The 72,089-nt window shown below is 38.7% G+C and overlaps 1 protein-coding gene across 1 annotated transcript; it reads right to left on the minus strand.

Annotated features, from left to right (window-relative positions):
- Positions 1–22,668: 22,668 nt before the first annotated feature.
- On the minus strand, positions 22,669–27,456 carry LOC107767541 (pectin acetylesterase 8). Its single transcript, XM_016586571.2, has 13 exons — positions 27,051–27,456; positions 26,580–26,701; positions 26,057–26,139; positions 25,453–25,582; positions 25,287–25,366; positions 25,080–25,166; positions 24,867–24,991; positions 24,701–24,761; positions 24,514–24,567; positions 24,357–24,434; positions 23,664–23,769; positions 23,184–23,329; positions 22,669–23,046 (listed from the first exon to the last, which is right to left on the minus strand). Exons 2-13 carry the CDS (start codon positions 26,698–26,700, stop codon positions 22,909–22,911), a joined length of 1,209 nt encoding a protein of 402 aa, XP_016442057.1. The 5' UTR covers position 26,701; positions 27,051–27,456; the 3' UTR covers positions 22,669–22,908.
- Positions 27,457–72,089: the final 44,633 nt, after the last annotated feature.

The raw sequence follows: 72,089 nt of genomic DNA on the forward strand, positions 1-72,089 counted from the left end.
CCCCGCTGAATTCTGATCTCTAAGATGGCTAAAATACAATATAATTTCATTTTTTCTTATGACAGGCCATCTGTCACGATCCGAAATTTTCACCTTCGGACTGTGATGGCGCCTAACATTTCACTTGCTAGGCAAGCCAACGTTAGAATAATATTAATTATTTTTAAAATAATTTTAAATTTATTAATAACAAGAAAACAAATGAGGAAGCAAAGTTTGAAATATAGTGAAATAATCCATCAAATAACGGTGTCTAAATACCATCCCAGAATTGGTATCACAAGTGCACGAGCTTCTAGAATAAATACAAATAAAGGTCTAAATAAATATTAGAAATAACAACAATAATAGAAATAAACCAAATAACTCATTTATAATAATTGAAGCCAATTCAGCAGTCATAACCAATTATCATTTCCATCAATTCAGTTGCAGCGCGCAACCCTCTCTCACAATATATTCACATTCAATTCTGTTGCAGCGTGCAACCCGCTCTCACAATATATTCATTTTTAATCAAGTTTGTTGCGACGTGCAACCCGATCCTCCAATATTGAATTTTAATAAGTCTGTTGCGGCGTGCAACCCGATCCTCCAATATTGACTTTTAATATGTTTGTTGCGGCGTGCAACCCGATCCTCCAATATAGACTTTTAATAAGTCTGTTGCGGCGTGCAACCCGATCCTCCAATATAGACTTTTAATAAGTCTGTTGCGGCGTGCAACCCGATCCTCCAATATAGACTTTTAATAAGTCTGTTGCGGCGTGCAACCCGATCCTCCAATATAGACTTTTAATAAGTCTGTTGCGGCGTGCAACCCGATCCTCCAATATATTCATTATAATCAATTCTGTTGCGGCGTGCAACCCGCTCCTCCAGTATATTCATTTACCAATTCTTATAGAAGGAATTTCCCCAATAAATGCAACAATTAATATGAAATTATAAGACAACAAGCATACAATAATTATGATTTATTCATGAAACAGACAATGTCAAATAGCAAATTATTATAAAAATCAGGGAGAAAATAGGCAATTTAATATTTAATTTACTAAATATCAAATAACAATTAAGACACATAATTCAAGTAGCATTTAACAATTAATACAGGAATTTAAAAATTAATATTTGGCAAAGAATATGAGAGAAATAATTATTATAATAATTAATTCATGATTTAAAACAATGTATGATTTTTCAAGTAATTATGCAAATAATTAATTTGACAACGTATAGACACTCGTCACCTCGCCTATACGCCGTTCACATGCATTTCACATCACAAATAATTTAAGGGTTCTATTCCCTCAAGTCAAGGTTAACCACGACACTTACCTCGCTTTGCAAATTTCAATCAATTACTCAACCACAGCTTTTCCTTTTAAATTTGCCTCCGAAAGCTTCAAATCTATTCACAAACAATTCAATATATTCAATACTAATTAGAGGAATTAATTCCATATGAATTTACACATTTTCTGGATAAAAATCTGAAATTCATTAAAATATTCGACAGTGGGACCCACATCTCAAATCCCGAAAAAACTCACAAAATTCGAACACCAGTTCCGATACAAGTTCAACCATACAAAATTTGTCCAATTCCGATATCAAATGGACCTTCAAATCTTAATTTTTCGTTTTTGGAAGATTTTATAAAAATCTGATTTTTCTTCTATAAATTCATGGATTCATGATATAAATGAGTATGAAATTATGAAATATAATCAATATAGGATAAGGAACACTTACCCCAATGTTTTCCCGTGAAAATCGCCCAAATATCGCCTTACCCGAGCTCAAAAATGGAAAAGGGTTGAAAATGGGACGAATCCCATTTTCGAGAACTTAAGTTCTGTTTCTAGAACTTTTACCCTTCGCGAACGCGGTCAGTGCCTCGCGTTCGCGAAGCACAAATTCCTGCTGGCCAATTTTACTCTTCGCGAACGCGAGGGCTACTTCGCGAACGCGAAGCTTGCCTGGCTTGGCCTTCGCGAACGCGAGATGCCCTTCGCGAACGCGAAGGCTAATTTTCCTGGCCAGCCTCTTTCCCTTCGCGAACGCGAAGCTTTGCACCTTGACCTTTCGCGAACACGTTCTCTTAGTCGCAAACGCGAAGCACAAAAAGTTCCAGTCCAAATTTCCTCTTCGCGAACGCGAGACTCCCCTCGCGAACGCGAAGAAGGAAACCGGAAGCAGATTTCTGCACTTTTTTTAAGTCCAACAATGATCCGTTAACCACCCGAAATCAACCCGAGCCCTCGGGGCTCCAAACCAAATATGCACCCCAAGTCCTAAAATATCATACGAACTTGTTCGAGCAATCAAATCGCCAAAATAACACCTAGAACTATGAATCGGACACCAAATCAAAGGACGTTTTCAAAAAAACTTTAAAACTTATATTTTTACAACCGGCCGTCCGAATCACGTCAAATCAACTCCGATTCCCACCAAATTCGGCAGACAAGTCATAAATATTATAGTGGACCTATACCGGGTTCCGTAACCAAAAATACGGACCCGAGGTCAATAAATCCAACATTAGTAATATCTTAGAAATTCTGAAGCTTTCAAGCTTTTAATTTTTCATCAAAATTCTATATCTCGGGTTAGGGACCTCGGAATTCGATTTCGGGCATACGCCCAAGTCCCAAATCATGATACGTACCTACCGAAATTGTCAAAATACTTATCTAGATTTGTTTGCTAAAAATGTTGACTAAAGTCAACTCAATTGAGTTTTAAAGCTCTATTTCACATTTTAATTTATTTTCACATGAAAACTTTCCGAAAAATTTTACAAACTGCGCACGCAAGTCGAGGAATAATAAATGGTACTTTTCGAGGTCTTAGAACACAGAATTACTTATTAAAGTTAAAGATGACACTTGGGGTCATCACATTCTCCACCTCTAAAATAACTGTTCGTCCTCGAACGGAGCTAGAAAAAAAAAAGTACCTCAGCTGGTGAATAAGTGTGGATATTTACTCCGCATGTCCGACTCGGACTCCCAGGTAAATGCCTCTACCGACTGACCTCTCCATTGCACCTGAACTGAAGGATAACTCTTAGACCTCAACTGTCGGACCTCCCGGGCTAGAATAGCCAACGGCTCTTCCTCGTAAGTCAAATCTTTGTCCAATTGGACTGAGCTAAAATCTAACACATGGGACGGATCACCATGATATTTCTGGATCATAGACACATGGAACACCGGATGAATCGCTGATAAACTAGGTGGTAATGCAAGCCTGTAGGCTACTTCACCCACCCTTTCAAGAATTTCAAAGGGTCCGATATACCTAGGGCTCAACTTGCCCTTCTTTCCGAACCTCATTACACCTTTCATATGTGAAACTCGAAGCAATATTCTTTCTCCAACCATGAATGCAATATCATGAACTTTACGGTCGGCATAACTCTTTTTCCTAGACTGAGCTGTGCGAAGTCGATCCTGAATAATCTTGACCTTATCCAAGCATCCTGTACTAAATCGGGACCCAACAACCGAGCCTCTCCCGGTTCAAACCAACCAACTGACGATCGGCATCGCCTTCTATATAATGCCTCATATGGAGCTATCTGAATGCTCGACTGGTAGCTATTATTATAAGCAAACTCCACAAGTGGCAAGAAATGATCCCAAGAACCTCCAAAGTCTATAACACAAGCGCGGAGCATATCTTCCAATATCTGAATAGTGCGCTCTGACTGTCTGTCTGTCTGTGGATGAAATGTTATACTCAACTCCACCCGCGTACCTAACTCACGCTGTACAGCCCTCCAAAAATGTGAGGTAAACTGCGTACCTCGATCTGAAATAATAGACACGGGCATACCGTGAAGGCGGGCAATCTCACGAATGTAAATTTCAGCTAACCTCTCTGAAGATTAGGTAACTGCCACTGAAATGAAATGTGCTGACTTAGTCAACCTGTCCACAATGACCCAAACTGCGTCAAGTTTTCTCTGAGTCCGTGGGAGCCTAACAACAAAATCCATAGTGATATGCTCCCACTTCCACTCAGGAATTGCTAACTTCTGAAGCAAACCATCAGGTCTCTGATGCTCGTACTTAACTTGCTGACAATTCAGACACCGAGCTACATATGTAACTATATCCTTTTTCATTCTCCTCCACTAATAATGTTGCCGCAAATCTTGATATATTTTAGCGGTACCTGGATGAATAGAATACCTAGAACAGTGTGCCTCTTCAAGAATTAATTCACGAAGCCCATCCATATTAGGCACACAAATACGGCCCTGCATTCGCAGAACTCCATCTTCCCCCACAGCAACCTGTTTGGCATCACCGTGTCGCACCGTGTCCTTAAGGACTAGTAAATGAGGATCACCACACTGCCTCTCTCTGATGCGCTACTGAGTGGTTGTGCAAGCTAGAACCCGACTGGGTTCTGAAACATCTAACCTCACGAACTAATTAGCCAAAGGCTGAACATCTGCAGCTAATGGCCTCTCACCAACCGGAATATATGCAAGACTGCCCATACTCACAGCCTTTCTACTCAAGGCATCGGCCACCACATTGGCCTTTCCGGGGTGATACAAAATGGTGATATCATAGTCTTTCAACAACTCTATCCATCTTCTTTGCCTCAAATTAAGATCCTTTTGTTTGAACAGATACTGGAGGCTACGATGATCAGTAAATACCTCACACGAGACACCATAGAGGTAATGCCTCCAAATCTTCAGCACATGAACAATAGCTGCCAATTCTAAGTCATGAATAAGATAATTCTTCTCGTGAACTTTCAACTATCACGACGCATATGCAATTACCTTACCATCTTGCATTAATACTGCACCAAGCCCAATGTGAGATGCGTTACAATATACCGTATATGATCCTGAACCTGTGGGTAATACCAACACTGGCGCCATAGTCAAAGCGGTCTTGAGCTTCTGAAAGCTCAACTCACATTCGTCTGACCATCTGAATGGGACACCCTTTCTGGGTCAATCTGGTCAATGGGCTTGCTATAGATGAAAACCCTTCCACGAACCAACGATAATAACCTGCCAAACCCAGGAAACTCCGGATCTCTATAACTGAAGTAGGTCTAGGCTAATTCTGAATAGCCTCAATCTTCTTAGGATCCACCTTTATGCCTTATGCCGATACAACATGCCCCAAAAAGGCAACTGAGTCTAACCAAAACTCGCATTTTGAAAATTTGGCGTATAACTGATTATTCTTCAAGGTGTGAAGCACACTTTGAAGATGCTGCTCATGCTCCTCTCGACTGCTGGAGTAAATCAAGATATCATCAATGAATACAACCACAAAAGAATCCAAATAAGGCTTGAACACCCGATTCATCAAATCCATAAATGTTGCTGGAGCATTTGTCAACCCAAATGACATCACTAGGAACTCGTAATGCCCATACCGAGTCCGAAAAGCTGTCTTAGGGACATCAGATGCCCTAATCTTCAACTGATGGTAACCATATCTCAAATCAATCTTCGAAAATACCTTGGCACCCTGAAGCTGATCAAATAAGTCATCAATTCTTGGCAGCGGATATTTGTTTTTGATAGTGGCCTTGTTCAACTGCCGATAGTCTATACACATCAGCATCGAGCCATCTTTCTTCTTTACAAATAATACTGGTGCACCCAGGGCGAGACACTGGGTCTAATGAATCCCTGATCAAGCAAGTCTTGTAACTGCTCTTTCAATTCTTTCAACTCTGGCGGGGCCATACGGTATGGTAGAATAGAAATAGGCTGAGTGCCCGGAGCCAAATCAATACAAAAGTCAATATCTCTGTCGGGTGGCATCCCCGGCAGATCTGCAGGAAATACTTCTGAAAATTCACGAACAACTGGTACTGAGTCCATAGAAGGAACATCCGCACTGGGATCACGAATATAAGCCAAATAGGCTAGACACCCTTTCTCTACCATACGTCGAGCTTTCATATAAGAAATAACCCTGCTGGCAGAATGGCCAGGAGTTCCTTTCCACTCTAACCGAGGTAACCCCGACATAGCTAGGGTCACTGTCTTGGCATGACAGTCTAATATAGCATGATAAGGAGACAGCTAATCCATACCCAAGATGACATCAAAATCTACCATATCAAGAAGTAGAAGATCCACACTAGTCTCAAGATTACCAATAGTAACCACACACGAATGATAGACATGATTTACTATAATAGAGTCTCCCACCGGTGTAGACACACACACAGAAGCACTCAGAGAATCACAAGGCACAACCAAATATGAAGCAAAATAGGAGGACACATAGGAATAAGTAGATCCTGGATCAAATAGAACGGAAGCATCTCTATGGCAAACTGAAATAATACCTGTGATCACAGTATCAGATGACTCGGCCTCAGGCCTAGCTGGAAAAGCATAAAATTGGGGCTGGGCCCCACCACTCTGAACTGCATCTCTGGGACGGCCTCTAACTGGCTAGCCTCCACCTCTAACGGTCTGACCTCCACCTCTAATGGCCTGACCTCCACCTCTAATGGCCTGACCTCCACCTCTAGCTGCCTGACATCTACCTCTAGCTGGCTGAGCAGGCGGTGAAGCAACCGGTGCCGGTATGATGGCACGAGAATCCTGCCGAGATCTGTTACTCGCCAATCTAGGGCAATACCTCCTCATGTGACCAATGTTCCCACACTCATAACACCCATCCTGATGCCGTGGCTGCTGAAGCTGAAGCTGACCCAAATGGGCCGGATAACCACTGTAGTAACTCTGAAGTGGTGGTGCATTGATAGGAGCTGAATGTGCACTGAATACTGGCTGCCCAGAGTAAGGCATAATAGGACCGTGACTCCCTGAAGCACCGGGAGATGCATGAAGTGCTTAATGAAACGGTCTGGGAGGACGACCCCTACCAAAATTATCCCTGCCTCCAGACGAGGCACCACTGAAACCACCGAACTGACGAGGCCTCTTATTAGACCTCTGTCCTCTTTCCTGTGCAAGAACCATCTCGATCCTCCTTGCGACATTAGCAGCCGCCTGAAAAGAAATCTCACTTCCGGTCTCCTTGGCCATCTGAAGTCTGATAGGGTGAGTGAGTCCCTCAATAAACCTCCTCACTCTTTCTCCCTCCGTAGGTAGTAAAAGGAGAGCATGACGGGCCAAATCCACAAAAATAGACTCATACTGAGTAACAGTCATACTGCCCTGCTGTAGACGCTCAAATTGCTTACGGAATTCCTCCCTCAGTGTGATAGGAAGGAACTTCTCCAGAAATAGCTGAGAGAACTGCTCCCAGGTAATTGCAGGCGATCCGACCAGTCGGGTCAATGTATAATCTCTCTACCACCTCTTGGCAGAACCCGTCATCTGAAATACAACAAAATCAACCTCATTGGTCTCAACTATACCCATGTTCCGCAACACCTCATGGCAGCGTTCAAGATAATCCTGTGGGTCCTCAGAAGGTGTACCACTGAAGTGAACTGGAAAGAGCTTAGTAAACTTATCCAGTCTCAATAAGGCCTCAAAAGACATGGCGGGCCTATCACCGGTCTGTGTCGCAACAACTGGATGAACTATCCCAACTGGCGGGGCTGCTAGAGTCTAATTCTGGGGAGTTATCTGCTCCGGAGCGGGAGTAGTGGGAGTTTGTGCTCCTCCCCCAGCCTGTAAGACGGTTGGTGCCACTAGAAATGTACCATTCTAGGCCACGCCCTCCATAAGACTTACCAAACGGACTAGAGCGTCCTGAAGTACTGGAGTGGCTATGAATCCTTCCGGGACTTGAACTGGTCCAACTGGTACATTCTGAACTAGAACTTCCTCCTGAAGATCCACCTGAAGTTCTATAACAGGTGCAGCCGCTCGAGCTCTGGACTGAGCTCTACCTCGGCCTCTGCCTCAGCCTCTAGCACGACCTCGACCTCGACCTCTACCCCTGGCCATAGTTGCCACCGGGGGTTCTGATCCCTGTCCATCGGTAGAGGTATTATGTATTCTCACCATCTACGAGATAATAAGATTAAAATGGTTCAACCATCGATGATAGACTAAAATCGCACGACAGAATAAGAAATAAGTGACATTGTTCCTAAATTTCATAGCCTCTGAGAGATAAGTACATACGTCTCTGTACCGATCCTTCAGACTCTACTAAGATTGCTCGTGACTCGTGAGACCTATGTAACCTAGTGTTCTAATACTAACTGTCACGACCCAAAATTTTCACCTTCAGACCGTGATGGCGCCTAACATAACACTTGCTAGGCAAGCCAACGTTAGAATAATATTAACCATTTATAAAATAATTTTATGATTTTTTAAGTAATTATGCAAACAATTAATTTGACGACGTATAGACACTCGTCACCTTGCCTATACGTCGTTCACATGCATTTCACATAACAAATAATTTAAGGATTTTATTCCCTTAAATCAAGGTTAACCACGACACTTACCTCGCTTTGCAAATTTCAATCAATTACTCAACCACAGCTTTTTCTTTTAAATTTGCCTCTGAAAGTTTCAAATCTATTCACAAACAATTCAATATATTCAATACTAATCATAGGAATTAATTTTATATGAATTTACACATTTTCCGGATAAAAATCCGAAATTCATTAAAATATTCGATAGTGGGGCCCACGTCTCAAATCCCGGAAAAACTTATGAAATCCGAACACCCGTTCCGATACGAGTTTAACCATATAAAATTTGTCCAATTCCGATATCAAATGGACCTTCAAATCTTAATTTTTCTTTTTTGGAAGATTTTATAAAAATCTAATTTTTCTTCCATAAATTTACGGATTCATGATATAAATGAGTATGAAATCATGAAATATAATCAATATAGGATAATAAACACTTAACCCCAATGTTTTTCCGTAAAAATCGCCCAAAAATCGCCTTACCCGAGCTCAAAAATGGAAAAGGGTTGAAAATGGGACGAATCTCATTTTCCAGAACTTAAGTTCTGTTTTTAGAACTTTTACCCTTCGTGAACGCGGTCAGTGCCTCGCGTTCGCGAAGCACAAATTCCTGCTGACCAATTTTACTCTTCGCGAATGCGAGGGCTACTTCGCGAACACGGAGCTTGCCTGGCTTGGCCTTCGCGAACGCGAGATGCCCTTCGCGAACGCGAAGGCTAATTTTCCTGGCCAGCCTCTTTCCCTTCGCGAACGAGAAGCTTTGCACCTCGATCCTTCGCGAACGCGAAGCACAAAAAGTGCCAGCCCAAATTTCCTCTTCGCGAACGTGAGAGTCCCCTCGTGAACGCGAAGAAGGAAACCAGAAGCAGATTTCTGCAGTTTTCTTAAGTCCAACAATAATCCGTTAACCACCCGAAATCAACCCGAGTCCTTGGGGCTCCAAACCAAATTTGCACCCAAGTCCTAAAATATCATACGAACTTGCTCGCGTGATCAAATCGCCAAAATAACACCTAGAACTACTAATCGGACACCAAATCAAAGAAAGTTTTCAAGAAAACTTAAAAACTTATATTTTTACAACCGGACGTCCGAATCACATCAAATCAACTCTGATTCCCACCAAATTCGGCAGACAAGTCATAAATATTATAGTGGACCTATACCGGGTTCCGAAACCAAAAATAAGGACTCGAGATCAATAAATCCAACATCAGTAATATCTTAGAAATTCTTAAGCTTTCAAGCTTTTAATTTTTCATCAAAATTCCATATCTCGGGCTAGGGAGCTCGAAATTCGATTCCGGGCATACGCCGAAGTCCCAAATTACGATACGGACCTATCGGAATTGTCAAAACACTGATCCAGGTCCGTTTGCTAAAAATGTTGAATAAAGTCAACTCAATTGAGTTTTAAAGTTCTATTTCACATTTTAATTCATTTTTCCCATGAAAACTTTTCGTAAAATTTTACGGACTGCGCACGCAAGTCCAGAAATGATAAATGGTGTTTTTCGAGGTTTTAGAACATAGAATTACTTATTAAATTTAAAGATAACATTTTGGGTCATCACACCATCCTCGGTGCGAGGATGGTACTTCAGCAGGAGGGTTGGGTGCAATCATACATTGTGATAAGTTCAGATTGTTTCTCCCATTAACTGCTATAGTGAAATGCATCTCTGATGCTGATTTCTTTGTTAATGTGTAAGTTTTGCTGACTGTATTCTAATTTCTAAGCGCTCTTAAAAAAATTGGAAAAAAAAAAGGATCAAAACAACTGCACTTTATCATCACTGCAGAACTAGTTTTCCAAATTCCTGTAGTTGTGGAATAATTTTCTATGCCAAAATTGAGTGTACTGTTTTTGCTAACTCTCGAATGAATTTACCCAGAGAAACTATATCCGCTGAACCACTTATTGAGGAGAAGTATAAGAGAGTCGTTGCCTTACACGTAAGAAACATCATTTAAATAGTTTCTCTTTTCTTATTGTTATTAAATATTTTATCTCAACTATAGTTCATTATTTTTATATTTTGTACCTATATAAACATTATTGACCCCTTTTTAGGTACTTTGGGTATCTGCCAAGAACCTACCACTCTCTTGCACATCCTTGAGCTTACAAATTTTGTTATAATTTGAAAATGTCTATGGGCTTACGTCTCACTACAAAAACGCGCCTCAATGCTCGGATGTATGCCTCAAATGTCCGGGCGTATGCCTCGAACGCCCGGGCATACGCCCCGAATTGTTGGGCGTACGCCTCTTGAGACTTTCGCCCCACACCATCGCCTCGGACATTTTTGGTGCGCCTCTCCCCCGGACTCACCCCGAAGACGCCTTTTAAAACATTGAATTTGTGCTCTCCTTCAGCATCAGTAAATAAGAGCATCAATAAGGAAGGAGAAAAATTGGGCTAACTAGGCTCTCCACCTACTAGATTAGTCTTTTTCGGTTTGGCTCTCCTGTTTGGTCTATACCATTGGTATCAAAGTCAGGTCAATTAAGGCTTGGGACCGCGACTTGGAACGGTGGCCTGGACCCAAGAGGGGTGCCAGATGTAACCAACTGGGCCTAATCGTGAGCAACGAGGTCATTGGTCCTATGTGTCAATTGTGTCTATTATCGATTAAAACGAGAAATGCAAAAGGGTTTATAGCTACAAGAACTCTCCCACCTACTTAGACTAGACTTTTGGGTTGAGTTTTTCTCTTTGGTCTATAACAGCAACCAACGCTTATCGGGTTTTAGCTATGACAGAAGTCCCAGAAATATTTGTGAATGTTTACAGCAGGATTTTTGGCTATGAAGAATTCCAGTAACAGCAACCTTTTAGGCCAAATTAGGGGAACAATTTAAGGGAATTGAGGGTGAGATTTGGCTTGAAATGCCATCAGGAGGACGATCAGTTTAAGGGGAATTTGGGCCTTAATTACGTCTCCTTTTTTTCCCCTTAGAGAAAAGGGAAGATAACAAAGATTTTTCACCAATACTTGCGATCCTTTACAGGAGATGAAATTTTGTAGGAATAGAAAAAGGGGCAGGTGCCCAGATAGTTATTTTCAGAGATGCTATTTAGAGATTAATCAATACTTATTTTGTCCTGAAATTTTAAACTAAAAATTTTAATTTCAGGATAACTCTAAACATTTTTGTCCTGAAAAATTGAATTGAAAACCTGAAATTCATGATACACTAGCTAATTCCTAAATAGCAATCTGTTAAAGTGGCTATCTGATGTCATTTCTACATAGGAAAGGGCAAAAGTATCTCCTGAGGCCGGATTTTTAAAAAAAATGGATTTGAATTAAAGTTTAAGCGATAATTGATTAAGTATAATTAATAATTTAGATCTTGTACATAACTACATATTAGTTTAATTTGAATTTATTTTTAATATCTCGGATACTCCCAAAAGAATGAGCATACTTTTTGTGATATATCATCATCCAAGGGTATTTTCTTTCGCTTCAAAAAAGCTCAAGTGGATAATAAGACCGTGGTGAGATCAAACGTGTGATTGAAAATTAATTATAGAAATGACACTAGGTAGTCACTCTAAAGGGTTGTTATTTAGGAATTAGTCTGTGTATTCTTAATTTTAATTTTTTAGTTCAATTTTTCGGGACAAAAATTTTCTAAATTGTCCTAAAATTAAGATTCTTAATTTAAAATTTGATCAGAAAAAAATAAGTGCTGGTTAATCTCCAAATAACATTCTTGAGAATGACTATATGTGCGCTTGCCCCTTGAAAATTCGGTCCTTGAAAATTCGGCCTTAGTTCAATGATACTTATGTTCTTTCCCAAATTTTTAAGTTTTAATCTACTTCTATATATCTACTACTAATTTATAAGTGAGAACAAGCTAACACCTCATGGTTAACATGCTTACCGACCAAGTTGGTACTTTCAAGATTCTTCAAAATTTTACTTCGGAGTACTTTTAAATATTATACTTGAATTTTACAATATGATAGTAGTAAGAGAAATGTAATATAAGTACAAAAACAACATACTAGTATAATCTCACATAGTGGAGTTTGGAGAGGGTAGTGTGTACACAGACCTTACCCCTACCTTTGTGGAGGTAGAGAGGTTGTTTCCAATAGATTTTCGGCTTAGGCAAGCATAGGTACCACATTAATAATAAGAAATAAGAAGGGACAACATCTGTCATGACCCAAAATCCCTCCGAAGGAGTCGTAGTGGCGCCTAATCTCTAGAACTAGGTAAGCCTAACACATACCAAAATGATAAAAGATTCTATTAAACAGCTATTAAACATGAAATGAAAATCTATGTATAAGCCAATAATCTCAATATGACACAGTATCCCATAACCGGTAGTACAAGTCATAAGCATTTTTAAGAGTAATTATTTATAATGAATACATCACTATTCCGAAGAAATAGGAAACAATGGAAATGAATACAACATAAGGTGATTTTGGAGCCTACGAACATCCAGCAGGTGTACCTTGAATTCTCCAGCCACACAAGCATAAGTCTCAAAACTAACTTGAATAGAGACATAACACGTCATGACAATTCACTTAAAGGCATGGAAAGAATATAGATAACCTAAACCGGTCAAATACCACATATAACCCGTGTACCCACTCGTCACCTTACGTACACGACTTTCATATAACACAATTAGCACAATCAGCTCGAATCCTAAGGAGTAATTTCCCCCACACAAAGTTAGGCAAAACACGTACCTCAATTCACCCAAATCAGTACTCAAATTAGCTTTTTCCTTTACAAATTGACCTCCGCTCGGCTCAATCTGACCAAAGACGACTTAAATACATCAAACAATGCAAGAGAAAATAATTTCAATTAACAAATCTATGATCTTTATACAACTTCTAAAAATTCAACTCCGGGCTCGCCCCGTCAAAACCCGGGTCCAAGGGTAGGTCTTGACTACCCATATCCCCACGAGTCCATATATGTGTTTTGTTTTCAAATTCGAGTCCAAATCGACTTTCAAATCCTAAATTTTTATTTTTCAAAACTTTGACAAAATCCCCAAATTTTTTCCTTAGATTCTCATGAATTTAATGTTAAATCTAATGTATAATCATAAAATATAATTAAAAATTGATTAGAGGCATTTACCCAATGGTTTGATATTAAAATCCTCCCACAAAATCGCCTCCCATCGAGGTTAGGGTTTAAAAACATGATTAAATGAAGCTAAGTTTCATAATACTCAGATATAAGCAAGCTGCAGATGTCGCATTTGCGACACAAGGTTCGCAAATGCGAACTCGCAAAAGTGAAGAATCCTTCGCAAAAGCGAAGCTTGAACAATTCTGATGCCTTCGCAAATGCGAAAGAAAATATCGCAAATACGGACGATGGTCTTCACAAAAGTGACCCTACCCAGCCCAGGTCTTTATTGCAAATAAAATACAGAGTTCTCAAATGCGAACCCTACAGGCTTCGCAAAAATGATCATTTCTTCGCAAATGCGATCCCTTCCCTAGCAACCCAGGTTCGCAAATGTGAGGACTACCTCGCAAATGCGGTAGTCGCATTTGCGACAAAAACATCGCAAATGCGATGGAACCAGTACCAGTACTCAATAATTTAACAAAATCAATTTGAAATCAATCCGAAACTCACCCGAGCCCCCGAGGCTCCAAACCAAACACCCACACCAGTCCAAAAATATAACACGAACTCGCTCGCGCGATCGAGTCACCAAAATAACCTCTTTCCATGAATCGGATGCCAAACGCATGAGAATCACAATGAACTTCAAGAACTTCTAAAATCGCAACCAAGCGTCCGAACCATATCAAATCAACTTCAAATGACACTGAATTTTGCAGGAAAGTTCCATATGACGAAATGGACCTATTCCAAGTCCTGAAACCAAAATTCAAACCTGATAGCCTTAAATTCAAACTATGATCAAACTTAGGAAAATTCTAAACCTTTAAATTACCAACTTTCGTCAAATGACGTTGAAACCCTCTAAAAATATCCAAATACAAATCCGGGCATATGCCCAAGTCCAAAATCACCATTTGGACCTATCGGAACCATCAAATCTCCAATCCTAAGTCAAATACTTGAAAAGTCAAACTTGGTCAATTCCTTCAACTTCGAGCTTCTCAAATGAGAGTCACCACTTAAAATTATTTCTGAACCACTCAAAAACCTAAGCCGATGATGCACGCAAGTCATAATACACTAGGTGAAGCTATTCATGACCTCAAACGGCCGATCCGGACGCAATTACTCAAAATGACCAGTCGGGTCGTTACATCCTCCCCCACTTAAATATATGTTCGCCCTCGAACGTGCCAGGAGTCGTTTCAGAGCTATCAAATCACTTCATGAGCTCATCATTCATACACCCGGGGGTGATTCCCCATCAACCCAATCTATGTAGGCTTGACAATGCAACTTAACTGAAGATCTCACTTCATTCTTAGTCCATAACCTTAGGACAGAACCCGATCTTCAATATCTGAAACTCATCATAGAACCCGAATCTCGAATCAATACACTGTATAAGCCTGAACAAGTTGAATCGAGCCACAATCCCAACCCAGAGTACAATCACATGATGTTCCACATAACTCAAATGCATGCATCAGTAACTTCCGACTACCATAGTTGTCCAATAACAATCTTGGAACCGATAATACACTTCATATTGAATAAAACTTTGTTCCGGACCTCCGCAACGCTGCCCATGATAAAAGAGCATGCAAAAACTCATAACCACCCATAAAGTCAGCAAGCCAAGAAGCTCTCTCGTCCGTCAACGGCCATTGCCCAATTCTGAGCTGAAATAGCATCATCCTCCCAAACACTCCTCGTCCCGATACGATAATGCAAATCTCAGGTCTAGAAACGACATCTCAGCCAATACAAGTAGCCCAACTAACAATTCATCATGGAACCACACAGATTCTCCCATTATACGGTCCGTACACGAAACCATCAATAATTCAGACATGCAGCAAAATAGAAGGAAATCAAGGTACGAGGATTATCTAACAAGTACAACAGATATAACAACAAAGTACAATTTCATCAGGTTATCCCATAGAATGGAAATGGAACATAAAATAAACACGAGGAAGGGTATCCCATATAACATCCGTTGTGGCGTGCAACCCACTCCCAAATATATCAATCAATATAGGCATACCCATCGAGCCAAAGTGCTTGGGCTCACTGATCAAATGTATGCCAACATCAAGTACGATAGAGTGCACAAATATAACTGTGGGACAGTGAATATAAATAATACAACATGGAGGAAAACAGGCACAACTGAGGTAAAATGAGCAAATCAACATCACGAGGGCTATCTTGCCCATATCGTGCCATAACGCCTGAACGAGATTATCACATGCGTGAGAACAATCATACCACCTCACAGTCCGTCATAACATAAGAGAGTAGCATATAACATAAGACAGGGGCACAAATAATACCCATTCTACCCGGTAACATAACAGTGATATCAACTTCATAAGAGTACCCAAACCTGATCCGATATAAAGTACATATTCTCGTTGAGCTTTCAAATAGCCCCCCAAACCAAATCCTGATCATTCCCAAATAGGTAAATATCCTTCCAAAAGTCCATAGCAACCTGTTGATAATGTATGCTATCAGTTATCTAATTCTCAACATTTCTTCACAATCCGCAAACTAGAAATAGTCCACCTATGAGGACACCCAGCCCCGAAACCTCATGAATACCAGAACTCTCATACTCGATCTCAACTATGCTACTTAAATGGCTGACGCGTCACTCCCACTCCATCATCTTACGAAAACATCCACATAGATCTTCTATACCGCGTAACAAAACCTGAACTTCAGAAGCCCCTAGAACCCGGTAATCACCATACCACTGATTAAGCACTCGCAACCCAAATCACATAACGCCTCACTAAAATACACGCTCTTTACATGAGATATCTAATAATGCCAACATTCTATTAACTTCTGATATCCATCCAGGAGAAAAAATCATAATGCTTAGTCAATGGTCAGAAACGTTTAAAATACTAGTTTTGATCGAGTAGAGGTGTCTGGATAAAACTTTGTGGAGTACAGGGACCGGGATGTCAAACCGGAACAAGTACAGGTGTCTCGTAGGCTATTCTGCCATTATTTTATTTAAAACTATTGTGTTACTAACAACTCAACAGGGTATGAGATAATGACTTAGAGTAGCAAATTCATCTTGAAAATCAATTCATCAAAATAATAGTAATAGGAAAGGAAAACAGGAAATGACGGTAAAGCAGTAAACTAATGAAAATAACTCAATCCTCGAAAACCAGTAAAAACCAGAAATACCAATCCTCAAAGTCTCATACGAAAGAACCGAAGCCAACATAATACAACAAAGAATACAAAATACTTAAATTATTGCGGCGCGCAACCCGATCCTACCGTACAACACTATCCTCCCTTATTCCACCATGTAAATATCAATAATAATTAAATATATATTACGGTACGCAACCCGATCCCACCATATAATCAAAGTCAATATCATAATCCTCCCTTATTTCACCATATCAATCCACCCTTATAAAGGATATAAGCGGTCAATTAAGAGGTCACAAGACAATAAAGAAGGCAACAACTTCAACTAAAGCATATAAGTGTAAAATATCAAGTAAGAAGTACAGTGAGTGCTAATAGCGTTAAATAAAGGATATAAGCGTAGATTAACGAATAGAGACATAACACGTCATGACAATTCACTTAAAGGCATGGAAAGAATCTAGATAACCTAAACTGGTCAAATACCACATATAGCCCCTGTACCCACTCATCACCTTACGTACACGACTTTCATATAAAATAATTAGCACAATCAACTCGGATCCTAAGGGGTAGTTCTCCCTCCCCCCTCCCCTCCCCCCACAAAGTTATATAAGACACTTACATCAATTCGGCCAAATCAATACTCAAATTAGCTTTTCCCTTTATAAATTCACCTCCGCTCGGCTCAATCTAGCCAAAGGCGACTTAAATACATCAAACAATGCAATAGAAAATAATTCCAATTAACAAAGCTATGATCTTTAAACAATTTCTAAAAAAGTCAATAAAAAGTCAACCCCGGGCCCGCCCGGCCAAAACCCGGGTCCAAGAGTACGTCTTGACTACTCATAGCCCCGCGAGTCCATATACGTATTTTGTTTTCAAATTCGAGTCCAATGCGACTCTCAAATCCCAAATTTTATTTTTTCAAAACTTTGACAAAATCTCAAATTTGTTTCCTTAGATTCTCATGAATTTGATGTTAAATCTAATTTATAACCATAAAATATAATTGAAAATTGATTAGAGGCACTTACCCAATGATTTGGTATGAAAATTCTTCCACAAAATTGCCTCCCATCGAGGTTAGGGTTTAAAAACATGATAAAATGAAGCAAGTTTCGGAATACTTAGCTATAAGCAAGTTGCAAATATCGCAATTGCGACACAGGGTTCGCAAATGCAAACTCGCAAAAGCAAAGAATCCTTCGGAAAAGAGAAGCTTGAACAATTCTGACGCCTTCAAAAATGCGACAGAAAATGTCGCAAATGCGGACACTGGTCTTCGCAAAAGCGACCAGTTTGTCGCAAAAGCGACCCTACCCAGCCCAGGCCTTCATCGCAAATGCGATACAGAGTTCACAAATGCGAACTCTACAGGCATCGCAATAACGATCATTTCTTCACAAATGCGATCCCTTCCCCAGCAGCCCAGGTTCGCAAATGCGAGGACTACCTCGTAAATGCGGTAGTCGTATTTGCGACAAAAACATCGCAAATGCGATGGAACCAGTACCAACACTAAACAATTTAACAAAATCAATCTGAAACCAATTCGAAACTCACCCGTGCCCCCGAGGCTCCAAACGAAATACCCACACCAGTCCAAAAACATAACATAAATTCGTTCGCGCGATCGAATCACCAAAATAACCTCTTGCTACGAATCCGACGCCAAACGCATGAGAATTACAATGAACTTTAAGAACTTCTAGAATAGCAACCAAGCGTCCGAACCATATCAAATCAACTCCAAGTGACACTGAATTTTGCAGGCAAGTTCCATACGACGAAACGGGCATATTCCAAGTCCCGAAATTAAAATTCAAACTCGATAGCCTTAAAGTCAAACTATGGTCAAACTTAGGAAAATTCTAAACCTCTAAATTGCCAACTTTCGCCAAATGACGCTGAAACCCTCTAAAAATATCCAAATGTAAATTCGAGCATACGCCCAAGTCCAAAATCACCATTTGGACCTACCGGAACCATCAAATCTCCGATCCGAGGTCAAATACCCGAAAAGTTAAACTTGGTCAATTCCTTCAACTTCGAGCTTCTCAAATGAGAGTCACCACTTAAAATCATTTCCGAACCACTCAAAAACCCGAGCGATGATGCACGCAAGTCATAATACACTAGGTGAAGCAATGCATGACCTCAAACAGTTGAACCGGACGTAATTGGTCAAAACGACGTCCCGGGTCGTTACAACATCGAAAAACCATGTAAAAGCAGCATACACAACAAGATAGTAAAAAAAAAGGTATTCAAATAAGCCTACTATTAACCAAATACGAGAGTACGTATTAACACTACCGGTATGAATAATCTAGACAACTTAACCTATTATCCTAATTTTTGACCTCCACATCTTCCTATCACTACTAACTTATATGCAAATATAAGTACCAATAAAAATTACACCGTGCATATGTAGTGTTCTATATGTTCTATTCATATTATTTCAGTATGGTCCAAGTCCTCCTCCATACTCATATGCTGTGCTCGAAAATTGAAGTGCACAAAATACCAAGTCAATGACAACATGTTCTTCCATCCCGTATGGCAATGACAAAAATATGTAATATTACTATATTGTCTGGTCTTCTTCTTTTTTGTTTTTCGTTTGGTACATGTTATTATGGTCCGATTAATCCTGATCTTTGTTACGTCAGCTCCATTAAAAGAAGCGCTCCAACCAATATTTTTTCAGAACCCAAATCGAAACATGTGATTTAAGTGGAGGAATCTTATCTATCTCACTGTAACTTAGATAATTTTCATTTTTGTCCTTTTGATTTGCTAAGGGATATGTTGGTAAATAGCACAACTAGTAGGAAGAGAGAAATTACTTTCCGTCAGCAAATGCGCTAACTTCCTCATCTATAAAAGGAGTTAACTTCTTTGCACTCAATCACACACTTGTCTTTTCCTCTAATACTTTTCTCAATGCTCATGGCAACAGCAGTATATATAATATATGCAACTCTTGGGTAATCGATCTAGACTTGTTTAACTCCTTATTGTGTTAAACTGCCAATTATTTATTAATTTATTTATTTATAAATTGAGTCTTTATCTTTTTGCTTGTACAATAAGTTTGTTTAACACTTGCATATAGTGGTAAAATTATTTAGGAATATTAAGAATGAATCAACAATAATCAATTTATTACTAACATTTATGGTTTTATTTTTTTTAGTTTTTCTACTGAGTCTTTGGGGACAAAAATCCTCGAAACCATCTTTGTTAATACCACATTCTAGAGAGTGCGATGATAAAGGGAGGAGGAGAGAATTGTCTTTTCTGGAAAGTCAGAGAAAGATAATTCTAACACCTGTTTCCTTTGCCATGGCACTCTCTAGAATGGTGGTATTAACAAAGAGGGTTTTGAGGATTTCTGTCGTCCAAAGACACAGTAGAAAACTATAAAAATGAAACCATAAATGTTAGCACTACTAAATTAGATATTATTAATTCATTCTTAAGCATTTCTAGATGACTTTATCACTCAATGTAAGTGTTAAAGCAAACTTATTGTAATAACAAAAAAGATAAGATCCTCAGTTTAATAAAATCAATAAATAGTAATTGGCTGTTCAACCTAATAACGAGTTACTCCTCGGGTCCACAATAAGTATTTTTTGGCAATGTGGTCCATAATATTTGAATTTTTCAAATTTCAATAATAATTAATTACTGTTTTCCTACATTGCCCTTGGGTATGTATTAAGAGTGTTTATGTGAAGAGATAGTAAATGTTAATATGGTTAATTTTATTGCTAATTAATGTTAAAAGGTAGATTTTTTAATATGTATGAAAACAGTCAAAAAATCACTTATTTATTGTGGATCGGAGGGAATAATAACCAAGACTAACTTTCAGTACCACGTTGAAATCGAGAATTACATACTTATTTTATCACCTAACTACGGTTAATTATTGTAATTATATTTTTACCTTATTTATTATTTAATCACGATAAAGTATATTGGTATGATATAAACGCTAGGTATGAGTAAATTTTTACCTTCTGGCACTTTTGATTTGGTATTTTGTGCACTTTAATGATGTCCGAGCACAGTACAGGAGTATGGGGGCTTTGGAATTCTTGATTATTTCTTGGTTTTCGATCAAAAATGGATATTAATTTTTGCTGTGCTAGGAATCAATAATTAGAAATTCTTCCCATATTCGTTTCTTCGTTCTCTACCTATCTCTTGTTTTCTTTTATAGTTTCTCTCTGATTTTTGACAAGGTGGGTTACTTCGATGGTAAGTGCCCTCCACTTTCAATTAAGAGGTTGTGAGTTCAAGTCACCCCAAGAGCAAGGTGGGAGTTCTTGGAGGGAAGGATGCCGAGGGTATATTGGAAATAGTCTCTCTACCCCAGAGTAAGGGTAAGGTCTCGTTAATTGAGATTCATATGCCTAGATGAATTCGACGCATTTCTTTATCTCTAAAGATATGGTGTCCTAACCATCTAACCGCTATTCCATCCCCGTTATCCATTGATCCCGATCTAAATAATCCCCCTTTTGCCGGATTATTGCCGATGTAATCATAAAAGCTAATTTTTCAGGAATTTTAGACCAGACTTCAAAAAGGGTGAAATCGGGGGCTTATCTACCTTTTCTACACGAGTTATGACAAAGGAATGGTCTCACTTAGGGGGAATGCGCCTTCATTAAACAAAGAAACTGAGCGATTGACAATTCAAACATGGGTTTGATTCACACTCCATGTTCCGAGAAAGATTTATCATCCGAAAAGAGGAAAAAACGGAATCTTTATCTAAAGAAATGCGTTGAGAAAGGGTAAATGTTTCGAACCTTTCAACTAGATAGTGCTTTTTCAACTCTCTCAAAATGAGTCAAGTTTTTTTATGTATGGCTAGTGGCGGAATCACATAGTTCTAGAGTGTAAACTAATACTTTTTTGTCGAAGAATTATACTGCTTTAGATAGGTAAAAATTATTTTTTATGTGTGTATATATATATATATATATATATATATATATATATATATATATATATATATATATAAAATACATTTACCGGCTATTTTTTCTTGTATTTACTTCTTTAAATTTTGACAACCCTTAATAAAATCATGGCTCCGCTACTGACTATGGCTGGATTCTTGAAAAGTATGGTCTATGGATAATATTAGGTTGAGCTTGAGCAAGGCCTCCGTTATACTGGAGTAATGATATATGCCATATGGAAGAATTATAGATTTTCAGATGGTATGTTAAGTGCACACAATTGACTGCAGTTTCATTGAATCATTAAACCAATACTTGAAATCTTGTTCAGAAACTGTTTTATTTTATGTAACGCTCTTTTTGTTAGTCCGGTCTTTCTATGTTTGAAAACTCTTTAACTTCAAACTTCTCATTTAATTAATTAATGACATACTGTCATGAGTCATGACCATAAAAATGTCATATGTTAAAAATCACAAATGTATGAAAAATCTTCGTTTTTAAACTCTATGCAAGTTAGATACTTCGATATAAAATGAAACTGAGGAAGCACTATATAGTTTCAATCAATGGATCCAAGGTTATGGAAGTGCTAAAGAGCATGCAACAATGGTGAAAGTTTTGAGACTATAGATTTTTTCCTAATCCAGCACCAAAGGAAAGAACTCGGACACCTAAAATTTTCAAGAAGATTCTGATTATATGTACGAGTTTAAACCGTGAAAGCAACAGTAAAGTTATCACTTTGCAAGTTCAAACCGTGAAAACAGTCACTAATGCTTACATTAGGATAGACTGTCTACATCACACATCTTGGAATGCAACCCTTCCTCGGACCCTGCGTGAACGAGGTTGCTTTTGCGCACCCGGCTGCCCTTTTTTATTCTGATTATTTACTGAACTGTAGGATAGCATAAAATCTGATATAAAAGCTGAACTATTAACTTTTACATTATAACAAGATACATAATATTGACCTCAAATTAAAGATACAGAATAGTTTCTCTTGGAGATACCAAAGCACACAATTCTGTGCAGCGTTGGCTTTCCCTTATTGTAAAGCAATTGATACATAACTTCTTTAATTCAATATTTTTCTTTCTCACTTTTTGGAAAATTGAAAGCCTGTAAGCAAATAATCTCAGGGAATAACTTCCATCAATAACCTATAAATCCATATCGACTGGCTGAACGTCCGATTCAAAATTCCGGTTTTTGCAGGTTTTATCACAGGGGTAAGGACAGTCAATCTCTTGGAATCGATTTCTGTCGTAAAACCAGTCTCCAACTGCTTTGGCAATTGTCTGCAGAATGCAATGTTTTAGCAGTGTCAATGGTTGACTAAAACAGGAAAACAGAAGTAAAAGATATTGAAACTTTGAAATTTCTTTTATAATAAACTAAAAACCAAAATATAGTTTTTAGTGCTCGGATTGCATACCGTGCTAGCTAATCTCGGAGAGTCATCCCTTAGCCATGTCTCTTGTGTTCCGGTTTGACAATGTGCATAACAGGAATTGATGTAATACCCTCTTGTTGAGGATGGTCCCAGTCCGTTTAACGCTTTTAAGAACTCGGTCCTATAACCTAAAAAATAACTCCATGTATTAGACACAAAGAGCAAAGTACACCTTACAACGAAACTGAGTTCTCTGTCAAATAAATTAGCATCTTCACGCTTGCTATAATTAGTTATTTTTTAGATTTAAGTATTAGCCACAAAGGACGACCTTATTCCATATTGTTGTTTTCTCTGAACCGGTCCAAGTTTTTGTTCCTTTACTAGCGGATAGGTGCTCTAAATTCCTGTGGCGGACTCTATCTGGCTCCTGTCAACTTCTTAATGTATTAAAGAAGAGTCTTTCTTTTTCTGTTTGTTACTTTAGCATGAAAGCTCGGAAAAGGGCTTAAAAATCTTGACCTTGCATGGTTTCGAGCTGAGCAGCCGAGCATTTCAATATGTCAAGCTTGCAATTGCGCCAGGTTCCACGAGGATCAGCAACACCAGGAGCCAAAATGTTCTTTATCTGAATATTTAAAAAATAATAAATAAGCAAAAATCAATTATTTAAAGAGCAAGATTATTCTCATATATATGTACATATATGATATATATCTATATAAAACATTACTTTGATATAGTGAAGACTGAATTTTATTGCAGCTATAACCAAATAACAAAATGCTAGCAATGCTTTACCTACATTAATATTATCGATAAAACACATTATAGGACAGTAATAAAGAGAACTTGTCTCATAAGAACAGAGGAAGCATTTCAGATAAACCACAACTTGTCAAAGAAATTGTAGGACATTACTAGACACGGCCTAGTCTCATTTTGCAAATAAAAGGGCAGCCCGGTGCACTAAGCTCCCGCTATGCGCGGGGTCCGGGGAAGGGCTGGACCACAAGGGTCTATTGTATGCAGCCTTACACTGCATTTCTGCAAGAAGCTGCTTCCACCCCTCGAACTCATGACCTTTTAGTCACATGGCAGCAACTTTACTAGTTACTCCAAAGCTCCCATTTAACATTTTCTAAATACGTCATAGAAATTGGAAAATTGAGGAAGGGAATAAAAACTAAAAAGAGAAATCAGAGATGCACTGACCTGCCAGGAATCATAGGCTGCATTTACTAGGAAAAGAGGTGTCTTGATTTGTTGCGCGACATTTTGTGGGAAAAAACACTGCAACATAAATTACGGTGTTTTCAAATAAGATACATCAACTAAGGGGAAAATTTATTTTGAAAATAACTCCTCTTACCAAACCCGGTTTCAGTCTTGAGGTACATGATTGAGGCAAATTCTTCGCGGAACCCTGAATCAAGATAATGTAACACACTAAGGACGAGAAAAACTCATTCTATTGAACCTTTTTAGTGATATAATGACCAGCAAAATATTATTAACATACATATGTTTAATAATGTAGGAGGTTAAAGTAAGCATACATGTGTGTTAACAACATCGCTGTAGAACTGTTCAATATGAGGCGCACCAGAAATAGTCTTCCTGCAAACGGACAAGCAAATTTTACCAGTAGCAAAGAGGAAAGCTAAATTTCTTGCTAGTTTTGAGAGGGACACAATTATTTAAAAAAACAACGAAAGTGCTTACGCATTGATAAAGAAACCAGCATCTGAAAGACATTTTACTTTAGCGCCCGGTGGCAAGAGACCTTTAAATCTGTCACAATGTAGAATTGCAGCTAAACTACCAGCTGAACATCCGGCTAGAATAGCCTATCATTAGAAAAATTATTGTCAGCAACTAAACAATGTGCGACGACGAGTGTATAGCTATCTGCAGTAATCAATTGATGGATCGTACATTCTGAGCGTTCTTCATTCCTTTTGCTAAGAAGTCCTCCATAACAGCTGAAAATATCCTGGCTCCTCTGTAGTATACTTTTGTTTTCTGACATAATTCAAAATGTCCATCAAAATCCATGAACATAATTCAAGTCTATAATTATTAGGAGACGAGGACACTATCATTTTATCAAATCAATAATTATAGGATTTACAATAAAATTACCGGATCAACTGCTTCAACGTCACCAGTAAAGGATGATCCATCACAATATCTAATTCTAATTCTGTTCCAATTGTAAAAGTCTACAATTTCCAAAAAACTGTTAGTCAGAAGAATATAAAAAAAAATGGGCATGAAAACAATGTATATGATAAGGATGAAGCTCCACCTGGGTTAAACTTAGCCTTGTTGCTCAAAATCCCTGAAAAAGACACCGTCTTTACCATAAGTTTAGATGATCCTAATCGTGTTTTTGTACGTGAAAGGCAAGTCGTGGCATTGTTGCACCATGCTCCTCCCTGAAATTCCAAAGTCATAGGATGAATTCAAATGCAAATTCATGTAGGCAATCTAAAATTTAAAAATTTCAAAGAATTCACTTAAATTATGTCCAAATTCTTCTTAGTTATAGTCATCCAAGCAGTGGCAGAGCCACCTAAAACCAAGGGGTGTCCCATTCGTTGAAAAATTACATATATACTATATGTTGAATCCCCTGACTTCTTCGTGTGTTCAATTTTTTAATATTTGGACACCCTTTAGTAAGAATCCTGGCTCTGTCACTGCATCCGAGCAATCAATCCATTTATATTATTCCATTAAGAAACCTATAATCCAACTCTAAGTGCTTTGAGAAATTGAAGTAAAAAGGCTAATTATTGGACAGAAATAAGATTATGAACTAGAGAGCCTAGAAATCTAAGTCTTAACTCTGTTAAAATTTGGATCTTTAAGAAATGAATAGTAAATTTATAATGAATGAAGAAACAAACCTCAAGTTGGATAAACCAATTGTTAACACCTGCTCCAAATCCCTTATCAAAATGGTATGCTGGTGGACTCCCATCCAAACATACTGCAAACACATCATTGGCATCAAAATCTAACACATATTCACATTCTTGAATTCTGTTTTCTCATAGTAGGTGGCGGATTTAGGATTTAGACATTGTGGTTCTATTCAGAGGCGGACACCGTAAACTTCATCAGAAATCTTGTATTATAAACAATTTGGCATCTTGAACACTAAAAGCCTTTAAGGGCGCTGATAATAAAAATAATGGTGCACTTTCACGTAAAAATCCTGTGTTAGCCTCTACTTCTACCTTGAAATATAAGTACTTAAATGTATATTTAAGTCTATCTACACTTGTTATATATATAGTTTGACTCAGAAGTCGTGGGTTCTTGCCGAATCCGCGACTTCTATATTGGATCCGCCCCTGCTTAGAGTTATTTGGACAAAAAATAAAAATAAAAATAAAAATAATCACTTTGATTCAAAGAAATTCTTACCAGCTCCTTTTGCCACAGCACTCTGAAGATAAGTAATATCAACAGGGTGCCCTTCGGTTAGTAAAAGAATCAGCAAAGTGATTATTGCACGTAGCCATTGTTGCATTGCCCTTTTTACCATTCTGCAAATTATTTTGTGAAAACCCACAATCAATAACATAAAAAATAAAAAAAAAATATAAAAAAAAAGTATGCAGAATATCCTAAAAATTGGAAGAACAAACTGAAAGAAAGAGAAAAAAAAACATGTCATTTTAAGACAGATTGACACATTCAAAAATGCTTCCTATATTTACCATATTTAGCATGTAATTCCATGTTTCAAGATTTCATTCTTTAACAATTAATGGTATATTTATTCACTAAAAATCCATGATAAGAAAGTGTAAACAAGAATCTACAAACCCATATCAGAATCAACAAATGTTTACTAAACATAGAATTGAAATTTTGTACTTTTAAATATAGTACCTGCAATACAAAAGAGATTGACGAAAATCTCAAAGTGAAATTATTTGGGGTAAAGTCTGCAGTAAATCCAGTTATGTATCTTGTTTCTGGAGCTAAAACAGGGGTCCAAAACCAGATGTTGGTCGAGACTCGAAACTAGAAGCATATATTTATACCGAAAAGAGAAAGAATATACATATACACTGACGTTATAACTGTGCTCAACGTAATTTAACATGTTATCATAATTTACTTATCCAATGTAATTTAATATGTTGATCTGATTTTGTAACATTTATACAGTGTCTATTTGTAGAATTCTATTGGAAGACTGAAAGTAAAAACTTTTCCAAATATATTGTTTTTGTTTGAGATTTAAGGAAAAAAATTTAGAAAGCCTCTTTAAAAGTTTCTTTTAGTAAAGAATAAAGAAGTAGAGGTTTATATGAATATGAATAGTAATCCAAGAAAAATCATTCAGTTCACAAAAGCTTACTTAGGTTAGGAAAAAAAAAATACTTCTTAACATGCTTTTGTATTCATTTATATAATAATAATAATATGGTAAAAAGGAATCTTTTTCAAAAGCTCTTCTTTTTTTTTCAAAAGTTTCCCAAAGCGTCCAATTACTCTATAGAATAAAGTAGCCTAGACACGGTGAGAGAGAGGTTAGATCTTTCCCTTTTATTAAAGGTCTCGGTTCGAACATTAAATATTAAAAAATAATTATTAAGAAATACTTCTTTCTTAAATTGATTTTATGCGGCGTAAATTCAAATATAATTGAGTTCAATTAACCCAACAAAAAAAGGCAGCTTGGGCTATTCAGTATCAGAATAAAGAAAGATAAAAAAAGAAAAGGAAGCTGCCGACACACATTCGGTTAAGACAGAGATTTAGAAGGTGATTAATGTACTTTTGTTAAGAAAAAGGTTGCTAAATACAGACATTACTGTAACGTTAGATGTGACAAGTGCATGTGCCCAATGACGAATATCTTATCGTTTTACGCGCTCCTCATTCAATGAGCTGGACACCAAAGTTAGAAATAGAGATATTTGGAGTGGTCTTTCTTTATTCTTTTTCTCTTTTTCTTGGGACTATTTTTCTTTTCTATTATTTTTAACCTATTCATCCGAGGGTCAATATTGATTGATTCAAAGTGTTTAACTTATTTGTCGGTGATGTATTTGGTTTACTAATGATTCTGGTTCGAAATTATATTTAATTTATTTGTTTTATTGCATTCAAAATTTGTGGAGTCAAACCTCTCTATAATATTTCTATATAACATCAATTTACTATAAAAATCAAGTTTTTTCTTGGAACCAATTTTAATGTTATGTTATAATAGATGTCCTCCATAACAACACTTTACTATAACAGTCAAAAAATATCGGAACAAACAAGATTGTTATAGAAAAGTTTGGTTGTAATTTAAAATTAGAGGAGCAGTTTAATTTTTAACGTCAAAAGTACTTAAATCCCTCTTGTTATAGCCTGTTTGGCCAAGTTTCTCAAGAGACCAAAAGTGTTTTTTTCTCAAAAGTATTTTTTTTCCTAACACTTTCTGAAAAGCTTGGCCAAATACAAATTATTGTTCAAAAGTGTTTTTCTGATTGATTAGCCAAACACAAACTGCTTCTCTCCAAAAACACTTCTCAAAATAAACTGATTTCTCTAGCTTGGCCAAACAGGCTATTAGAATCCCTATGATTATAGTGTGAATACATTTAATGCAATTGATTAAAATTTATTTAGGACGTGTCATGATTTCTAATTAATAATTTATGCCTATTTTTCACACTCTTGATTAAGGGCTAATTAGTTTTTTGCCATGTTTTACTCATTCTAGGGCTGAAAATTAATTAATTAGCAATTACGTGAGAAATAATTAAGTCGTTAATTAACTCTCCATAAATAATCAGAACAATGCAAAAATGCAATCATATTTTACGTTTTCTTGTCACGTTCTGCAATGGAGGCCTAGCTAACGAAGATAATATATTAATGTGTATAACTTTATTACTAAACCAAAACCCATGTTTAAAGTACTGTCACGATTCAAAATCCTAACATATCGTGATGACGCCTATTTCGACACTAGGTAAGCCGACAACCTAATAAATCACAATTTCTTTTAAGATTGAAAACATAATATCTAAATTTAATAGAAAACTCCACACACACTGATATAAATACACTCCCAAAACCCGGTGTCACTCAGTACATGAGTATCTAAATGATAACAAAGTCCGACTGATAAAAATACTGTCTGAAAATACAGAACAATACAAAAACTGAAAGAAAAGAGAGTCAAGGTCTACGGACGTCAAGCAACTACCTCGATAGTCTTTAACACATAAAGCTCCGAAGAACTAGCAACCATCGTGTCCATAAGTACCTGGATCTGCACACGAGATGCAGGGTGTAGTATGAGTACAACCAACTCAGCAAGTAACAATACTAAATAAAGAACTGAAAGTAGTGACGAGCTTCACAGCTAAGTTCAATTATAGTAATTTTCAACATAAGAAGGTAGGCATGCTTTCAAGCTCAACAATTAAGACCCAAACAGTAATTTCATATCAAGTTCAAATAAAACAAAAGATAATATCTCTCAGAAATTTCCCAAACAGTGATATATGACAGCTGAAGTGCAAAAATAATGAAATCAATGTATCCTCTCAGAGCAACAGTAACTTAGTCCTCTCATTCACTCCAATCTCACAAACACTCTTTACTCACAGTCACTCATTCCTCTCAATCACTCAGCACTCGGCACTCGCAATCACTAGGTACCTGCGCTCACTGGGGGTGTGTACAGACTTCGGAGGGACTCCTTCAGCCCAAGCGCTATAAAAAGCCAATCATGGCATATAACAATGAAACATGTTGCGGCGTGCATCCCGATCCCATAAATATTCTCACAATCAGGCCCTCGGCCTCACTTAGTCAACCACCTATTCAGTCTCTCGGGCTCTCAGAAATCATGATAAACAGCCCAAACAGCAATGATACGATGCATCAATAATGAACAATAGAGACTGAGATGAAATATGCAAGTAAAACTATGACTGAGTGCAAAAAAATAATTTAACAGATAATTCAATAAGTACACAACCTCTGTGGGTCCTTACAGTGTAAACACATATTTTATACATGATTTATAGATTGATTTCCCTAATACGTGAAAAATATACAGATATCAACAAATTATTAAATCACACAGTTTCATGGAATTTATCAAGTCATAATTCCTACGGTGCATGCCCACACACCCGTCACCTAGCATGTGCGTCACCTCAAAACCAATCACATATCACAGAATTCGGGGTTTCATACCCTCAGTACTAAATTTAAAACTGTTACATACCTCAAACCGTGTAATTTTTTATTTTGCTATGCCTTTGCCTCGTGAATCAGTCTCCAAACGCCTCGAATCTAGTCACAAATAATTCGATTCAGTCAATACAAATTATAGGAATTAATTCCATATGAAAATACTAATTTTCCAACAAAAATCGACGTCACGGAACTCGAAAAAAGTTACAAAATATGAACGCCCATTCAACCACGAGTCCAACCATATCAAATTCCGACATCAACTCGACCTCCAAATCTTAATTTCTTATTTTGGAATCCCTAGGCTCAAATCCTCTAATTTTCACCTCAAAAATACGTAATCTAGTCGAAATACTCAATGATAATACAATATTATTGACTAACAATGATCACAAGTGACTTACCTCAAGATTTCCTGTGAATTTTCTATGAAAAATCGCCCAAAACCGTGTTGAAAATGTCCACAATGACAAAAAAGTCGGAACCCTCTGTTTTTGTATAATGTCCAGAAGTTCCGCTTCTATGAAACTTTTAACCGCATCTATGGTTCTGCTTTTGCGGTAAACCAACCTCTTCTGCGACTGCCTTCGCTTATGCGAACAAGAAGTCCGCTTCTGCGGTCTTGCTCAGCTCCCCTGTCTCCGCTTCTATGACCTTGGTGTCGCTTCTGCGGACTCGCTTCTACGAGTTTTCATCCGTTTTTGCGGACCTCACGGTTATGCGATGCCCATCCCACGTCTGCGAGCTCGCACCTGCGAGCCAAGTTCCACAGGTGCCATTGCATCAGAAGGCAAAAAATTCCAGATTTCTTCTAAGTCCAAAATTTAGTCCGTTAACCATGCGAAACTCACCAGAGGCCCTCGGGACCTCAACCAAATGTACCGACAATTCCTAAAACCTTCTACGAACTTAGCCGAAATCTCAAATCACATCAAACAATGTTAAAACCACAAATCATACCCCAATTCAAGTTTAATGAAACTAAGAATTTTCAACTTCTACATTCGATGCCGAAACCTATCAAATCAAGTCTGATTGACCTCAAATTTTGCACACAAGTCATAAATGACATAATAGACCTATTTAAATTTTCAGAATCGGATTCCAACCCCGATATCAAAAAGTCAACTCCCTGGTCAAACTTCCAAACTTAAATATCTATTTTAGCCATTTCAAGCCTTATTTAACTACAGACTTCCAAATAATTTTTCGGACATGTTTCTAAGTCCAAAATCATCATACGGAGCTATTAAAATTATCAAGACTCTATTACGGGGTCGTTTACACATAAGTCAACATCCGGTCAACTATTTCAACTTAAGCTTTAAACCTTGAAACTAAGTGTTCCAATTCATTTCAAAACCTCACCGGACTCGAACCAATTACCCCGGCAAGTCACATAATAACTGTAAAGCATAAATTGAGTAATAAATGGGAGAACGGGGCTGTAATACTCAAAACGACCGACCGAGTTATTACAAGTAGAAAATAGAATGACTAGATTTCTTTTTTTCATTTTTCTTTTCCCCTTCTTTTTTCATGTACATTTTCAAGTTATCATGCACGAACTTCTTAAAATCCTCACATTCATATTAGATCTTCAAAAAATAATTTTCTTTAGAAGAGTCCGACACATACCCGACGATATTTATAAAGACTTCGAGCAACATAATTTCTAAATAGGACCGAGGAGAGAATGGAAAGGATGAGGTGGTTTCCTAAGAAAGCATATCCATGATTAAGCTGGCGTTTGGACATAAGAATTGTAAAATTTCATAGAAAAAATGAATTTTTTTAAAGTGAAAATGGTATTAGAAAATTAGAATTGTGTTTGAACATGAATACAATTGGAATTGTTTTTGAAATTTTGTGAGCGATTTGAAATAAAATTTTTGAAAAATAAATCTTTGGAGATTTTTAATTCCAAAAAAATTCGAAATTCAACTTCAAGTGAAATTTAAAATTTTTATGGCCATATTCCGAATAAAATAAAATTTGTTAAAAAAAATTAAAGAAATTATGGCCAAACGGGCACTTATAAAATGGAATTTTAGGCAGATACGTGAATGCCGGTGATTATTTTAAGGCATACAAGTTGATAGCGATAGTTGAACTAAGCTGTCATTCACCAATTAGAGATCTAAAGCTGCATGTACTATAAACTTCAGGACGAAATTAAAGTGAAGTACTTCAAAGAAATACTATATTCTTTTCTTTTACGTATCACTTACTTTATCCAAAAATTAAAAAAGGTAAGAATCATTGCTTTTGTTTCTTTGTAATTATTAATTACTAGTATCTGTACGTGTTAATTATTTTATTTAGAGAAATTATAAATTCTCTTTGTATTAGTAGGGTAAAAGTGTTGAAATTCAGCTGAGCCTGTAGATGTTATGACCAATTCATAATGCATCATATACTTATATGTAAGGGTGGCATATGATGTTGTATCAAAGTATCTGGCCATAAGTTGCCAAGGTTTGTCCTTCCATTTTAGGTCAGGCTGTTCTAAAAGAGTTATTATCTATTTTTTCTCATTTCGGTTATAAACCTCGATAGCCTCATGACTATCATCTATCAAGGCCGCTGAATAAGATGGATATCGGGTGTCCAATATTAATCACAGATATTTTTGCTATATTAGCAGCTATTAACTGCTGGTTTCCAATTTGGGCAAGGATATTCCCTCTGCCATAGGAAGGAGTCGAAGATGTCCTTCTGACCGGATCACTTCAATGGATCTACAAGATAAAATTTTACTGAGACAACAGCCCTGTCAAGTCACAGTCGCGTCAAGCAAACCTTAAACCACGGTCCCCTTCATGACTCTCTCAACGCCCACCTGGCTAATACGAGTCTTAAGGACCACCGGTTATGTTGCCATAACCAAGGTTTACTGCCTGGACTGTTAGACTGTATGTGCTCTACAGTCTCAACCTCAGAACCATTGGGTGATACAATGTAAGACTAGCAACAAAATATATTTTAAGAATAGACTAGTATGCATAAGTTCAACACAACACTATTTAGCCTATCATTTAGGCTAAATGAATATCTTCATTATGAAAAACTAAAATTAAATAGTACGTGTCACGGCCCCATTTCACCCTCTGTAAGATGTCGTAATGGCACATAGTCTTTAAGACTAGGTAAGCCTAACAGATTTACGGAAATACATAATATAAAATCGAAGCCCAATTCTCAACACATGAAATAATTATAAAACTGCCATTCAATAATTACAACTCCCAAAATCTGGTGGAAACAAGTCACAAGTTTCTAAGAGCAAATACTATGTGTCTCTATACATCAGAATCTAAAGAAAAATAAGGAGAACAACATAGTAAGGATGGAGGGGAACTCCGAGGTCTGCGGATCTTGAAATCTCCACGTGCGGTCCAACTCACTGGTATCTGGTCTGGTGGGAAGAACCTGGATCTGCATAAAAAGATGTGCAGAAGTATAGTATGAGTACACCACCACGGTACCCAGTAAGTACCAAGCCTAACCTCGGTAGAGTAGTGACGAGGTCAGGTCAAGGCACTACTGGTTTAAAAGAAAAGTAAGGCAGAAGATATAATAATATTTTGAAATGACTGAGAATTTAAACAATAAGAAGTTTCAGAAAATATCAGCACAATAAATTGAGGTAAACAACAAGGGCACTCCCGAGGTACCGCCTCGTAATCCCAAATGTAAATATGCACGAGAGGGGGGGGGGATCTGCATAGGTACCGCCTCGTAGTCCCAAAGTAAATATGCAAGACAGGAGGATCTCCCAAGTAAACGCTTCGTAGTCCCAAAGTAAACACCTCGTAGTCCCAAATGGGATCTCCCGAGTAAACGTCTCGTAGTCCCAAAGAAAATATGCAGTACAGGGGGATCTCCCGAGTAAACGCCTCGTAGTCCCAAAGTAACTATGCAGCAGGTAATCGAAGGAAAACACGAATTTTCAACAACAATCTTACAATTAAAGATTTAATTCAAATCAAGGAAAGCAGGTAATTGAACTAAGCAAGTTGCACAAATTTCAAGTAAGAGCTAAGACATGTAGACATGCGATACTAGGCTAAACATGATCACTACATATGCAAAGGCAACTCAGTTAATGTATTTTAAAAGATGACAAATCAGTAAGAACCGAATTTTCCATAATCGGCCCGTGTACGCACTCGTCACCTCGCGTACACGGCGCTCACATATCACAAATTGTTACAACAGTACCAAATCCTAAGGGGATTTTCCTCTCCCTCCCCCACACAAGGTTAGACAAGTCATTTACCTCAAATCTCGCTCAATCAATCGATAAGGATGCCTTTCCCTCGATTTTCCGACTCCAAATGCCCCAAATCTAGCCAAAAGTAATTACATCTCATGAATAAAACTATAAGGAACTAATTTAAATCATAAATTTATGACTTTAGCAAAGAATCAAACAATCGCCCTAAAAGGTCGACCCGGACCCACATTTTGGAATCAGGTAAAAGTCACAAAATACGAACACCCATTCGATATCGAGTTCACTCATACCAAAATTATCATAATCCAACACCAACTCGACCCTCAAATTCTCAAATCAAACTCTCCAAATCCCTAACCTCAAACTCCCAAATTCCACTTTAAACATACCCTAACTAGGTGGGAAAAGAAATGGGGAAGCAAGATTATTGATAAAAATAAGCACAAGGGACTTACCTCAATAAATCCCTCATAAATGCTCTCAAGAAATCGCCAAACCCGAGATCAAAACGTTTAAAATGAGCAAAAATCGTGAACCCTTGCATTTAAGTGTTATGTCCAGCATTTCTACTTTTGCGATCACTTAGCCGCATCTGCGGCATCGCAGAAGTGAAAACATAACCCCCATCTGTGGTCCCCTCGCCCATGCGGTCGACTCTTCATCACATGCGTTACTTCCGCTTCTGCAGTCCAAATTCCGCTTCTGCGGGTGTGCATCTGCGCCAATATGTCCGCTTCTGCGGACAGGCCTCCCCAAGAACTCGTCCGCTTCTGCGATCGATTTTCCGCAGAAGCGACTTCGCTTCTGCAACCCTAACACCGCACCTGCGACAACTGGCCAAATCCCCTAGCCCCGCACCTGCGCGCCATTGCTCGCACCTACGGGCTGGCACCTGCGGTCAGCCTTGCGCAAGTGCAATTACACCAGAACTTGCCCAACACCAGAAAATCTTCTACGTCCAAAAAATGATTCGTTAACCATCCAAAACTCACCCGAGGCCCCCGAGACCTCAACCAAATATACCAACCAGTCCTAAAACATCACCCAAACGTAGTCGAGCCTTTAAATCACATCAAACAATGCTAAAAATATGAATTACACATCGATTCAAGCCTAATGAACTTCAAAGTTTCAAACTTCTACATTCGACGTCGAAATTTATCAAATCAAGTCCGATTGACCTCAAATTGTGCACACAAGTCATAATTAACATTGCAGACCTATTCCAACTTCAGGAATCGGAATCCGACCCAGATATCAAAAAATCCATTCCCGGTCAAACTTTCCAAAATTCATCAAATTTCCAACTTTCGCCAATTGACGCTAAAATGACCTACGGACCTCCAATTCAACATCCGAACACCCTCCTAAGATCAAAATCACCGTACAGAGCTATTGGAAATGTCTAAACTCAATTCCGTAGTCGTCTTTATACAATTCGAACTATAGTTTATTCCTACGACTTAAACTTCCATTTTAGGGATTATATGTCCCATTTCACTCCGAAACCAAAATAAATTCTCCCATCAAGTTACATAAGTACAAATGAAGTAGGGGAAGTAAAAATTAAGGGTTTGAGGCTAATTCTCTCAAAACGACCAGTCGGGTCGTGACAATGCTTGAGACTACTGAGGTTGTGGCCAAGTGACCTTTTCTGATTTTATTCCTAATAAAACTGAATACAAAGATATTTTTATATATATAGAGAGAGAGTTCCTAAAAATTTGGCGGAAGAAAAGCCTGCCTCTAACTATGAATTTCAGATCCTTATATAATGGATGTCTAACAAAAACGAACAAAACAAAATAATAATATGGCCGACAAAATAATTACATTATGGCCGACAGGATAAAAAGTGTAATGACACGGCCGGTCATTTTGAGAGTTATAGCCCCGATCCCCTCTTTACTGCTTTTCCCGTATATTTTTCTTCTTATGTGACTTGCTGGGAGGTTGTTGTTGTGGTTTCAGAGTGAATTGGGGCACTTAGTCCTTAAATGGAAGCTTAAGTCTTATTATTTTTGATTGTAGTTGGAACTGTGTGAAGACAACCCCGGAATGGAGTTTTGTCGGTCCCGTTAGCTTCGTTGGGTGATTTTGGGCTTAGAGGGCATGTCCGGATTGTATTTTGGAGGTCTGTAGCTCATTTAGGCTTGAAATGGCGAAAGTCGAATTTTTGGAAATTTTGACTTGTAGTGGACTTTTTGATATCGGGGTCGGATTTTGATTCCGAAAGTTGGAGTAGGTCTGTAGGGTTAAATATGACTTATGTGCAAAACTTGAGATCAATCGGACGTGGTTTGATAGGTTTCGGCATCGACTGGGTAATGATTCTACACTCTATTTTGGTTATATCCCACTAATGTATCATTAATTAATTCTTTAATTTCGGTTTTGGGGTTGCAAAATTGAAAAAAATGGGAAGAAGTTCTTTAACTAAAATTTTGAGTTTTGAAAGGCGATCTGAGGTCGGATTCGAATAATTCTTATATGGTTGGACTCATGAGTGAATGGGTGTTCATATTTTATGATTTTTACCCGATTCCGAGACGTGGGCCCAGGGAGGCTTTTTAGGATGATTTCCTAATTTCTTGCTTTAGCTTAGATTTCATTGATTAGATTAGTTTTTTATAGATATATTTATGGTATGCAATTGATTTTGGCTAGATTTGGGCCATTCGGAGTCGGATATTCGTGGGAAAAGCATTGCTACCGATTGATTGAGTTTGGTTCGAGGTATCTGGCCTACCTAACCTTGTGTGGGGGAAATTCCCTTAGGATTTGGTACTATTGTGATATGTGAGCGCCGTGTACGTACACGGGCTATTTGTTATAAAACTCGATTTATTTTACTGAGTAGCAATTTGTTTATCCTTTAATTTGAGTTATACCGTTTAAATGAGTATTAGTATGTTTTTATTCTTATTTGAGCTATCCCAAAATATGTAGTTATCCTGTTTAGTATAATATCGCATGTCTACGTGCTTTAACTGCTTATTTGAACTCTGTGAAGCATGCCTAGCTGATTCCCTATTTTTCCTTGTTCTTTATAAGTATAAATGTAGAAATCGTGTTGTTAACTGTTGTATTTATCAGTTTGAGCTGTGTGTTTACTTTTGAGACTACGAGGCAGTTCCTCGGGAGTTCTCCCTTCACATTTACTTTTGATACTATGAGGCGGTTCCTCGGGAGTTCTCCCTGCGTATTTACTTTTGAGACTACGAGGTAGTTCCTCGGGAGTTATCCTTGCACATTTACTTTTGAGACTACAAGGCGATTCCTCACGAATTCTCCTTGTATATTTACTTTTGCAACTACGAGGCGGTACCTCGGGAGATCTCCCTGCATATTTATTTTGGGACTACGAGACGGTATCTCGGGAGATCCCCTGCTGTTTACCCATGTGTGTTGTACTGTTGCCTTGCTGTATTTCCTTTTATTAAATTATAGTCTCTTATTATACTGTATATTCTCCTATCTTATTTATTATTTATCGGTGAGCCATACCTCGTCACTACTCGACCGAGGTTAGGCTTGGCACTTACTGGGTACTATTGTGGTGTACTCATGCTACTCTTATGTATATTTGTTTCGTGTGCAGATCCAGGTACTTCTTACCAGCCGCATTATCAGTGAGTCGAGACAGCTTCAAAGACTTCAAAGTACATCTGTCGCGCCCGGAGACCTCAGAGTCCCTTTCTACTCTTCCCCATGTCCATTATCTTCTGTATTTCTTTTGTTAGACTCTGATGTATAAAGATACTTGATTTCTTTCTGTAGTTTGTGATTCACGATGTTCCAGATTTTGGGAAATCGTGTACGTCTAGTGTTTTGGTTATTGTATATGCCGAGCATTATTATTATTAGTTTTTCAGTATCTAATGCAGTTAGTTTTTAGTTTTGCTTACATTATTGATATTTCCTCAATCTGTTAGGCGTACCTAGTCATAGAGACTAGGTGCCGTCACAACATGTCTCGGAGGGATGTTTGGGTCGTGACAAGTTGGTATCAGAGCTCTAGGTTCATAGGTGTCGTGTGTTACAAGCCAGTTTATTAGAGTCTTGCGGATCGGTACAGAGACATTTGTACTTATCTTCGGGAGGCTATGGAACTGTTAGGAAAATAAATTTCACTTCTTTGATTCCTTGTCGTGCGAAATTGTTGACATCAAAAATTCTAAACTTCTGTATTCTATTCTTTCTCACAGATGGTGAGGACCCCTACCGGAGAATCTGATGACTAGGCACTCACGCCCACTGCTAGAGCCGCCAGAGGCCGGGGCCGGGGTAGAAGTAGAGGACGCCCACATGGTGCAGCCAGAGCACCCGCATGAGCTGCCATAGAGGAGCCCCCAGTAGCTCCAACTGGAGGGCAGACACCTGAGGTATCTTTTGCTGCACCAGCCCTCCAGGACACTCTAGCCCAGTTTCTGAGCATGTTCTGCACCTTAGCTCAAGCTGGATTGATTCCACCTGCTCCTGCCACATCTCAGGCCGGGGGAGGAGCACAGACCCCCGTCACCGGTACCCCAGAGCAGCGAGTTCAGGTAGACCAGGATCCGGAGAACATACCAGTGCAGCCGGTAGCTCCAGCTCAGCCCGAGGTTAGGGCAGCAGTTTCTGAGACGGATGAGCTCAGATTTGAGAGGTACAAGAAGTACCACCCTCCCACCTTTAGTGGATTGGCGTTAGAAGATGCCCAGGATTTTCTGGAGGAGTGTCACCATATTCTCCATACTATGGGTGCAGCGGAGTCGAGTGGGGTTTCTTTTACTACATTCCAGCTTAGAGGAGCAGCCTATCAGTGGTGGCGTGCTTATGAGTTGGGTAGTCCGGCTGAGGCAGCTTCACTTACATGGACCCAGTTCTCGGACATGTTTTTGAGAGAGTATGTCCCTCAAAGTCTCAAGGACGCATGGCGCGCGGAGTTTGAGCAGTTGTGCCAGGGTGCTAGGACTGTGTCAGAGTATGCAGTTCGTTTTAGTGATTTGGCCTGACATGCACCAGCCTTGGTTGCCACAGTTCGAGAGAGGGTTCGTCGGTTTATTGAGGGACTCCACCCCAGTATCCGGATTAGTATGGACAGGGAGTTGGAGATGGATATTTCTTATCAGCAGGTTGTGAGTATCGCCAAGATATTGGAGGGCATGATTTCCTGGGATAGAGAGGAGAGATAGGCCAAGAGGTCTCGAGAGACTGGTTCTTATTCTGGTGCTCGTGCCCCAGCAACTCGCCATGGTAGGGGTTATGTGAGTCGCCCCGTTCATTCAGCTCTTCCAGCCACTAGTGGTGTTCCATCCCCTTCTAGGCCCAGGAGCCTTATTATGCATCGCCAGTATCTAGTGTGCCTCCTGCACGGGGTGTTCCTAGCGGCCAGTCTAGCAGACCTGGCCTGAGCCAGTCACAATAGTCACGCCCTCCGAGAGCTTGTTTTGAGTGTGGCGACACTCGCCATATGGTGAGGGATTTCCCCAGACTTAGGAGCGGTGCACCTCTACAGACTTCTCAGGCACAGCGTGCTCCATCGGGTCCTCAGGCTATGATTCCAGCACCAGCTACCGCTCCACCTTCTCAGCTAGCTCAAGGTGGAGGTTGGGGAGGTCGAGGTCGCCCTAGAGGTGGAGGCCAGACCAGATATTATGCTTTTCTGGCTCGTACAGAGGTAGTTTCTTCTGACTCTGTCATTATAGGTATTGTTCCGGTCTGTCATAGAGATACGTCAGTATTATTTGACACAGGCTCTACATATTCCTATGTGTCCTCTTATTTTGTCCCGTATTTGGGCATATCTCGAGATTCTTTGAGTTTTCCTATTTATGTGTCTACTCCAGTGGGAGATTCTCTTGTTGTGGACCCAGTGTATCGATTATGTTTGATTGCTCTTAGTAGTTTTGAGACCAGAGCCAATTTATTATTACTCAGCATGGTAGACTTTGATGTTATCTTGGACATGGACTGGTTGTCGCCCCATTATGCTATTCTTGATTGTCACGCTAAAATCATGATGCTGGCTATGCCAGGTCTACCGCTATTAGAGTGGAGAGGTACCTTAGAGTATACTCCTAGCAGAGTTATTTCATTTCTTAAGGCTCAACGAATGGTTGAGAAAGGGTGTGACGCGTATCTAGCTTATGTGAGAGATGTTAGTATTGATGCCCCTACAGTTGAGTCAGTCTAAGTAGTGAGGGACTTTTTAGATGTATTTCTAGCTGATCTTCCGGGCATGCCCCCCGACAGAGATATTGATTTTGGCATTGATTTGTTGTCGGGCACTCAACCCATCTTTATTCCTCCATATCGTATGGGTCCTCCTGAGTTGAAGGAGCAGTTACAAGAGTTGCTTGATAAGGGCTTCATTTGGCCCAGTATGTCACCTTGGGGTGCTCCGGTCTTATTTGTGAAGAAAAAAGATGGTCCTATGCGTATGTGCATTGATTATCGCCAGCTGAACAAAGTCACAATGAAGAACAGGTATCCAATTCCTCGTATTGATGACTTATTTGATCAGTTACAGGGTGCCAGAGTGTTTTCCAAGATTGACTTATGTTCAGGCTATCATCAGTTGAAGATTCGGGAGCCAGATATCCCAAAGACTACTTTCAGGACTCGGTATGGTCACTACGAGTTCCTTGTGATGTCTTTTGGGCTGACCAATGCCCTAGCAACTTTTATGCACTTGGTGCACAGTGTGTTCCGGCCTTATCTTGACTCTTTCATCATTGTATTTATTGATGACATTCTGGTGTACTCTCGGACTCGGGAGGATCATGAGCAGCATCTGAGGACTGTGCTTCAGACCTTGAGAGAAAAGAAGTTTTATGCAAAATTTCCAAAGTGTGAGTTTTGGCTACACTCAGTGGCATTATTGGGTCATGTAGTATCGAGTGATGGGATCAAGGTGGACCCGAAGAAGGTGGAAGTAGTGCAGAGTTGGCCTAGACCATCATCAGCTACAGAGATCTGGAGTTTTCTTGGTTTGGAAGGGTATTACCGTTATTTTATAGAGGGATTCTCATCTATTGCAGCACCTATGACCAGGCTAACCCAGAAGGATTCTCCGTTCAGATGGACAGAGGAGTGTGAGGAGAGCTTTCAGAAGCTCAAGACAGCTTTGACTACAACCTCAGTATTGGTATTGCCTTCAGGTTCAGGATCTTATACTGTATATTATGATGCGTCGCAGGCTGGTCTTGGCGCGATGTTGATGCAGGACCATAGAGTGATTGCCTACGCATCCAGACAACTGAAGGTGCATGAAAAGAACTATCCTATCCACGACCTTGAGTTAGTAGCTATTGTTCATGCCTTGAAGATTTGGCGACACTATTTGTATGGTGTTCCTTGTGAGATCTACACCGAACACCGGAGTTTACAGCATACGTTCAAGCAGAAGGATCTTAATTTGCATCAGAGGAGGTGGTTAGAGCTGCTTAAGGATTATGATATCACCATTTTGTACCACTTTAGGAAGCCCAATGTGGTGGTCGATGCTTTGAGTCGCCGGGGTAGAGAGTTTGGGGAGCTTAGCATATCTAACAGCAGCAGAGAGGCCCATGGTGTTGGATGTTCAGGCCTTAGCCAGCCAATTTGCGAGATTGGATATCTCTGAGCCGAGTCGAGTATTGGGTTATGTGGTCTCTCGGTCTTCTCTTTATGATCGTATCAAGGAGCGTCAGTATGATGGCCCTCATTTGCTTGTCCTTAAGGACACGGTCCATCACGGTGATGCAAAAGATGCCACTATTGAGGATGATGGTGCATTGAGGATCCATGGCAGACTATGTGTGCCTAATATGGATGGTTTGCGTGAGTTGATTCTCCAGAAGGCTCACAGTTTGCGGTACTCCATTAATCCGGGCGCTGCAAAGATGTATCAGGACTTAAGGTAGTATTACTGGTGGAGGAGGATGAAGAAGGACGTAGTGGAGTTTGTGGCTCAGTGTGTAAATTGCCAGCAGGTTAATTATGAGCATCAACGGCTAGGTGGATTGCTTCAGAAGATAGAGATTCCGGAATGGAAATGGGTGCGGATCACTATGGATTTTGTTGTTGGACTCCCACGGACTCAGCGGAAGTTTGACGCAGTTTGGGTGATTGTGGATAGGCTGACCAAGTCAGCTCATTTCATTCCTTTGATAACTACCTATTCTTCTGAGCAGTTGGCTCGAATTTATATCGGCGAGATTGTCAGGCTTCATGGCGTACCAGTATCTATCATCTTTGACCGGGGTACGCAGTTTAAATTTCGGTTCTGGAGGGCTGTACAACAGGAGCTGGGTACTCGGGTTGAGTTGAGCACAACATTTCACGCTCAGACGGACGGACAGTTCGAGCGCACTATTCAGATACTGGAGGAGATGCTCCGCGCTTGTGTGATGGATTTTGGGGGTGCTTGGGATTAGTTCTTGCCACTTGCGGAGTTTGCCTACAACAACAGTTACCAGTCGAGCATTCAGATGGCACCGTATGAGGCTCTGTATGGTAGGCGGTGTCGGTCTCCAGTGGGTTGGTTCGAGTCGGGAGAGGCTAGATTATTGGGTACGGACTTAGTTCAGGATGCCCTGGATAAGGTGAAGGTGATTCAGGATTGACTTCGCACAGCTCAGTCCAGACAGAAGAGTTATGCGGATCGTAAGGTTCGCGATCTTGCATTCATGGTTGGAGAGCGGGTCTTGCTCCTGGTTTCGCCTATGAATGGCATTATGAGGTTCGCGAAGAAGGGCAAGCTGGGCCCAAGGTTTATCGGCCCATTTGAGGTGTTGCGACGTGTTCAGGAGGTTGCTTATGAGCTTGCCTTGCCTCCCAGTCTTGCAGGGGTCCATCCAATATTCCATATTTTTATGATCCGGAAGTATCACAACGATCCGGCTCATGTGTTGGAATTCAGCTCAGTCCAGTTGGACAAAGATCTATCTTATGTTGAGGAGCCAATGGCTATTTTGGGCAGGCAGGTTCAAAAGCTGAGGTCAAAGAACAGTGTTTCCGTGAATGTTCAATGGAGGGGTCAGCCGGTCGAGGAGGTGACTTGGGAGACCAAGCAAGATATGCGTAGCCATTATCTTCATCTTTTCACCACTTCAGATATGTCTCTATACTCGTTCGGGGACGAACGATTGTTTTAAGAGGGGGAGGATGTAATGACCCGGCCGGTCATTTTGAGAGTTATAGCCCCGATCCCTTGTTTACTGCTTTACCTGTATCTTTTTCTACTTATGTGACTTTCCGGGAGGTTGTTGTTGTGGTTTCAGAGTGAATTGAGGAACTTAGTCCCTAAACGGAAGCTTAAGTCTTAGGATTTTTTACCGTAGTTGGAACTATGTGAAGACAACTCCGGAATAGAGTTTCGTCCATTTTGTTAGCTCCGTTGGGTGATTTTGGGCTTAGGGGGCGTGTCCGAATTGTGTTTTGGAGGCCTGTTGCTCATTTAGGCTTGAAATAGCGAAAGTCGAATTTTTGGAGATTTTGACCGGTAGTGGACTTTTTGATATCGGGGTCGGATTCCGATTCCGGAAGTTGGAGTAGGTCCGTAGGGTTAAATATGACTTGTGTGCAAATTTTGGGGTCAATCGGACGTGGCTTGATAGGTTTCGGCATCGATTGGGTAATGATTCTACACTCCATTTTGGTTATATCTCACTAATCTATCATTAATTAATTCTTTAATTTCGGTTATGGGGTTGAAAAAATGGGAAAAAGTTCTTCAACTAAAATTTCGAGTTTTGAAAGGCGATCTGAGGTCGGATTCGAGTAATTCTTATATGGTTGTACTCGTGGGTGAATGGGTGTTCATATTTTTTGACTTTTACCCGATTTTGAGACGTGGGCCCGATGAGGCTTTTTGGGATGATTTCCTAATTTCTTGCTTTAGCTTAGATTTCATTGATTAGATTAGTTTCTTATAGATATATTTATGGTATATAATTGATTTTGGCTAGATTTGGGCCATTCAGAGTCAGATATTCGTGGGAAAAGCATTGCTACCGATTGATTGAGCTTGGTTCGAATTAAGTGGCTTGCCTAACCTTATGTGGGGGAAATCCCCTTAGGATTTGGTACTATTGTGATATGTGAGCGCCGTGTACGTGAGGTGACGAGTACGTACACGGGCTATTTGTTGTAAAACCCGATTTATTTTACTGAGTAGCGACATGTTTATCCTTTAATTTGAGTTATACCGTTTAAATGAGTATTAGTCTGTTTTCATTCTTATTTGAGATATCCCAATATATGTAGTTATCCTGTTTAGTCTAATATCGCATGTCTACGTGCTTTAACTGCTTATTTGAACTCTGTGAAGCATGCCTAGCTGATTCCCTGTTTTTCCTTGTTCTTTATCAGTATAAATGTAGAAATCTTGTATTTATCAGTTTGAGCTGTGTATTTACTTTTGAGACTACGAGGCGGTTCCTCGGGAGTTCTCCCTGCACATTTACTTTTGAGACTATGAGGCGGTTCCTCGAGAGTTCTCCTTGCACATTTACTTTTGAGAATACGAGGCAGTTCCTTGGGAGTTCTCCTTGACATTTACTTTTGAGACTGCGAGGAGGTTCCTCGGGAGTTCCTCCCTGTATATTTACTTTTGAGACTACGAGGTGGTACCTCGAGAGTTCTCCCTGCATATTTATTTTGGGACTATGAGGTGGTGTCTCGGGGGATCCCCTACTGTTTACCCCTGTGTGTTGTACCTTGCTGTGTTTACTTTTGTTAAATTCTAGTCTCTTATTATACTGTATATTCTCATGCCTTATTTTCTATTTACCGGTGGGTCTGACCTGACCTCGTCACTACTCAATCGAGGTTAGGCTTGGCACTTATTGGGTACCATTGTGGTGTACTTATGCTACTCTTCTGTACATGGTTTTCGTGTGCAGATCCAAGTACTTCTTACCAGCCGTATTATCAGTGAGTCGAGACAGCATCAGAGACTTCAAAGTACATCTGCCGCGTCCGCAGACCTCGGAGTCCCTTTCTACTCTTTCCCATGTCCATTATCTTATGTATTTCTTTTGTTAGACTCTGATGTATAGAGATACTAGGATTCCTTTTGTAGTTTGTGATTCACGATGTTCCGGGTTTTGGAAAATTGTGTACGTCTACTGTTTTGGTTATTGTATATGCCGAGCGACATTATTATTGGTTATTCAGTATCTAATGCAGTTAGCTGTTTAGTTTTTCTTACATTAATGATATTTCCGTAATCTGTTAGGCTTACCTAGTCGTAGAGACTAGATGCCATCACGACATGTCTTAGAGGGATATTTGGGTTGTGACAAAAATGAAAAAGTAATAAAAACGAACAACTTTTATAAAGTTGATTCTTCTTTATGTGAAGGCCCCACTGGTTTATTAAAGTCTTTTGTCTCTATAACCACAATAATTCTGAGAGGTGGGGTCAGTGGGGTCTTTTACACTTTTCATTTTCCTTTATTGTTTTTGTCGGAAGATTCTTCCGTGATTTTTTTGAATTGTTGTAGAAATCTTTTTACACTATCGAGGTCTACTTCTTCATTATCTTCAACCTCTTGAGATTCTTCTACTATGAGTATGTCATCTTCCATAGTATGACCTGTGGATGCCATTGAGATATCATCTAGTATCTTTATCTCCAGATTTTTGATTAAATCTTTTAACCTCCTTCATGTGAGGCCAATATTTCTGCTTTGCTCATAGTACCTCTCTTCATTTGAAGTTGTCTGGTTATTTGTCTGAAGAGACTTAAATCTTCTAGAGTCTTGATATTAGTCTCTTTTTGCCTGTTATAATCATCAATCTTCTTTTGGATATTATCCAAAATTTCTTGGCTATATAATTTTTCTTGCTGATCTTTTTGGAGTAATTTACTCCAAAACTTGGTATAAAAAATCCTGTTTAGGCATGGGAACCCTTATGCAGTATAGATTATAATAGCTATTCCTATGGAAAGCTTATTAGTGTTTGTACACAAGAAGGCTTAGCTCTATGCAATGAAATTAAGTTAAGCCAGGAAATTAAGAAGCAACGTCTTAATGATAGACAACAATTAGGAGAATTCTGTGAACAATTTTCCATGGATATTCCTAAGAATAAAAAGGTGTTTCAAAGACGTAAGAAAGAACCTTATAAGTATCAGAAGAAGAATAAAGGATCTCCTGACAAAATATTTGAGCGAAAAGATAAAAGAAGAAAGGATTTTATAAAATACAATACGCCTAATGCATGTTACAAATGTGGTAAAATAGGTCATTATGCTAGAAATTGCAAAGTCAAGGATAAGATTAAGAACCTTTACCGAGATGATAATATTAAGGACTCTTTATACAAGATTCTGTTAAATTCTACTCGGGAAAACCTATCAGAAAATAGTGATAGAGAAGATTTATCAACTAATAAAGATCTAAGGGCTCTATAGGAGGAAGAATATATTCCTTCAGATGATGAATGTGGACCCTGCAAACAGAATCAGGAGCAGTGTTGTAATAACAACACATAGGATGAAGTTTTTAATATTTATTCTCAATTCAAGGACTTAGAAGTCAATGTCCTTACTAATGATAGTTTATTAGAATAAGACTTAGGAGTCAATGTCCTGACTAATGATAGTTTATTAGAACTTCTCATGGTTATTAAAGACCAAGAATTTAAGTCCTAGATAATTGATCAGATGGACAAAATTAAGGATAATATTCCTAAAAGTCCAGAGATTGAAGAAATTCCTTCTCAAAAGAGACCATATACAATGCATGATATTAAAAGGATTTTGAAAGAAAAATCCCAAGCTATTGATTGGCCAACTACTGTTCAAGATTTGCAAAATGAGATTCATAATCTCAAAGGAGAAATCTTGGACTTAAAGGCTTCAAATATAGCTTTAGACAAGAGAATTATTAGATTAGAAAATTCTCATGTTCCTATAAGTCAGAAATTCAGCACTAATATTACTGAAGAAGGTTTGGATAATATTGATGTCGCTACCTCTAAGGATGCGACCAGAGGTGATTTTCTAGGAGCAGTTAATATGACTGATAGTGAGTTTTTACAAAAAAACTTAAGCTATTTACTACTCAAAAGTTTATAATAAAAGTTACTCTTTTAATAGATTATAATTTCAAAAAAGAGTTTACAACTTTATTTGATAGTGGTGTAGATTTAAATTGTATAAAGGAAGGAATAATACCTTCAAGATATTTTCATAAAACTACTCACAGATTAAGAAATACTAGTGGTGATAAGATGAGTGTTTTTTATAAATTACCAAAATCTTATATTTGCCAAGGAAAAGTTTGTATGCCTAAACTTTTGTCTTGGTCAAAGATATATCACATGAGATCATATTAGGAGTCCCATTTTCCCATCATATAATTCCTTTTACTAGATGGGATACCAAAGGTTTTACAGAAACTTTTAATAATAAAGAAATTAGTTTTGATTTTATAACTCAACCATTTAAAAGATTTTTAAATGAAATAACTGAGAATATCTCTGTAAAAAATAGACAAATTAATTTCTTAAAAAATAAAATTTGTAGTCTTACTATTACAGAAGATTTGCAAAACCCAAAGCTTATAGAAAAAAATTAAATTTTTGAAAAATCAGTTTTCATTATAGATATGTGGTGATCATCCAAACTAATTTTGGAATAGAAAAAAATATATAGTTAGTCTTCCCTATAAAGAAGACTTTTCGGAGGATAATATTCCTAATAAGGCTAGACCTTGCCAAATGAATTCAGAATATTTGGAATTATGCAAAAACAAAATAGATTCTTTGCTGCAAAAAGGTCTTATAAGACCTTCAAAGTCTAAATGATCATGTACTACTTTAAGACCTTCAAGGTCTAAATGATCATGTACTACTTTCTATGTTAATAAACATGCCGAACAGGAACAAGGAGTTCCAATTTTAGTTATTAATTATAACTCCCTTAATAAAGTTTTAAAGTGGATTAGATATCCAATCTCTAATAAAAAATATTTATTGGATAAATTGCATGATGCCATAATATTTTTAAAATTTGATTTAAAATCAGGTTATTGGCAGATTCAAGTATCTGAATTAGATAAATACAAAACTGCTTTTAATGTCCCAATGGGTCAATATGAATGGAATGTCATGCCTTTTGGTTTAAAAAATGCCCCTTCTTAATTTCAGAAAATAATGAATGATATCTTCATGCATTTAGAAATTTTATAATTGTTTATATTGATGATACTTTAGTATTTTCAAAAAATATTGAAATTCATTTTAAACATTTGAATCTTTTTAGAAAAATCATAATTCAAAATGGCTTAGTCATTTCTAAGCCAAAGATGGCCCTTTTTTAGGACAATATAAGTGTCACGACCCAAAATCATCAAAGGTCGTGATGCCGCCTAACACCACCGTCAGGCAAGCCAATCGTGATTTAATCAATTCAATTTCTCATTTTAGTATTTTAAAATCATAATTTTTCCTTAATTGAACAGTATAACTAGAATTTACAGAGTAAATAAAATATCTATAGGAACCACAATAATGAATAACCAGAAGGAACCCCAAAAAATCGGTGTCACAAGTGCATGAGCATTTTCTATAAAGTACAATAATAATACAACATTTGTCCCGAAGGTAATAAGACAGAATAAAATAGATAGTACAATGGAGACTCAGTGGACTGCGTTGCGTGGCCTGGAATGCAACTCACATGAAATCTCCCCAACAGGTGCGCCTACGCACCAGGGTGGTCATCAATGAACCTGCCAGATCCTGCACATTTAGTGCAGAAGTACAGCATGAGCACGTAAATTAACGCGTACCCAGTAAGTATCTAGCCTAACCCCGAAAAAGTAGTGACGAGGGGTCGACATCGACACTTACTAAAGGTCCAATAAAGCAATGTAATAAAGCTTAAGTAGATATACAGAGTACAACAATAATAAGACAAATCTGTAAAGTTCATAATCTTTCAATTATTTCTTTTAAAATATAAATTTCTCTATCTTGTATCCTGCCTTAACAACTCAGAAATTATCAAGTGCCAACCTCGAATAAATACGGAACACCGCATAATATGTCGGGCATCAGTAGAATGATTAACCCGTGAACATTCGGGTTACTAGTGATATAACACACGATTCCGCCGAGGTCGTTCGGCTCATTCCAAAATAATGTGTACACTTCCGAGAGTCGAGCGACACGAACCATAGATGCACCTATATACTGCCGAGGCATTCGGACCGTTCCACAAGAAAGGGAAGAAAGTTACCGAATTTTGAGGCACGTGTTTACCACACCGTACGTGGGTACAAAATGGATATAATATTTACCGTTTCTCATATAACTTTCCCACAACTCAAGGTGTTAAGGCTTGGCCTAGTGTATATATAATTATTTCTAAATAAATTTCATTTATAACTTCGATTAATTAATGTCAGCAACATGAGTTCAAATAATTCAAATATTACAGAAAACCGGACATAAACATGCTATAGCTACATACAGACTCTCGTCACCTCGTACATATGTAACACCCACAACTAGTTGCACATAACAATAAATATCACCTAGGGGGTAGTTTCCCCCTCACAAGGTTAGACAGGAGACTTACCTCGCTTTGAAGTCCCATAACCGATTCCAAAGCCTCTCTAACACCTCAAACCGATCCCCGTCGATCCAAAATTATTCAAACAAATGTGCAAACCAATTAAAATATACTCCAATACCCATAATTGATCAATTTAAATAAATTCCAAACTCCGCTCGAAAAGTCTATAAAATCAACCCTCGGGCCCACGTTGTTGGATTCTTAATATTTTCGAAGGTAAACTTTACCCATAATACCACAAACTCAAATATATAACTTATCCCAAATTCCTTGTCCAATTTCGTGGTCAAATTTCAAAAATATCAAATTTTTAGGTTTTCTATCAAAATTCCAAATTTCTACAAATTTTCATATTTAAATCCATATATACACCTTGTATATAACTCACAATATGCGAGAATTACTTACTTTGATATAGATGATAAAAATCTTCTCTTGAAGCCCTCCAAAATCGCCCAAACCAAGTGAAAATAAGCGAAAATGGGCCAAATCCCGCTTTTTAAAAGAGCCCTCTGCCTAGATGACCTCTCGCATCTGTGGAAAAACAGCCGCTCCTGCGGCTCCCTTATGCAGAAAATTCCTCGCTTTTGCGGAAGACCACTGCCAGCAGACCATCGCACCTTCGGAAATTCTTCCACTCTTGCGCACCGCAGGTGCGACACACCCTAGCGCATCTGCGCAAATTCCCGCACCTGTGGCCCTGACCTCGCTTCTGTGCACACGCAAGTGCGCTGCCCGCCTCCGCTTCTGTGACTTCACATCCAGGCTGCCCAAGCCTATTCTGAAGGTCTCACCTCACATCTGCAAGGTCACTTCTACGACCAAAGTTCCGCAAAAGCGATCACACCAGCTGCTATCCAGCTTCAACATCTCCTAAGTCCAAAAATAAATCCGTTAACCTTTCGGAATCCACCCGAGGCCCTCGGGACCTTAACCAAATATACCAACACATCCCAAAATACATTATGAACTTAGTCAAGCCTTCATATAATATCAAACAATGCTAAAACCATGAATCGCCTTCCATTTCAAGCTTAATAAACTTTAGAACTTCAAACTTCTATATTCGACACCGAAACTTATCAAATCAAGTCCGATTAACCCCAAATTTTACACACAAGTCATAAATAACTTCACGAAGCTATCCCAAGGCTTGGTATCCCAAACGAATATAAATAATATTAAAATCCACTTCAAGTCAAACTTAAGAATTTCTTAAACTTTAAAAATATCAACTTTCCATAATAAGCGCCGAACGCTCCCGGGTGATCCGATACTCAACCCGAACATACGCCTAAGTACAAAATCATCATACGAACCTATTTAAATCTTCAAATCTCGATTACAAGTTCGTTTACTCAAAAGTCGCACCTTAGCCAATTCTACCTACTTAAAGCTTCCGAAATTAGAAATTTCTCTCCAAATCAATCCCGAACTTCCCGAAATTCGATTCCCACCACATGTACAAGCCATAATACCTGAAGTGAGGCTACTCAAGGCCTCAAACTATCGAACAATATGCTAAAACTCAAAATAACCGACCGGGTCATTACATATAAGATTCTTAGGTCATAATATTCAAAATGGAAGAATAGTTTCAATCCAAAGAAGTAATGAGTTTGTATCTAAATTCCCTGATGTCATAACTAATAAGACTCAACTCCAAAGGTTGCTGGGAAGCCTTAATTACATTTCTCCTTTTATAAAAGATCTTGCTAAGGATACTTCAATTCTTTATGAAATATTAAAGAAGAATCCAAAAGCATGGACTGATAATCATAGTAAGTCAGTCAGAAGAATTAAGCAGAAGGTTAATAATCTTCCGTGTCTTAGACTTGCTAATCCAAGTTGGGCAAAGGTAGTTGAAACTGATGCCTCAGATATTGGATTTGGTGGAATATTAAAACAATGTTCTCCAATTGATAAACAAGAATATCTAGTTCCATTCTATTTGGAAAAATGAAATAATTCCGAAAAATATTATGCTACCGTGGCTAAGGAAATCCTTGCCATAGTAAAATGTGTATTAAAGTTCTAGACTGATTTATAAAATCAGAAGTCTTTAATAAAAACTAATTGCCAAGCATCAAAGTTTATCTTTAATAAAGATTGTAAACATGATGTTTCTAAACAAATGTTTGCAAGATGGCAAGCCCTGTTAGCTCCATTTGATTTTGAGATAATTTATAAAAAAGGGATCTGATAATAGCCTCCATAAGTTTCTTACTAGAGAATTCTTGAATTAATAATTTCTCTATTTTGGTATGACATGATACATTGTTGTTCCACGAAGAAATTTTCTAACTCTTTCTGCAAAAAGTGTTGGGAGTCCATCAATAAATTTGAACTTCCAGTGAGTACTATTATACTCTGGTTATATCATCACCATGGATAAGAAAACATCCTTATACCATCTAAAATTTGTTAAAGTATTACATATAGGATTTTGGAGGATAGTCCTTAAGTTCTCACTATTGTCTAACCATCTTCTAGAGAAATGTTCAATAATATTAAGAACCAAAGAATAGACAGCGTTTTGAACATTCTGACCATCTTCTACTTTTATGGCGCCTATAATCTTTGCGTGTTATTCCGTTCTTAAATAATTATCCCACCAGCCTTTCAATTGAACAGTAAACCCCGCTACTATCATGTCAGCAGTGGTCTTTTCAGAATTCTTATTAACCTTGCAGATAGTGTTGTATATAAGCATTCTATGTACTTGGGTATAAATTTGACAGTCAGTAAAACCATCTACGTTCCATTCATAGATTTTCGTGCCATTATAACTCGGGAAAAAATGACTAGCATCGGGATCCTCTATGAGTACATCTTGAGGAGTTAGCCTAGGATAATAAAACATCCTTTGGACCGGTTTGCGAGCAAACTTTTCTGAGATTTTATTAATCTCATCAGAGAGTTTTACCTTCCTCTCTTCATCAGATAAATACTCTAAATTTAAAGGACTAATTTTAAATCCTTCAAAAGTTTTATCTAATAAATTCTCCAAGTCCTCGAGACTTTTTATTTTAAAGTCTTTGACCTCAGGGGGTGGCTGGATACCGGCAGTAGCAATTTCCTCTTTACCTTTTATAGTATCCTTCCTAGATATTTTCTGGACTTCTGTTATTAATTTGTCCAGTCTTTCATTAATGAAAATTATATGTTCAACCATTTATATATATATATATATATATATATATATATATATATATATATATATATTAGTATAATTATTCTGTATGAGCATAGTATTCAAATTTTTAGCAGTAATTTTGCCAGTATCATCTTCAAATAATTTTGAAAAGGCAGTATAATAAATTACTTTATCCTTTTCTTCCTTTTGAAAATATGTTTGTGGGGGGAAGGGGGGAGGGAGAGAGGGACATATCTAGTAATTTCATCACCATTGAGTTTATAATCTCTTTCTAGCATGGAAATATAATATCAACATATTTAGACATAAACCATGGTACAAAAGCAATTATTTTATTGTGACCACTTATATCGTTATAAAAATCATCTTGAAAGAATTTTATCAATGTTTCATCAAAATTATCAAAAAATCAATTTTTGAAAAGTTCCCATCTGGGTCTTTTAAATTCTTCAGAAATTATTTTTCTTCCCAGTGAACCCGGACTAAAATCTATTTGGTCTCTATCCATTTAAACCATTAGAAATATTATATATATATATTGGATTTATTTTGGATATTTTAGTAAAAATATGTTGGAGTCTCTTAAAGTGCAAAATCCAGTTCTAGGGGTTAGTGTAAGGTCTAGTAGTAAGAGTATACCACGAAATATGTGGATTAGGCGCATGTAGCATATTAGTGTTTTGTCGTAGATAAAAATTTGGTAATTAAATTAAACAATGAAAGAGAATAATTCGACCAGTTATGGGCTTATACCAATTATGTGCTCTCCAGCATCTGCATCAACATCCCCAATCTTTCATCTCCGTGTACTCTGCTAAAGAGATAAAAGTACAACAATTAAATAAAAAGTATAATCAAGAACAAGATCGTTTATGGTTAAAATATGTCGGAACCCAAAGTAAAAGCAACTCTTAAAGTTGCATCTTGAGACCGCCATTTAATATACTAAAAACTTGTTAACTCGAAAGTTATTTTATGTCGATGTAATTAATAGTCACTCCTCCTCCATGGAATCACCATCAAGCGAATTACATGTGCTCGATCGAGCATATCGATTCACATATTTGTAGAGCCCAAATAATTGAAGCCAACAAAAGTTATCCAAAATATTCAGATTGATTATTTCCGCCAAAATCTTAAAGTCAAACTAAATTTTGAGTAAATACTTTAAGCAATTAAGTAGTTTAACAAAAGAATAAGAACATCAAATATATTATGAATAATGTCCATTACTCATCATCAAAAACACTACTTAAAACAGGAATAAATATAACATAAAATAAAGTATACCTTAGAGAAAACAACGGGAGTACACAACTAAAGGAGTTGATGTAACGACCCGGACGGTCGTTTTGAGTATTACAGCCACGTTCCCTCATTTACTGCTTATCCTGTGTTAAATTATAATTATGTAACTTGTCGGGGTGGTTTCAAAATGAAATGGAACACTTAGTTCCAAAACTTAAAGCTTAAGTGAAAATAGTTGGCGGATGTCGACTTATGTGTAAACGACTCTGAAATAGAGTTTTAATGATTCCAATATCTCCGTATGATGATTTTGGACTTAGGAGTGTGTACAACAAATTATTTGAAAACCCATAGTAAATTTAGGCTTGAAATGGTGAAAATAGGAAGTTTAAGTTTGGAAGTTTAACCGGGAAGTTGACTTTTTGATATCGGGGTCGGAATCCAATTTTGAAAATTTTTATAGGCCCGTTATGTCATTTATGACTTGTGTGCAAAATTTGAGGTCAATCGTACTTGATTTGATAGGTTTCAGCATCGAATGTATAAGTTGGAATTTCTTAGTTTCATTAAACTTAAATTAGAGTATGATTCATATTTTTAGCGTTGTTGGATGTGATTTGAGGTTTTGACTGAGTTTGTATGATATTTTAAGACTTGTTGGTATATTTGGTTGAGGTCCCGTGAGCCTCGGGTGAGTTTCAGATGGTTAACAGATTGAATTTTGGACTTTGAACTTTGCTGGAATTTTTCTGATGCACTGTCTGGTTTCCTTCTTCGCGTTCGCGATGGGAGTTCCGGGTTCGTGAAGAGTAGCTGGTGGCAGGTGAAGAATTATTCTTCGCATTCGCGAAGGGGGAGATGCATTTGCGAAGGGTTGGGGGTAGTGTGCTTCTCATTTGCGATAGGCATTCCGCGTTCGCGTAGAAGGGCGAGGCAGGTTGGGCACCAGACATTAAATATTCACGTTCGTGATCAGGTGGACGCATTCGTGAAGGCCAAGCCATGTAAGGCATCGCGTTCACGAAGAAGCTTTTGGCACCTGCAAATTTGTGCTTCCTGAACGCGAGGTATCATCCACGTTCGCGAAGAAGGAATCGCTGGGCAGAGAGTTTATGTTCTGAAAATGAGACTTTGACCCATTTTCCATTTTTAATGATTTGGAGCTCGGGGAGAGGCGGTGTTTGGGAGATTTTCAAAGGAAACAACGGAATAAGTGTTCTTAACTCAATTTTGGTCAAATTACCCGAATCTATTGCTATTTTTAGCATTTAATTGGCATTTTAAGTTGGGAAAATTGTGAAAACCCTTAAGTTTAAATTGAAGATTTGAGGGTCGAGTTGAAGTTAGAATTTGGTTAAATTGGTATGGTTGGACTCGTGGTCGAATGAGAATTCATATTTTGTAACTTTTGACGGGTTCCGAGATGTGGGCCCCACTGACAATTTTTGAGTGGAATTTAGGATTTTATTGGAAAATTAGTATTTTCATATTGAATTAATTCCTATAATTTATGTTGACCGAATCGAATTAATTGTGACTAGATTCGAGGCATGTGGAGGCTGATTCGCGAGGCAAGGACATATTGGAATAAAGAATTACACGGGTTGAGGTAAGTAACATTTCTAAACTTGGTTATGAGTGTATGAATCCCTGAATTTTATGTTATATCATTTGTTTAGAGGTGACATACACGCTAGGGGACGGGCGTGTGGGCGTGCACCATAGAAACTATGATTTAATTGATTTCGTGGAGTTGCATAATTAATAAATATCATTATCCACATATCCTCCACGTGTTAGAGAAATTAAGCTGAGACTCATATTGAAGATCATGTTCAGACTACGTGCCAATATTTTTGGAACCCACATGGGTCGTGTTAGTGTGGAATTGTTTATTTAAATTGTAATTGTGTACTCAGTCACATCCATCATTTGTATATCATATCTCAGTCTATGTTGTCATTCATTTATACATCATATCATCACGTCGGGTTGATTTTCATATTATTGAGATTCTGGATTTGGCTTGTTATAACGCTTGGGCTGAAGGAGCCCATCCGGAGTCTGCACCCCCACAGTGACCGCAATTATTTTAGTACAGTGCAACTGGACGGTAATTTGACTTACGATGTGGAGGTGGTGGCTATTTTAGACCGGCAGGTTCGAAACCTGAGGTCAAAGAACATAGCATCAGTGAAGGTATAATGGAGAGGCCATCCAGTCGGAGAAGCTACTTAGGAGATTGAGCAGGAGATGCAGAGTAAATATCCACACAAATTTGAGACTCCAGGTATGGTTTTAAACCTGTTCGAGGACGAACGTTTGTTTAAGAGGGGGAGAATGTAACGACCCGGCTGGTCGTTTTGAGTATTATAACCCCGTTCTCCAATTTATTACTCAATTTATGCCTTACAGTTGTTTTATGACTTACCTGGTTAGTTGGTTCGGGTCCGGAAGGATTTCAGAGTGAAATGAGACACTTAGTCTCATAATTGAAAACTTAAGTTGGAAAAGTTAACCGGATATTGACTTATGTGTAAACGACCTCAGATTTGAATTCTGATAATTCCAATAGCTCCGTATGGTGATTTTTGGACTTAGGAGCTTGTCCGGAAAATTATTTGGAGGTCCGTAGTGGAATTAGGCTTGAAATGGCGAAAGTTGAATTTTTGGAAAGTTTGACCGGGGGGGTTGTATTTTTAATATCGGGGGCCGGAATCTGATTCTGAAAATTGGAATACCTCAGTTATGCCATTTATAACTTGTGTGCAAAATTTGAGGTCAATCAGACGTGATTTGATAGGTTCCGGCGTCGTTTGTAGAAATTGGAAGTTTCAAAGTTCATTAGGCTTGAATCTATGTGTGATTCGTGTTTTTAGTGTTATTTGATATGATTTGAAGACTCGACTAAATTCGTATGATGTTTTAGGACTTGTTAGTATATTTGGTTGAGGTCCCAGGGGCCTCGGGTGAGTTTCGGGTGATTAACGGATCAAATTTCTGCCATCTGATGAGTCGCACCTGCGGATATTCCATCGTAGGTGAAAGCTCACAGAAGCGAGCCTTCAAACGTAGATGTGTCCAGCCATGGCTGGGGCATCGATTGCAGAAGCGGCAGGTAGCCGCAGAAGCGGCTCCGCACCTGCGGGCGTTTGATCGCAGAAGCGCAAGGGCGCTTGGTGAGGCAGCTTCGGAGAAGGGGGCAGTTTCTCGCAGAAGAGTGTCCGCAGATGCAGACTATGTTCTGCAGAAGCGTGATTAGCCGCAGAAGCGGAAACCGCAGAAGCGGCCTAGTAAGCCGCAAGTGCGAAAGCTCTGGGCACTATACAAAACAAAAGGGTCCGAGAAATTATCATTTTTGACATTTCCAAAAGCGGGTGAGGCGGTTTTTGAGCGAGAAATCACAGGAAATCTTGAGGTAAATCACTTGTGATAATTTCTACTCCATAATATTGAATTATCATCGAATAATCCGACTAGATTGCGTATTTTTGAGGTGTAAATCGGGAATTTGGGCATAGGGATTTGGAAATAAGATTTGATGATTTGGAGGTCGAGTTGATGTCGAATTTTGGTAAAATTGGTATGGTTAGACTCGTGGTTGAATGGGCTTTCGGATTTTGTAACTTTTGTTGGGTTCCAATATGTGGGCCCCACGAGCGACTTTTTAGCTAAATTTCAGATTTTGATGGAAAATTAATATTGTCTTATGGAATTAATTTCAATAAATTTTATTGGCTGAATCGAATTATTTGTGGCTAGATTCGAGGCATTTGGAGGCCAATTCACGACGCAAAGACATTGCAGAATAAATCATTACTCGGTTTGAGGTAAGTAACATTTCTAAATTTGGTCCTGAGGGCATGAAACCCCGGATTATATATTATGTGATTGGTTTTGAGGTGACGCACATGCTAAGTGACGGGCGTATGGCCATGCACCGTAGGAATTGTGACTTGGTCAAATTCCATGGAACCGTGTAGTTAAATTATCTGTTAATATCCGTACATTCTCTATGTGTTAGAGAAAATTGAGCTGAGACTCGTATTAAAAATCATGCTTAGACATATGCTGTAATTAATTATACCCACTGGGGTCATTTCTGTGGTTGAATAATATGTTCAAATTGTAATTTCACACTCAGTCATGTTTATTCATTTCATTTCATATCTTAGTCTCTGTTGCTATTTATTAATACATCATATTATCATTTTGGACTGATTATCATGATTTCTGAGAGCCAGAGAGACTGGAGAGGTTGATGACTGAGTGAGGCCGAGGGCTTAATTGTGAGGATATTTATGGTATTGGGCTGCATGCCGCATCATGTTTCATTAAATTAAGCCATGATTGGCTTGATATAGCGCTTGGGCTGAAGGATCCCCTCCGTAGTCTGTACACACCCTCAGTGAGCGCAGGTACCTACTGAGTGCGAGTGCCGAGTGATGAGTGACTGTGAGGAATGAGTGACTGTGAGGTAAGAGTGACTGTGAGGTTGGAGTGAATGGGAGGACTGAGTGATTGTTACTCTGAGAGGATGCATTGATTTCGTTATTTGCTGCATTTCAGCTGTCATATATCACTATTTTGGAAATTTCGGAAAAATATTATTTTATGTTTCAGTCAAATTTGATATGAAATTTCTGTGAAATTTTAAATGTTGAACTTGAAGCATGCCTACCCTTTTATGATTGGAAAGTACTGTATTTGGACTTAGCTGAGAAGCTCGTCACTACTTTCAGTTCCTTATTTATTATTGTTACTTACTGAGTTGGTTGTACTCATACTACACCCTGCACTTAGTGTGCAGATCCAGGTGATCTCGGACACATCGGGTTTTGATTCTTTCACACAGTTTATTTTTCGGAGATTCAGAGGTAGTTGTTATGTTTCTCAGACCTTGTTTGTCTTTTCCTATTCTTTTGTTTATTGTATTTGGTCTCAGATTATTATAAACCGGGTTTTTCCAGACTTGTAATGTATAGATGCTCATGCACTCAGTGACGCCGAGTTTTGGGAGTGTGTTTATTTCCAATATTTGTGGAATTTACTCCTAAACTTAATTATTATGTTTTCAGTTTTTAAAATAAATTGTGGGTTATTGGTATTATCGTCTTGCCTAGTATTGAGATAGGTGCCATCACGACAGGTAAGGATTTTGGGTCGGGACACTTATGAGAGGAGCAGACCAGTTGGTGCAGCAGCACTTTCATGGCATGAGTTCTCTGTATTATGTTTGGAGAAGTTTGTTCCACAAACCCGCAGAGAGGAACTGTGCAGGCAGTTCGAATATTTACGTCTGGAGGACTTGTCCGTGACCTAGTATGAGATGCAATTTTCAGAATTGGCTCATCATGCAGTTTGGTTAGTTCCCACTGAGAGGGAGAATATCAGGAGGTTCATTAATGGCCTTAACCATCAGTTCCGTTTTGTTATGACTCTACAGAATGTACCAGGTGCTAAATTCGACGAGGTGGTTGATAATGCTCGACATCTAGAGATGGTATGTACTTAGGAACGTGAGGAGAGGGAGTCCAAGAGGTCTCGTGGTCAAGGTAATTCCAGCGGTGTTCCTTATGGAGGATAGCCCTATCAAAGCAGGGGTTGTCCTTATAGGCCCGCTCAAATGGCGTGTCCAGCTTATCGTGGTGCATCAGCTAGCCATGGTTCATACAGTGCTCGACAGAGTTAGTCTTCTCTTAGTGCACTTCCAGCTCAGATTTCATCTCGTGCACCATCAGTTCAGGGTTCATCGATACCAAGTTCTTCTAGTAGTTATTCTGGTACTCGAGGGCCACCTCGGTACTTTCCGCCATTACTCGATAATGGTTGTTTCGAGTGTGGGGATTTGGGTCATTTAAAGAGGAATTGTCCCCGCCTTTCGGGAGGTCCAGCTCAGTAGAGGAGTTAGGATGCGGCTCCCGCACCAGTTAATTCAGCACCCGTCCAGCCAGCATGAGGTGGGGCATAGGCAGCTAGAGGTCGCTCTAGACAGGGAGGTCGATCAGGTGGCGGTCAAGACCAATTCTACATTATTCTTGCTAGGCCAAATGCTATTGCTTCAGATGCAGTGATCACAGTTATTGTCTCAGTTTTCCACATGGAAGCTTCTATATTATTTGACCCTGACTCCATATATTCGTATGTTTCATCATATTTTGTATGTCATCTGTTCATGTATCCATGCCTGTGGGTGATACTATTATTGTGGAGAGTGTGTATCGATCGTGTGTGGTAACTATTGGGGGACTGGAGACTAGAGTTGATCTTTTATTGCTTAGTATGGTTGATTTCGATGTAATCTTGGGTATGGATTGGTTGTCTTCGTGTCATGCTATTCTGGAATGTCACGCAAAAACCGTGACGTTGGTGATGCCGGGATTGCCGAAGGTCGAGTGGAAAGGTTCTCTAAATTATGTTCCCAGCAGGGTAATTTCTTATTTGAAGGCCCAACAGATGGTTGGGAAGGGGTGTTTGTCATATTTGGCCTTTGTGAGATGTTGATACAGACACTCCTACTATTGATTCTATACTGGTAGTGCGGGATTTTCCAGATGTATTTTCTGCAAACCTACCGGGTATGCCACCCGTCAGGGATATTGACTTTGGTATTAACTTGGTGCCGGTCACTCAACCCATTTGTATTCCTCTGTATCATATGGCACCAACTGAATTGAAAGAATGGAAAGAACAACTTCAGGAACTTCTTGATAAGGGGTTTATTAGACCTAGTGTGTTGCCTTAGGGTGCACAAGTTCTATTTGTGAAAAAGAAAGACGGTACTATACGGATGTGCATCGACTACAGGCAGTTAAACAAAGTTACAATCAAGAACAAGTATCCTTTGCCACGTATTGATGATTTATTTGACTAGCTTCAACGAGCGAGAGTGTTCTCCAAAATTGATTTGATATCTGGGTATCACCAGTTAAAAATTCGGGATTTGGATATTCTAAAGACGACATTCAGGACCCGTTATGGTCACTATGAATTTCTCTTGATGTCTTTTGGGCTGACCAACACCCAGCAGCATTTATGCACTTGATGAATAGTATATTCCAGTTGTATCTTGATTTATTTTTAGTAGTATTTATTGATGATAGCCTGATGTACTCACGTAGCTAGGAGAAACATGCACAATATTTGAGTATAGTACTACAGAGGCCGAGGGAGGAGAAACCTTATGCCAAATTCTCTAAGTGGGAATTTTGTCTTAGTTCGGTGGCATTCTTGGGACATATAGTGTCAAATGAAGGAATTAAGGTTGATCCGAAGAAGATAGAGGCAGTTCAGAGTTGGCCCAGGCCATCTTCAGCTACTGAGATTTGGAGTTTTCTCGGCCTGACCGGTTATTATCGTCACTTTGTGGAGAGCTTCTCGTCTATTGTATCACCTGTGACTAAATTAACCTAGAAAGGTGCTCCATTCAGGTGGTCAGATGAGTGTGAAGAGATCTTTCAGAAGCTCAAGATTGCCTTGACCACAACTCCAGTTCTAGTTTTGCCTTCAGCTTCAGGATCTTATACAATGTATTGTGATGTTTCTCGGATTAGTATTGGGCGTGTCTTAATGCAGAAGGGTAGAGTGATTTCTTATGCTTCGCGCAAGTTGAAGCCATATGAAAAAAATTACCATGTTCATGATTTAGAATTGATAGCCATTGTTTATGCATTGAAGATTTGGAGGCACTATCTCTATGGTGTGTCTTGAGAGGTATTTACAGATCATCGGAGTCTTCAACACTTATTCAAACCGAAGGATCTAAATTTGAGCCAGCGGAGATGGTTGGAGTTGCTAAAGAACTATGATATTACTATTATGTATCATCCCGGGAAGACCAATGTGGTGGCCGATGCTTTAAGTAGAAAGACGGTGAGTATGGGTAGCCTTACATTCATTCCTTTTAGTGAGAGGCCTCTTGCAGTTGATGTTTAGGCCTTGGCTAACTAGTTCGTGAGATCAAATGTTTTGGAGCCCAGTCGGGTTCTAGCTTGTGTGATTTCTCGGTCTTCTTTATATGATTGCATCAGAGAGCGCCAACATGATGATCCCCATTTGCTTGTCCTTCAGGACACGATTGAGCATGAGGATACCAGAGATGTTACTATTGGGGATGATGGGGTATTGAGGATGCATGGTCGGATTTGCGTGCCAAATGTAGATAGGATGCGTGAATTGATTCTTGAAGAAGCCCATAGTTCGCGGTATTCCATTCATCCGGGTGCCGCTAAGATGTACCGGTATTTGAGGCAGCACTATTGGTGGAGAAAAATGAAGAAATATATAGTTGGGTTTGTAGCTCAGTGTTTAAATTGTCAACAAGTGAAGTACGAACATCAGAGACTGGGCGGATTGCTTCAGAGACTTGAAATTCCGGAATTGAAATGGGAGCATATTACCATGGACTTTGTAGTTGGACTCCCATAAACTTTAAGGAAGCTTGATGCTATTTCAGTGATTATGGATCGATTGACCAAGTCCGCACATTTTATTCCAGTTGGTACTACTTATTCTTCAGAGCGGTTGGCTGAGATTTATATCCGCGAGATTATTCGCCTACACGGTGTGCCAGTGTCCATCATTTCAGATCGGGGCACGCAGTTTACATCACAGTTTTGGAAAGCAGTGCAGCGAGAATTAGGTATGCAGGTTCAGTTGAGTACAACATTTCACCCTCAGACGGACGGACAATCTGAGCGCACTATTCATATATTGGAAGATATGCTACGCGCTTGTATTCTAGAGTTTGGGGGTTCTTGGGATCAGTTTCTGCCACTTGCAGAGTTTGCCTATAATAACAGCTACCAGTCAAGCATTCAAATGGCTCCGTATGAGGCTTTATATGGGAGACAATGTCGGTCTCTGATGGGTTGGTTTGAGCCTGGTGAGGCTAGGCTATTGAGTATTGGTTTGGTTCATGACACTTTGGAGAAGGTTAAATTGATTCAGGATTGACTTCGTACGGCACAGTCTAGACAGTAGAGTTATGCCGACCAGAAGGTTCATGATGTTTCTTACATGGTAGGAGAGAAGGTACTACTCCGAGTTTCGCCTATAAACGGTGTTATGATATTCGGGAAGAAGGGCAAGTTGAGTCCTAGGTATATTGGGCCTATTGAAATACTTAAGAAGATTGGAGAGGTGGCTTCTGAACTTGCTTTGCCGCCTAGTCTATCGGGTGTTCATCCAGTGTTTCATGTATCTATGCTCCGGAAGTATGTCGGAGACCCGTCTCATGTTTTCAATTTCAGTACAATGTAGTTGGATGGTAGTTTGACTTATGATGTAGAACCGGTTTGGATCGACAGGTTCGAAAGTTGATATCAAAGAGCATAGCTTCAGTGAAAGTGCAGTGGAGACGCCAACCAGTCGGAGAAGCTACCAGAGAGATTGAGCGGGAAATGCGGAGCAAATATCCACACCTATTTGAGACTCCAAGTATAATTCTAAACCCGTTCGAGGACGAATATTTGTTTGGGGGGAGGGAGAGAATGTAACGACCTGGCTGGTCGTTTTGAGTATTATAGCCCCGTTCCCCCATTTAATGCTTATCATGTGTTAAATTATAATTATGTGACTTGTCGGGGAGGTTTTAGAATGAAATAGAACATCTAGTTCCAAGACTTAAAGTTTAAGTGGAAATAGTTGGCTGGATGCCTACTTATGTGTAAACGACTCCAGAATAGAATTTTAATCATTCCAATAGCTCCGTATGGTAATTTTGGACTTAGGAGTGTGTCCGAAAAATTATTTGAAAGCCCGTAGTTAAATTAGGCTTGAAATGGCGAAAATAGGAAGTTTAAGTTTGGAAGTTTGACCGGGGAATTGAATTTTTGATATCATGGTCGGAATCTAGTTCTGAAAATTTTTATAGATCCATTATGTCATTTTTGACTTGTGTGCAAAATTTTAGGTCAATCAGACTTGATTTGATAGGTTTCGGTTTCGAATGTAGAAGCTAGAATTTCTTAGTTTCATTAAGCTTGAATTGGGGTATGATTCGTGTTTTTAGAGTTGTTGGATATGATTTGAGGTTTAGACTAAGTTCGTATGATATTTTAGGACTTGTTGGGGTATGACTTGTGTGAAAATTTTGAAGTCATTCCAGATTGATTTGATACATTTCGGCATGAGATTTGGAAGTTGGAAGATTTCAAGTTTATTAAGTTCGATTTGAGGTGCGATTCATGATTTTGATGCTGTTATGTGTGATTTGAGGCCTCGAGTAGGTCCGCGTTATGTTACAGGACTTATTAGTATATTCAGACGGGGTCCCATGCTGCTCGGTGTGTTTCAAGGTGAGTTTTGAACACGTTTGGGCATTTCGGCACTTTGATGATGTCCTGGAGCAGTTGAAGTGCGGAGGGCACTTTTTTGGAGTGGGGATGTGCGACCGCAAACCTCCAAAGTGCAGAGGCAGTGGAAAATATGCGGACCACAGTTGAATATGTGCAGACCGCAGAAATCCTCCTGCGGCCGTAGAAAGGAAAATCTGCAGGTTTGATGGTCTGACTTCGGAAGCTTATATCTTTTAATCTACAAAGAATTTGGAGATGATCTAAAAATGAAAGTTGTAGCCCTTTATGTCTAATTTTCAGAAAAGTAAACCAATCTTCATTTGGACATTTGTATAGAAATTTATATTTAATGTATTGAAGCCTGGTAGTGCAGAGGCTGTTGAAGTGCGGCCACACAATTTAAAGTGCGGCCGCAGAACCTGTAATGTGCGGACCGCACAAATATTTTACGGTCAGCACAATAGGGGATCATATTTTGTAGTATATGAACGAGAGTTTCATCTCATTTTTCATTTTTGGATTGTGGGAGCTCGGTTTGTGGCGATTTTCACGAAATTCATCGGGGTAAGTGATTCTAATTCGGATTTGGTTAATATACATGAATATATCATTGTTTTCATCATTTAATAAGTATTTTGAGATGGAAATTTGGGAAAAAATGTAGTAATTTCATAAAACAAATTTTTGGGATTTGAATGTCGATTTGGAGACGAATTTGAGTGAAACTAGTATGGTTGGACTCGTAATTGAATGGGTTGTTGAATTTTGTGAGTTTCGTTGGATTCCGAGACATAGGCCCCACTATCGACTTTTCGAGCGAAGTTGGGAATTTTTATGAATTGATAAATTGTAAGCATTAGAGTATATTTTGATTAATTTGCACGTTGTTTGGTTAGTTTCGAATCGTATGGCTTGGAATTAAGGAGATATGAAGGCCTTCAGAGGTTGATACACGTGGAATGGAATTTTTGGAGTATTGTTTATCTTGATCGGTATTGGATTCGGCTTGTTCAAGGTAAGTAACATCTCTAATCTTGGAGCTGAGGGTATGAACCCTGATTATACGTGTTATGTGAATTGTTTGGAGGTGACACACATGCTAGGTGACGAGCGTGTGGGCGTGCACCGTAGAAATTGAGACTCGGTTGATTCCGTAGAGCTGCATAGTCAATTAACTTGTATTTTTCCATTAATTTTTATGTGTTAGAGAAACTGAGTTGTGACTCATGTTAGAAATTATGCTTAGGCAAATGTTGGTATTATTAGGACCCACTGAGGACATTTCTACTGTCGAATTATATGTTTAAACTGTAATTTCATACTCAATCATATTCATTCATTGCATATCATATCTCAGTCTCTGTTGTTCTTTATTGATACATCATATCATCATTTTGGACTTGTTTCATGACATTGTGAGCCCGAGAGACTCGAGAGATTGATGACTGAGTGAGGCCGAGGGCCTATTTGTGAGGATAATTATGGGATCGGGTTGCATGCTGCAGCAATCCAGATTAGCTTATTATAGCACGTGAGTTGTCCATGCAACACGTGAGTTGTCCGTGCAGCACGTGAGTTATCCGTGCAGCACGTGAGTTGTTCGTGCGAATTATAGCGCTTGGGCTGAAGGAGCCCCTCCGGAGTCTGTATATATCCCTAGTGAGCGCAGGTACCTAATGAGTGCGAGTGCCGATCGATTGGGAGGATTGAGTGACTGTGAGGATTGAGTGGCTGGGACCACTAAGTGAATTGATACTCTGAAAGTATGCATATGGTTTATCACTGAGTTGCATCGCATTTGACATGCACACTTGACTTACAGACATAGAGATGCATTTTTTCTCATGTTGTACGGTATCATATCATTCATGACTTCTCATAGACATTGATATGTATTTTCCTCATTCCATTTAAAAATAAAACATTTACATGTTGAAAGTTTTTGAGAAAAATCACATTTTTCAAACTTACTCATAAATTGGTGATTTTGGTAAAGGATTTAGGTTTTTACTGATATATTTGAAAAGTAGGGCTATTTTTCTGGAACTGTGAATGAGCTGAACAGTTTATCTCTGCGCTACTTCTTTTATTACTTCCATTATGTTGTTATGAACTATTGTTGGCTATTGGTGTGGGACCCCGACCTGTGTTCCAGCTCGTCACTACTTTCAACTTAAGGTTAGGTTTGTTACTTATTGAGTACATGTGGTCGGTTGTACTCATACTACACTTCTGCATCTTACATGCAGATATTGGATGCTGATGTTGTTGTGATCAACGGGAGCTGGATTTGAAGACGTACCTGCGTCCTGGTCGTATCTTCCTCTTGTTTATGGTAGCCTTAGATTTATAAAAATATGTTTATGTACATTTCAAACAGAGGATGTATTTATTTCATACCAGTCTTTGGAAAATTATCTTCCTCTTGTTCATTAAATTGGATAGTTGCTAATTGGCTTACCTGACGGGTTGGGTTAGGTGCCATCATGACTAGGTGAATTTTGGGCCGTAACACCTTTTCTCTCATTTGAAAAGATGTTTGTGGGGCAAAAACAGATCTTGTAATTTCACCACTATTGAATTTATAATCTCTTTCTAGCATGAAAATATAACCATCAACATATTTAGACATAAACCATGGTACAAAAACAATTATTTTATTGTGACCACTTATATCGTTATAAAAATCATCTTGAAATGATTTTATTAATTTTTCATCAAAATTATCAGAAAATCAATTTCTGAAAAGTTCCCATCTGGGTTTTTTTAAATTCTTCATAAATCATTTTTCTTGCCGGTGAACCCGGACTAAAATTTATTTGGTTTTCAACCATTTAAACCATTAGAAATATATATATATATATATATATATATATATATATATATATATATATATATGATATTTTTGTAAAAATATTGTGGAGTCTCTTAAAGTGCAAAATCCAGTTCTAGGGGATAGTGTAAGATCTAGTAGTAAGAGTATAATACGAGATATGTGAATTTGGCGCATGTAACATATTGGTATTTTGTCGTAGATAAAATTTTGGTAATTAAATTAAACAAGGAAAGAGAATAATTCGACCAGTTATGGTCTTATACCAATTATGTCCTCTCTAGCATCTGAATCAACATCCCCAATCCTTCGTCTCTGTGTACTCTGCTAAAGAGATAAAAGTACAACAATCCAATAAAAAGTATAATCAAGAACAAGATCATTTATGGTTAAAATATGTCGGAACCCAAAGTAAAGGCAACTCTTAAAGTTGCATCTTGAGACTGCCATTTAATATACTAAAAACTTGTTAACTCCAAAGATATTTTATGTCAACGTAATTAATAGTTACTCCTCCTCCATGGAATCACCATAAAGCGAACTACATGTGCTCGATCGAGAAAATCCATTCACATATCTGTAGAGCATAAATATTTGAAGCCAACAAAAATTATCCAAAATATTCAGATTGATTATTTCTGCCAAAATCTTAAAGTCAAACTAAATTTTGAGTAAATACTTTAAGCAATTAAGTAGCTTAACAAAAGAATAAGAACATCAAATAGATTATGAATAATGTCCATTACTCATCAACAAACGCACTACTTAAAACAGGAATAAATATAACATAAAATAATGTATACCTTAGAGAAAATAACATGAGTACACAACTAAAGGAGTTGATGTAACGACCCAGCCGATAGCTTTGAGTATTAAAGCCCTGTTCCCCCATTTACTGCTTATCATGTGTTAAATTGTAATTATGTGACTTGTCGGAGAGGTTTCAGAATGAAATGGAACACTTAGTTCCAAGACTTAAAGCTTAAGTGAAAATAGTTGGCCGGATGTCGACTTATGTGTAAACGACTCCGGAATAGAGTTTTGATGATTTCAATAGCTCAGTATGGTAATTTTGGACATAGGAGTTTGTCCGAAAAATTATTTGGATGCACGTAGTAAAATTAGGCTTGAAATGACGAAAATAAGAAGTTTAAGTTTGGAAGTTTGACCGGGGAGTTAATTTTTTGATATCGGGATCGGAATCCAGTTCTGATTTTTTTTATAGGTTTGTTATGTCATTTATGACTTGTGTGCAAAATTTGAGGTCAATCGGATTTAATTTGATAGGTTTCAGCATCAAATGTAGTAGTTGAAATTTCTTAGTTTCATTAAACTTGAATTAGGGCATGGTTCATTTTTTTATCATTGTTGGATGTAATTTGAGGTTTTGACTAAGTTTGTATGATGTATTAGGACTTGTTGGTGTATTTGGTTGAGGTCCCCGGGGCCTCGGGTAAGTTTCAGATGGTTAACGGTTTGAATTTTGGACGTTGAACTTTGCTGGAATTTTTCTGATGCACTGTTTGGTTTCCTTCTTCGTGTTTGCGATGGGAGTTCCACATTCGCGAAGAGTAGCTAGTGGCAGGTGAAGAATTGTTCTTCGCGTTCGCGAAGGGGAAGACGTGTTTGTGAAGGGTTGGGGGTGGTGTTCTTCGCATTCGCGATGGAAGTTTCGCGTTCGTGTAGAAGGGCGAGGCAGGTTGCGCACCTGGCATTAAAGCATCGCCTTCGCGATCAGGTGGATGTGTTCGAGAAGGACAAGCCTCGTAAGGCATCGCGTTCGCGAGTGGAGCTTCACGTTCACGAAGAAGCTTTTAGCAGCTGTGCAAATTTGTGCTTCGCGAACGCGACACATCATCCGCGTTAGCAAAGAAGGAATCGCAGGGCAGAGAATTTAAGTTTTGAATTTTTAAGGATTTGGAGCTTGGGGAGAGGCGATTTGTAATGACCCGATCGGTCTTTTTGCCTTATAGATCCCCATTCCCTTAAATAAGACTCCCCGTAGGTGCTTTTACTATTTTATGACTTGCGGGGATAGTTAGTTCGGGATTTGGAAGGGTTCAGGTTGAAATCGGAACCCTTGGTTCCTTAATGTTGGTTAAATAAGGCTAAGTTTGACTTTGGTCAATGGTTTGAGTAAACGACCTCGGAATTGGGATTTGACTGTTCCAATAAGTCCGTATGATGATTTTGGACTTGGGCATATGTTCGAATCGGGTTTTGGACGATCCGGGAGCGTTTCAACGCTTAATAGTGAAAGTTGACTATTTGAAGGTTTTAAAGTTCTTTAAATTTGATTGGGAGTAGGTTTTGGTATTATCGGGGTCCGTTTGGAATTCCGAGCCCGAATATAGTTCCGTATGGTGATTTAAGCATTGCACGCAACATTTGGTGTCATTCTGAGTAGTTTAAGTGTGTTTCGACGTCGGAGTAAGTTGAAGAACTTGAAGTTCCTAAGTTGATTTAATTTGGTTCGAGGTGTGATTCTTATTTTTGATGTTATTTTATGTATTCCGAAGGTTCGAGCGAGTCCGTTTTATGATTTCAAACTTGTTGGTATGTTTAGACGGGACCCTGGGGGCCCTAGGTGTCAATCGGACTAGGCACGTACCAAGTTTGGACTTAGGTGAAGTAGCTGAAGCACCAGGTTTCTGGTGTAACCGCACCTGCGGAGTGCTAGCCGCAGGTGTGAGCTCGCAGAAACGAGCAAGAAGCTGCAGAAGCGGCCCATAAACTGCAAATGTGGGTGGGCATGTGCACCTGCGAACTCGCAGGTGCGATAGAAGAAATCACAGGAGCGGACCCGCAGAAGCGGGCCAGAGGTCCGCAGAAGCAGAAGTAGGCCTCTGGGCAAGGGCCGCATCTGCGATGAAGTTGCGGAGCCACAGAAGCGGCCAACCCTCCGTAGGTGCGAAAATCGCAGAAGGCAGAACCTCATTTAAGACGGGACTTAGGCATTTTGAGCTCATTTATTTCAATCCATGGGCGATTTTTGGAGCTCATAGAGAGGGGTTTTTACCTAACACTTTGTGGTAAGTAATTTCTACCCAGTGTGAGTTGAATACATAGAGTATGGGTAGATTTAACATTATAACAAATTTGGAAAATCAAGGGTTTAGATGAAAAACCTAGGTTTTTGATAAATATGAGGTTTAACCACGAAAATGGTTATGGAATGTTGTGAAAATCATATACTTGAGTTCGCGAGTCTATGGGTAACACTTTTCTTAAAACAATTCGGAATCCGGGCACGTGGGCCCGTGAGTGAATTTTAGAAATTCTTCAATTGGAATTGGGTAATCACTTTAATAGTTAGAATATTAACTTTTGAGCACGTATTGATTATTTTATAACATTTGAGTAGTTTCGAGTCGTTTGGCACCGAGTTGAGGGTTTAAAGCACAGTTGTGGACCGGAAAGTAAGCTTTGAGACGGGATAAGTCTCTTTTCTAATCTTGTAAGAGGGAATTCTCCCCATAGGTGATTTAAATTATTATTTGCTTCTAATTGTTGGGGCTACGTACGCACTAGGTGACGAGAGTCCGTGCGTAGCTACTATTCATGCTAATGTCTGCGTAGTCTAGGACCCAAATCATGGATTACTTGAAATGTTGGCAACTTACTTGTTAGTTAAGTGCCTAAAATATTTAGAACTTGTTGATTAAATTGTGGAAGACCTTTAAGGGAATTTGTAGTACCTTGTGTTAGCCTTTAATAACGGCTGAGTCAAATGCTTATAAAGTTTCCTCTCTTCTTGTGGAGCAGGCCGAACGCCTCGGCAGTAGATAAATGCATCTATGGTTCGTGTCGTTCGACCCTCGGCAGTGCACACATTATTCTGGATCGAGTCGTACGACCTCGACATAAATCGTGCTTAATAATACTTGGTGCCTAACCATACCTTATATTATGTTGTGGTTTGAAAGGTTACAATTTGTAAAGAAAGTGATCTATCTGGGATTATTAAGAATTGTGGAAGAACTATTTGCTCCTGATTGTTGATGAGTTATTATTATTACTTACATTACTCATGTTATTTAGAAATTTCTCTATTCATATTGCTAGCCCATAGTAAGTGTTGAAGCCGACCCCTCATCAATACTTCTTCGAGGTTAGACTTGATATTTACTAGGTACATATTGCTTATGTACTCACGCTACACTTATGCACTAACCGTGCAGTATCTAAGGCAGGTGTATCTGGCGGTCCTACTGGCGCGCATCCCAGATATCCCGAGCCCTAGTGGTGAGCTTCTTCCCGAGACGTTCTGCAGTCCCTAGAGTCTCTCCTTTGTATTAGTATTCTGTCTACTCTATTTCGAACAATAGCTATAGTTTTATATATTTTACATGTTGCTCATAAACACGTGACACCAGGTCT

Source organism: Nicotiana tabacum, chromosome 15 (genome assembly GCF_000715075.1).
Source record: "Nicotiana tabacum cultivar K326 chromosome 15, ASM71507v2, whole genome shotgun sequence".
Classification (NCBI taxonomy): domain Eukaryota; kingdom Viridiplantae; phylum Streptophyta; class Magnoliopsida; order Solanales; family Solanaceae; genus Nicotiana; species Nicotiana tabacum.

What these genes read in the sequence shown, in the direction of transcription:
- LOC107767541 (XM_016586571.2), bottom strand. Translation starts at nt 26,700, where the DNA reads ATGGTAAAAAGGGCAATGCAACAATGGCTACGTGCAATAATCACTTTG. An exon ending in GAATGAAGAACGCTCAGAAT is followed by an intron (nt 24,992 to 25,079) that starts GTACGATCCATC and finishes TTCTAATGATAG; the next exon opens with GCTATTCTAGCCGGATGTTC. An exon ending in CAGCCTATGATTCCTGGCAG is followed by an intron (nt 23,770 to 24,356) that starts GTCAGTGCATCT and finishes TTAAATATTCAG; the next exon opens with ATAAAGAACATTTTGGCTCC.